This window comes from Amphiura filiformis, chromosome 3, assembly GCF_039555335.1.
Source record: "Amphiura filiformis chromosome 3, Afil_fr2py, whole genome shotgun sequence".
Lineage (NCBI taxonomy): Eukaryota > Metazoa > Echinodermata > Ophiuroidea > Amphilepidida > Amphiuridae > Amphiura > Amphiura filiformis.
In genome coordinates this window covers 60,803,978-60,864,925 of record NC_092630.1, presented here as the reverse complement: position 1 = coordinate 60,864,925, position 60,948 = coordinate 60,803,978, and the positions used below count along the sequence as shown (strand labels likewise).

The 60,948-nt window shown below is 37.1% G+C and overlaps 2 protein-coding genes across 3 annotated transcripts; one reads left to right on the top strand and one right to left on the bottom strand.

The window, feature by feature from the left end:
• Nucleotides 1-950: 950 nt before the first annotated feature.
• Nucleotides 951-33,479, bottom strand: LOC140148896 (centrosomal protein of 41 kDa A-like). The gene is made up of 12 exons (XM_072170994.1): nt 33,433-33,479; nt 18,495-18,558; nt 17,525-17,572; nt 14,215-14,276; nt 12,841-12,895; nt 9,581-9,734; nt 8,618-8,772; nt 7,280-7,347; nt 6,087-6,201; nt 3,837-4,024; nt 3,375-3,420; nt 951-2,105 (listed from the first exon to the last, which is right to left on the bottom strand). The coding sequence occupies exons 1-12, from the start codon at nt 33,466-33,468 to the stop codon at nt 1,999-2,001; spliced, it is 1,098 nt and encodes a 365-aa protein (XP_072027095.1). The 5' UTR covers nt 33,469-33,479; the 3' UTR covers nt 951-1,998.
• Nucleotides 33,480-33,637: 158 nt separating this feature from the next.
• On the top strand, nt 33,638-50,870 carry LOC140148871 (mesoderm-specific transcript protein-like). 2 transcript variants are annotated; one of them, XM_072170963.1, is made up of 12 exons: nt 33,638-33,847; nt 35,787-35,983; nt 36,377-36,456; nt 37,647-37,724; nt 43,278-43,408; nt 43,527-43,597; nt 45,241-45,281; nt 46,605-46,672; nt 46,965-47,066; nt 48,273-48,349; nt 49,352-49,415; nt 49,774-50,870. In XM_072170963.1, exons 2-12 carry the CDS (start codon nt 35,830-35,832, stop codon nt 49,919-49,921), a joined length of 1,014 nt encoding a protein of 337 aa, XP_072027064.1. In that variant the 5' UTR covers nt 33,638-33,847; nt 35,787-35,829; the 3' UTR covers nt 49,922-50,870. The 2 variants fall into 2 exon arrangements, with proteins under 2 accessions (XP_072027064.1, XP_072027065.1); XM_072170964.1 differs by having other exon boundaries at nt 33,638-33,851.
• Nucleotides 50,871-60,948: the final 10,078 nt, after the last annotated feature.

Genomic DNA, 60,948 nt, shown 5'->3' with positions numbered 1-60,948 from the left:
TCACACAAGAGATTTAGGATTTAAACATTTTTAGAAAATATGTTTGCAAAAAATTTTCAGATTGTTCAGATTTTTGTGAAAGGGAAAAAACAACCAAAAAAAACAGGCCGACCGACCCTACTTGAGAGGTCCGTCCGTCTGTACAATAGGATTGTTTTTTTCATTGCCTGATGGAATGTCTCTTTAAAACAATGTAATTAAGTACAACACAATGGAATAAACACAATGGAAGATGAAGACTTTTGGTTACTAAAAAAATAAATAAAATACACACAATTTTGAACACTATCAATATAACAGACTGTAACTCCATATTTATGTTCACATGTTTAAAATGTTTGTCAACAACCATTCAAATGAGGTTACTTCATAACAGAAACACCTAACCCTCAGTAACTTATAGGTAAGTAAAAAAATTTTTTCCTATTTCAGAAATGCAACAATTTTGCCACAAGTCCACTTTTGGTGACCCATACCAATGAAATCTGGTGTGGTACTTTTGGTTCGCCTCAAGTTAAGTAGTGACAGCAATGTTTTCTTCACAGCTGTGCTGCATGCATGCCAACAAACTGCCCTTGTACGCGTACCTGTATGCTTGTCGCGATTAATTTTATGCACGCAATTTCATTAACACTGCGACCAGCAAAATATGCACCTACGTTACTAGTATTACTACCTAACTAGAAGTGAACCAATAGTCGAATCATGAGGTCCAATTCACAAGAGATTTAGGATTCAAACATATGCAAGTAATATTGAGGATTTATAACAGGAATTAAAGGTATTATTAAATGATTATTTATTAATACTTTCATAGAGGGTCAGACTAGAAGAGCTCGGAAGCCATAGCCATAACGCTATGGAAAATCTGCCATTTGGATTGTCATGCATGGGGACTGAAATAGTGTACATCTTTAACATTTTAGAAAAAAAAATTTAAACAAAGTTAAGCAAAAAAGTTGCATTGAGCAACTGTTTTTTCTTGGGCATGTAGCGCAGTACATTACAACCCATTACGTAAACTGCGAACAAGCAATACTTTAAATTAAAGTTTGCTGGTACATGGTAATCCAATGGTACACTATCTTCCCCTCCTTCAGGTATAGGCAACCATGGCTGTGTCTGAGCTCTTGTAGTCTGAACTCTTTGGTTGCTTATGATACAACAGGTGAACAGCTTTGTGAATCGACCCAGATTGGGCTATGCATAAATACGCTCGCTGTGACAGGAATTAATGGTATTGTGCTCACGACGGTGACAGGACGGACTTGCTTGAATGTGCACTTTTGGCCTTCATGCCAAAACTAACATCCCACCAAAGGTTTTTTGACATTTACTTCAATGAAGATATATACGTATTCTATTGATCATAGTAATGAAATGTCAATTGTAAAATTATGATGGGGTATGCTTGAGTTGATTACCCATAAGGCCAATTTCACACTGACTTTTAATACAATGCATACAGATTTGTTAAGTGCTCAAACCAAGTCATTAAAACAAGAAACTTATTCAACAAAAGAAGGCTATTGTCTTGCTAAATCTTTTTTAACCATTATAGTCTTTACATAAAGGACCATGTGCAAAATAATAAACGCTGGATATTTAGTAATACGCTAATTTGTAAAAAGGATTTTACAAAACGTTATAGTACTGGACTACAAGAAGGCTTTGTCTAATAACATGTGGTGATGTTTTCCTTAAATCTGTTGCATCACCAAAAAGTTTAAAATTCAAAATTGAATTTTTTTTTCCAATTTCTCAATCTGTTTCATGCGCCATAATGTCATGAAAATTATGGTCTCATAATTATGGGATTAAAGTCTATTTTATTCCAATAATACTAGTCTTCTTTCGTCACTGTGCACTTTGAGATCAATTTTATTATTTGACTTGGGATGGACACTTAAGAAACCTCACAAGTCTTTGTAAAATTGGCCCTTAATGTTGTAATAAAGTTCATAGAATTACTCTTGTTAACTAGCTGTATACCTAGAGTTACTTCCATGGCATCCCACTCATGCTTGATGCTGTTGATCTATTTGTCATTATGGTAGCATTAGACATATTAGTATTGGCTCTTGTAGTGGCTCTGCTCAACCGACCTGTAATGAAAAAAAAAACATCGTTTAGACACACAAGTCATTCTTACCTTCTCAGTGTGTGAACTTACAGGGGTAGAATTTTGTTTCACCTTGCAACAGCATTTTGTGAGAATCTATAGATTCTTCCCCATTTACCTAGTGTGTATTGCTCTGCTGATAACTCGCAAAAGGCGAGACATCGTGGATTGATATAGAATAGCGCACAAACAGTTTAGCGCACTACCTACACAAACCACGCTTTGTATATTGCTTGACTGACACACGCTTTTGTGAACTTACGCAGGCATAAGTTGGGATTTTATTAATGTGCATAGCAACAAAAATTGAACAATACGTCGGCCCGTTTCACATACTGACGTATTTGCAAATTTGCGAATTTGAAAATTTAGCAATTTTCATTTGCTGTATAATCTTGATAAAAAAATTATTGTCAATTAAAACCTGGTGAAGAATAATGCAAATATACCATATTTTCAATGTAATTCACTTATCACTATCAGAGCATAACTTATTCTGCAAATAAAAATATAAATAAAATATGTCACTATGTGGAAAGGACTAATAACAATTTCGCCGTTCAAATGACAAATATGTCGTGCAAATGCGTCACTATGTGAAACAGTTACGCAAATATGTGAAAGGACAAAACAGCAAATACGTCGCGCAAATACGTCACTATGTGAAACGGCAAATTCTTCAAATTGCAGATACGACAAACTGGGCTTGCGCAGTATAGGTGATCGGCAAATATGTCGGTATGTGATACAGACATTTCAAAGTTTTGCAAATACGACATAATTTAATTAATTAATATCTTACTAATTAAGCCACTTTGAGGCATGGTATTTAAGGAATATATGGAGTAGAATATACATGTAACAAACTAATGTACCAATTTTCTCAAAAATGTTTAAAATGTTGAATACGTCAGTATGTGATACGGCCGACGAATTCAAGCCTATTATGAGCTTATCATAGCATAGGCTTCAAAATTTTACAAGAATCTTTACAGAATCAATTTAGGAGAATCTCTGACAGAATGGATTCTTGGATTCTCACCATATTTCTAAACTATAAACTATAGTACGGTCTTATCTTCAAACACAATTGCTTCACATAATTTCCACTTTACATATAGAAAAAAGTTTTGTTAAGTTTGTGTTAAATGTAATTGCTCCTCTGATTGAAATTCTATTGCTTTAAAAACACACAAAATATTTATTTGTTATAACTTTCCCACAATTGGTTAGGAATAGATGTGGTACTTACTGCCAGTGTCACTTGGTACTAATGCTTCATTCAGAAGAAATTCCAACTGAGTCAGATGTGATGAAAGACAGTTAAAGAAAATACTGAATCCCTTTAATTAGCAAGATTGAATCATGTATATCAACACACACATACACCCCCCCCCCCCACAAACACACACACCCCTATGCACATGTGGGGCAATATTTTATACATACACTCCATCTTTGTCTCAATTTCCTGCATGGGAAACACACACAACTACAACTGCATATGCAGGGGCGTACCCAGCTTTCTTGGTGGTGGGGGGACCAAAATGAAAAAAAAAATTCCCAGTTGCATCATTTTGATGAGGTAATATTGGTGGGCTATAAAATTAGAGCAACCCCCCCCCACGACAAAAAATGAAAGAGAAAAGTGGGAAGGCAAAGGGAAAAGAGGCAAGGACTTGTATAGTCTCTCTAAAAAAAGGTGATTACAAACGCACACACACCCCTTCATCAAAAGGATATCATCTTCTGTGAAGTCCATCTTATCAGCAGGTACAATAGGTTCATCAGTAGATTTCCTAGCTGTCTTCCTTGCCGTGGATGGAGGAGATGGTTTACATGATAATGGTAATGTCCCTGTCACTAAACCTGATGGAAACCTCTGGGATGCTACCTTTAATCCTGCACAAAAAATGACGAAACACAGTCATTAGATCACTTATACATAAATTCTAGACAGTTTATTGGTTGATTGCATGCAATATTTTTTATCAATCATTCTGTTGAACAAATACTATCATTTGTTCGATACCAGATTATGATATGTCGTACCGTAGTCAGACACAGCTGTGCGCCATGGCCTCACTAACTTACTTATGGGTAATTTAGGCCTATTAGAAATATAAATTAAATCACAGCAAAACTTGGGGGTTTACTTAGTGTAAGATATTCATGAGTTAGACAAGTGTAAAGGCTCCATTGAGAAATTAAGCAGCTTACATAATAAAGCGGTATAATCCTCCAATGGAAGATTTCTGTGCTAGGCTAATTCTTTGCAGTTTTACACAAAGGTTAAATCAAAACTTAGCGTTTTAGCCCGAGATCAAATCAATTCATCAATTTGAAGATGGTAAGGTAGCAAATTATTATCTGTAAAATTAATGCTTAATAAATTAATTAATTAACGCGGCTGTGTACTATAGACATTGTTTCTTTCGCGAAATTGAGTTTTTTTGATATTTTTGTACTTTGTTATGTTTTTTATAAATACAAATAATGAAAATCCAGATTTGTAAACTCCAACTGCAATATTTTAAGGATTTTATTTCACTATTCCACTCGTGTTTGAAATTGAAAAGGAAAGAAAAAATTGTTGTACCAGCCAGGGTACACGCCACAAGAACAACTCATCGCGTTGCGTATCGCGCAATTTGTTAACGCACAAATACGTGACGCTATATCTACATGCGCGGGCGCATCTTATGGAAACACCACGGAAGCACTGATTTCACAAAAACCTAGTGGTCAAATGGCTCCGCTTTTAGCTGATAAAATGTGGGTTTTTTCAAGTTCTTTCCCCGATTTAAATATCAAGTTATGAATGGATTTCGCTCAAACTTCTCAAGGGGCTGTGGATTTACCCGATGTTCACGTAATATAAGTTACAAAAGCGGAAACTGTCGATTCTCCTGTGAGATTCGATGAAAGTGCAAAATGTGACCACTTTAAACTTCAACGGCCATTATTTCAATGTTCATTTTCTCGGTAAAATGACGATTTAGGTACACGATAACTCAATAAATACAGCATCTATAGGTAAGCAAATATGATCATCGTAAAAAGCATGATCGACTCAAGAAACGGTTTTCTCATTTTTTATATTTTGGTCTATTTCCGATTTTGTGCATCATTTTGTGCAAATAGGCGTTTTTGAATTTTAAAAAGTTAATATTGATGACTTATATGGTCAATATCTAAAAAAATAAGGCCAATATCAAAAAAATAAAAAAACGTTTTTGGAATGGAGCCTCAAGATTGAGCTAAAAACAAAATAAAATATTTTGGAAAGAGTGTTTTTTTATTTTGTAGCTAACAAATATTGCCAAAAACTCACTTTTTTGTGATTTTCTTAAAAATTGTTGTTTTTACCCCAAATCTGTATTTATATTAAGATTTATTGATGTCTTGCCTTCATAAAATGTATACTTTAATATGTTTTTGTGAATAATTACAAAGTTATTGCACTTTTACTACATGCATGTCTGAGAGTACACAGCCACCTTAATGTTGCCAAATATTGACATATCCCGGGCCATGAGCAGCCAATCAGCTATGCTGCGTAATCACACGCTAGACCATAGGCGTAGATCCCGGGGAAGGGGGATAAATCCCACCAATATTTGGCTAGGGGGGATGGTCCATACAATCATCCCTCCCAATGGTGATGCCTGTATGTGGGTTTTTGACCAAATTAACCTCATATTTGGCAATTTCAGCCTGAAAAGTGCCAATTTTTTCACACTTCACACAAATTTATTCCAATTTTGCACACCTTCATTATGGCAAAAAATTTGTACCATGAACTTATTCTGTCGCCAAAAGGCGCTGGATTCACTATACTTCAAGATATTTTTTCCAACACCCATCCCCCATGTCAAAAAGAAATCTACGCCACTGCACTAGACGCTTAAAGTACACAGATTTTGTAGAATGAATCATGTTTCCTAGTTTACCACTAACTTACCCCCAGATAACAGGAAAGTGTTGTCAAATCCCCTCTGTGCTAATGTACTGGCTGCCATTGGTCCTATTCTCTCATCTTCATCATACATGACAATTATTTTTCCTGGTTGGTTTCTCTGGTGGTTAGTCATGGTTAAGGAAACCTTGGATTATATTATGGCCAGGCAAAAAATGTTTTGAAATGTTGTTCTTTATATTTCACTCTATGTTCCACAAGATGGCAATCAAGTAAATTCAAGTTCACTAATCAGTATAGAAAGCATTTGGTTAAAAATGGCCCCATTTACCACAAATATTTATCCCAAATTTGCCTGAAAGTATTTCTTTTACAAAGGAATTCCAGCCCAATGCGGACTATTTGCCCTCATAGTGAATAAGTCATACCTTAGTTACTGTTTCACGCTTGGTTTGCATACCTGTCAGCATTGCCTTTGTCTGGTGATCATTTTGATTGTGGTTCAGAACACAGATAGTGTGAACCAGTTGACCTGGCAATGGTCAATTTTGACATCAAGCTACCATAGGGAATACCAGTGGTGAAGTAATGTTTTACTTATTTAACATATACATAAATCTCACTTGTTTTTAAGGGGTACTACACCCCTCGATAAATTTGTGTCTATTTTTGCATTTTTCTCAAAACTAATAACACAGTGGTAACAAAAAGTTATGTATATTATAGGGGCAAGGAATCCAATTACTACACTGGAATTTCAGTGACCCAAGACAAGTGGTTTGTTATTTATGACCAGAAATGAGGTACCACTAGGATGTACCTCGCTTCCTATCATATATACTGAACCGCTTGTCTTGAGTCACTGAAATTTCAGTATAGTAATTGGATTCCTCCAATAATAATATACATAACTTTTGTTACCAGTGTGTAATTATTTTTTGAGAAAAATGCAAAAATAGTCACAAATTTACCACATGGGTGTAGTACCCCCTTAAGGCACGACATCTAATTTGGTCCTATAGCGCTATCGGTACCCCAATAGGTACTGATGACTCTTTCTATCGCACTCTGGACATATGCAAATGTTAATTATTATGCTTAATAAAATTCATTACATCACCAGGGTATGACAAAAAGAGTGACTGGTACCTAACCAGACACCGATAGCGCTGTAAGGCCAAATAAGATGTGGTGCCTAAAGATTTCAAAATTATTATTTGATCAAATTTAAAGGATACATAGCTCATCATATCTTTGGTGTAGTTGTTACATGATCTGCTTAGCATAGCTGTTGGGTAGTTCTTAGCTGTAGTAAAAACAACAAAATAAACACAAACATATATGTATTATACAATACAGATGTATTCTAATTCTTAATTTTAATTTATTGGTATTAGTGGAAAAAATATTCAGGCTTGGGTTCCACTCCCCCCCCAAAAAAAAGAAGTACCGTATTCATTCCAATAAGCGCCCAGGCGCTTAACAAAGTCATTTTGGTTGGGCGCTTATTTTTTTACCTTGTTTACCTTATTTTTTGTGAGGGGCGATTATTAGAGATGAATTTACGTACGTTATAAAAGGGTCCCGTGACGTTCTAGTAGCTTTTCTGATGTAGAAAATGTACTGCAAGTTTACACCGGATATTTCACTATATCAACATCTATCTGTCACTTCAACATTAATGGTACCCTTTAGCAAATTGAATATACCCTGGGTGGGCGCTTATTGGGGCATAGGCGCTTATTGGAATGAATACGGTATGTCTCGAAGCATTTGTGGTACATGGGAAAAACTGCCCAGTTTAATTTTTTTCTTCCAATTTTTTTACAAAAATGTTGGTATCAATATGTTTTAAAAGAATTTCTTGGTAACTAGTATTTTAAATTAGTGAAAATGTATCATTATGTGTTTAGATTGTAATGAGTTTGAAAAATTCCAAGCATCTGAACTTTTCTCAAGCTTATTTTGACTGAGTTTGAGATGGGGGGGGGGGCAAATTCCACTTTGTATTTTGAAATCTTTGCAAGCTTTGAGACATACCATTTTTTGCTTAAATCCTTATCATGTATAAAAACCTAATATTTAGCATAATGTGCAAGATTATAGGATGTGCTGATCATGTACATCATCATAAGGAATTTTCAATTTGGGAAGCAATGCCTTCATCAATTCCTTGCAGTGCAGTTACCGGCCTCTGGCAGCAGATACCTATTCATCCAGGTTTTATTTGCACCATGCCTTTATTTTCTTCAACATTTGAATATTCTGCATTATGGACAACACACACATTGCTGGTGGATTCCAGGATAGCAGTTATAGACCATTCCTATAATTGGCATTTAACTGCCATTGATGGGGTTAACATTGATATCAAAGTCACTAAAGCGAGTACCAGAATAGTATCACATGACTATAAAATAACAAAGTGAGGACAAGAAGAGCTAAGAAGGGTTGATATCGATGTTCACCCCATTAATGGCAGGAAAGTGTCTATTATAGAAATGGTCTATTGCTTTAATAGATGTCATGCAAATTACTATTTCTTCAAACATACAAAGAAAGAAAGAAACAAATACCTGATATAATATGGCACTTCTGATAATCATCATTATCTCGTAAATCAAGAAGTAGATATGGACAGTCTATATCTCTATTTGCAGTTGATGGAAGTTTAGGCGTGTCCGGTGAATTATCATCAGTTAAATCACACTCCCCTACACCTCGTATAACACTGAAATGGGACAAAATTGGAAGAAACAAATTTAATCAAGACTACACAAAACATAAAAATATAAGTCAAAATGCAGTTTTTTTGGAAGCCCCCTTTTAGTCAACTTCAAAAACTGGATGATTGCATAGTAAAGGTTAATAAATGTGTATCACTTGCTGGGAGTGAAATGGTGCAAAATATGGTGCGTACTGAGATGTTGATGTATCTAATGCATGACAAAAAATTCCATGATTTTTGCTATTTTTAAAACAAAATTGTCACTAAAAATGTTGGAAAATACAAGCAAATATCATCATCAGTCGGCTTTCTCCAACTATTGCGATCTTGGGCAAGCGAAACAATTTTGTTTGGCTGCAGTATCCCTTCAGCAAATAAAAAACAAGCAAATATAAATGCATCAACCCGCAAAAAAATGAACACGTCCGAAGGCATTGAGCATTGTATGCCGAGTGCGCGCCAGTGCATATATATACACAATCAATGCATGTTTTGGATTTTTCTAACGATTGTTCTGATTGGTTCTGACTATCCAAGAGTGTATGAAACAAGAACATAAGAACGGTTTTGTATGACCTGAAGGCTGACTGTCTATATGCATGTATCACTAGGATCCACAACATGCTCATCTAATATGGCACAATTCTTTACCCCAATACATTTGCACATTCATTGAATGACCGTTGAAAATTTGAGTACAAACACTCATACTCTGCAACATGAGGTCAAATTTTGCACTATGATTGTTTAATTGAGGTTATTGAACTATGCCATTGGGATGAGGCTATTATGGTCCATAGTGTATACTCACCTTTGTAGAGTTGACCTTGCAGACAGAATATCTTGAGACTCGCCATAATCACCTTCTGTTAGAGCCAGTGATGGCACAGGACTATTTGCTACATCACCACTTCCATTCTTGTGAACTTCTCTTGAGGTATCTTGTCCATCTTGAGATGGGGTATCTAAAGAAATACACATACAAATACAATTATATAGTTTAAGTTATTTTAAAAAAAATTGCCTTAAAAAGGCCCATTCAGTGTAAGTGTAACAAAATAAAATTGTTTATAAATTGCCTAGAAGTGAAGGATTAAGTCATTCAAGTTGTCATTAGGTATTTTTGAAATGAAAAATTGGCAAAAAAACAAAGAAAAACAGCAGTATTGACAAATTTGAAGCCCCATTTAAACATTTCTCTACTTAAGTAGAAAAATAACTGGTTCATGTAAAATGTCTTCTATTGGCTTTTATATGAGGCTTTCAGCTTAACCACTAGCAGGCTATGTTAGCACATCTATGACATTAAAAGGTGCCAAAATCTGAATTTTGATGTTTTTTACGATCCTACCGATGAGCATAGCACTGAATGGGCCTTTAATTTAGGCTCTTCAACTATCACACAATTATTCCACTGATTCCAGCATCTACATTTTGAGAAGGTAGAAAGGTAGACATGAGGCTACCATTTTCACAATGCAATTCAGCCAGCTCTTGACATATGTAAGGAGGACAGTAAAAAGATAAACCTATAAATATATTGTTATTTTTTTTTCAAAAAGTTTATCTGAACTATTTGTCAAACTTTTACATCCATAGACCTTTTCATATCGAAGTTTTCCGAAGTCATCATCATATGCAGTTCTTGGGCTTGCACTTACGCCAGTTGTGCGTTGCTTCAATGCATGCACGCACGCCATGCAGTTAAGGAGCATTTATGTGTATTTACCCAGGCGTGTAAAGATGCTCGCATCCATGTGATTATTTTGCAAACATTTCCGATGCCGATTCACACAATATGAAAAGGTCTATTGTGATGATCATGTGTTTTTTTGCTCAGCAAGCTGCACTGGTTATTGGTAAATTTAACCAATCACTGGGGAGAGATATGCAAATAATATAATTTCCTATTGTTCAATTTTTATGTCCAAATGACTTTGAAAGGAAAAAAAAACCTATATCCACTATAAGCCATAATGAGCTCATTGCCAAGCCAAGAGCACAGTTCAATATCCACTATTCAACCAATACAGTTCAAAAGGTGACCTCAAGCTGGGAGTATGAGTTTTAGTACCCAATACACTGAAAGGTCATTCTATGCACATAGGAGTCCACATGGTTAAAGAACCGTGTACTGACAGATGAGCATGTTTGAGTGCTTGCCAATGATCTCATCTCTGATGGCAAAGTTCAATAAACTCCATTCAACAACCACAGCTCAAAAGTTGGCCTCAAGTTGTGGAATATGGGTTTTATTATTGTGGTTAGCAAACTGTGTACTGAAGGATGAGCATGTTTAAGATCCTAGTATATTCCATCAAACCCTGATGGATTCCTGAGCATAACCTTTAATGATATTGACATTGAACAAAAATAACTTCAACATTTATTCCCAGTCTCAGAAGATACTTGTATAGTTACCATGGCAACACTAGTTAATTGCTAACTTGATTTCAGTGTTCAAGGTTGATAGGATGAAAACAACTAAATATGGCATATAAGTGGCAAATTGGCTAAGATGTAGGAAAAAATAGGCTTAAAACTATATGAATTTGTTGCAACAAAAGAATATTATTTAATGGTTGCTATTTTTAACCAAACTAAAAAGTTCCACCTTTAACTACAATTATACATAGATTCAACAAAACTCAAAATGTTGATAAAAATTATAAAATTTTATAATTATAAAGCTTCTCTAGAACTTGGTAAATGTGAGATATGAAATTCATTTAGTATTGATACATTACACCTGCATATCAATCAATAGAAAGTGTACTACATGTACGAGGCTTTATTAAAGGGTTTACTATATTGCGCTATATGTGAGTGACCCAATCTGATCCACTAAGGCCAAAGTCAGAAATTATGAAAATTGAGTTACTACCATTACTAACCTGCTCAGTAGGCCTACATACAATTACTGATGCTGATTCCCCAGGTCTCTTGAATACTTGGTTACAAAATTTTCTTATATTTTTTATTGTTTTTTCTCCTCACCTTTTGCCTATATCTCAGTATCATTATTGCTAACTTTAGCCTGATTGGACCAGATCTGGTCACATAATAAATAGTAAATCACAGACATTTCAGTTTTTGATATCATATTCAGAGACACAGTAATAGCTGTAAAACATATGAGTATGTGGTTTTGACTTTACAAAGCGAAACCTATCAGGAAATTTGAGAACATTAATTAAGTTACTTCACAGAAGATATTGGATAGAATTGTAAGGCATGCAGGTAACAATCAAAGCAAAAGAATTTGTTTTTATATTGGCATAACCGACCTACTCCAATTTTTAATTTGGGAAGAAAAACATTATTTAGGGTCCGGGGAAAAGCATCAAAATTTTCCATTTTGGACACATTTTGCAAACCTTTTGGAAAATACACCCAAAACAAGGGCTTAGCCAGCGACCTGTTCTCCGTCCGATGTTTGAGACAGGCAATTGCAAAACTTGGATGACCCAAAAAATGCCCAGGCCATCCATAACCATGTCTGATAAAATTCCAGATGAGATAATTCTATAATAGTGCTTAAAAAGTCTTGTGTATAATCAACAACTTTAAGCCTCTAAAAAAAGTCTATAAAAAGGCAATATCTGATACATTTACGGTCGCATCAAAAGTGACATATTTGCTAATAACTCGAGAAGCATATAGCCATACTATTTCTAAATCAATACGCCCAATGTATGAATAAAAGCACCTAAAGTCGCCCAATTGAACAGCTGTAGGTGTCGATCGCACGACGTCATGAATATTGATTGGCAACATTTTCCAATATGTCAGCGCTCAAATCGGACACCATAGAACAGTGCATTGACTGGACCTATTCTGAAGTGCTAGTATCATTTACAGTTAATTTGATAAAAAAAAATTGGAAAAAAATATGAAAAAATTAGTTTGTTATCCTAAACCATAATTAACTAATGTTTACCTCTTCATGCATCACATATTATAGATGCATTGGTTTAAAAAATTAAAAAAATTACCGACATCCGATCAGATATCGCAAATATTGGGCCGATACCGATACCGGTTATCGGTTGAGCCCTAGCTAAAACTCACCTGAAAATGCGAAACCATCATCTTCATTACGATTGACGGATTGTACCTGTAGGACCTATTATAAACAAGAAAGATGTATAATAGTCATGTGGGTTTGCTCTTTCACAACAAAACAACAATTTTTGTCATAGTATGTTTCGGAAATGTGCACATGGTTTGCTGTGCATTTCACAGAAAGTTTGGTTTAGCAGCGAATAATGATGCTCCTTCACGCCGATCAATCACATAAAAAAAAATAATTGTAGGGATTCATTGATCTCCATACCCTGTGACCCAACCTCATGGCAATAATCTTTATAGTGTACTGCCCAACCCACAAGACCACATACTTTACAGAGAGTCACTTATCACAGTAGCCCAAATCATTTCATAAACCATTCCAGGCATGTGCAGTTCGAGATCAGCACAAGCCCTAATTGACCTTAATAAACCATCTCAGCCATGCTCAAGGCCCCCCCACCAAGTTTCTTATGGGTCGACTATGAAAATTAACAGTAAGTTACTTTGAGGGGAATTTGAGGCTAGCTCAAAGTTTTGACTAGAAAAAAAATTGACACAGGAGGGGCACAAACTTGTATCATTGTGCATTGGAGTTGAATATTAATCAGAAAACATTGTCTAGACTTAGTTTGAAACCTGAGTGAAATTTATATTATAAAATAAGAGTACTGTAGTACAAAGCAATGACAAACACGTGGAATCTTAAGCATGTCATTTTTGTTGCTGCCGGGTGTTGCTGGTTATTATTATTTGTTATCTGCTTGACAAAACAAATATTAGAAATGTGCAGGTGTGTTGGGATTCATACAGATGCAAGAACATTTCAAAGGTTTCCTTTTAATTTCCTCATATGTTTTGTTCTCAAACGAGTATGTTTAGGGTAGCTATTGTCAGGATTCATCTTGATCTTGAAACACAACTATGGAGTTGAAAACATCACTGGGCAAAGCTAAGCTTTGTAGCATTTGTGGTAAATTCAACTTGCAAGCAGCAGAAGAACACTTTGGCACTATAGTCACACAAAAGCCACCAAACGCCAATCTCATTTCTATGAAACTTTCAACCCTGTGGGCATGCTTTCTTACTAATTTATCATGATGGAAACCGGGGATGGAGGGAAACAACCATCACATTGTTTTAAATGAGAAAATTTAACACGATAATTAGTATAACATGCCCTGATCAGTCCCACAGGGTGCAAACCAAATGAAAACATTTTTGATTCTCATAGTTTTGTCCAATGACCAAAATGATCATTGAGTGCAACCCCAGATTTCCCCCAAGAGGTTTCCCTTCAAAAGGGACAGTTAAAAAAAGGTTATGTGCCTGATGTTGAATGGTGCCACGGTGAATAACCCTTTAGATTGTACTTACCAATTGTACAAATGTAGTAACTTTCATTCGCTTAAAAAGCTCTCCCTTTCTATATCTGTAATCTGAAGAAATAATAATAGTTTGAAATTACTAATATTGAAGAAATAATAATCTACATAGATTTAAATAAGCACTAGTGAACTTGGTAACAAAGTTCTGAGCTTTATATTGCCCATTTTAAGGCTTTTATAGCTCCCAAGTATGCCTGCATCTCAATTTTACACCACTTCCTGCCTTTTGCCTGACTGGATCAGAGCGTATGACATATTGCATGTGTAGAGTGATGAATTACAATTTGTGTAGCGGCTGTGACGTAGAATGAGTCATCCGATAAGGGGGTACAGTGACTGATTGAGGGGCACTGGGTCTGATTGACAGGGCAATTTCATTTTCGGTAATTTTTCTATGGTATTTGTCAAACTTTGACTCTAATTGGGTCGGGGAACACAAGCCCTGTGCCCCTATGACGCTGCATCTCTGTGTAGCACAAATCAAAACATTCACACACATGTAGGGCTGCCATTTGTAGGGCCCAAACATACTACTTACCATGCAGAAGCTTAAGGATACTTTCAAACGGTATCTTATTGTCTTTCTTAGGGTATCTTTTGGGTCTATATTTGTCTGCAGGATCAACATTACTCTTAGCCTGCTGGTTGCTGCTATGTTTACCAGGAGCCATTCTTCTTTATTACAGTGACTTAGGGTTTCAAACGATTGAGATATCCCAGTACAACAGAAATTGTACAGTAATGTCCTCTGGAATGCAATAATTTTAGATCCCATATAATGGAAGATGGTAGTTTTCAGTCAGCAATCTGCAAGTGGCATCTTAAGTCACACCGAAGACCGCTTAATTTCAAAGAGCACATAACTGATGAGTCAAAGTTTGCCTCAAAGTTAACTCTGATATCATACACTCAGCTGATAGAATATCAATTCCAATGTATTCCTTGTCTGGTTGGTAGAAAGTTTAAAGTAATGATAACAAGTCAGTACATGAAAGTGGTCTTTACACAAAGCCCAAAGTTTGAACAAGTTGAAGTCTTAAATTTGAAAGCAATCCAAAACCAATGCCCCAGTCAACAAAAAATCTTGACAATTGATAAATTCCTTTTTGCGAGATTTGTTGTGTAGTTTGTGCAAAGATACAAATCCACACGAGTTTCAAACAATGTTATCTTAATCCTTATATCATCTGTCTGTGATGTTTGATGTTATTTCATCCAGGGTCTAGCTGCATGCGAATCTTATAAACAACTGACACTTTAGTCACATCAAAACTGTCAGTCTGCTTTCACAAATATATTAATCACTATGACTGCTCACAATGACAGCCTAATAAAAAGTGTTGTCCTTTGGTCGAATGAAATCTCACAGGTGTAGCATCAAATGTCAGTCATCTCCAAGTTTCCTCCACAAAATAATGAGCAGTGTTTTTATGGTTTCTGAATAATGTGTGTTGGTTGGTAGTTCAACTTGTTTCAAAACATAGTCTTGCATTTACAACCACATTCTGACTCACATATAGTGGAGTAAAAAGTGTTGTCCTTTGGTCGAATGAAATCTCACAGGTGTAGCATCCTTGAATGTCAGGCATCTCCAGGTTTCCTCCACAAAATAATGAGCGGTGTTTTTTTATGGTTTCTGTACGTAGGCTTGATTCCAATGTGTTGGTTGGTTATTCAATTTGTTTCAAAACATAGTCTTGCATTTACAACCAGATTCTGCTAGAAGCGTGATCGCAGAATTCAGAAGTGTTCAACCTCTCAAAATGTTGTACAATAGACCACAACAAAATGACACTGACAGCAACAAAATAAAACACTTGATACTAAAATGAACTACTCTTCCTTCGATAAAAGAACCCCTACAGTGCTGTCTTTCAAGCCAAAGTGGCTCGAGAGTAAATGCCTACACTAGGATCCACAACATGCTCATCTATCAGGGCACAGTTCTTTAACCCCAATACACTTGTACATTCATTGAAAGACCTTTGAAACTTTGGGTACTAAAACTCCTACTCCGCAACTTGAGGTCAAAGTTTGCACTATGAGTGTTTAATTGAGGTTATTGAACTATGCCATTGAGATGAGGCTATTGTGGTCTATAGTGCTAGAATCAACAAATGAAAATCCCTGAACAAATCCAATGTGCTCCTTCTATTGGTTATTAAATTAACTTGAATGTTTGATTAAACATGAACTAAGCAAATAAAACAACCATTTTCTACAAAAGAGCACTATTTGTAGACATGGTGGGAGGGAGAGTGAAGGTTTGCTACCTTGACAACTGTCAACAAATGACTGTCAGTGTTTGGCACTGATTTCTTATGCTATTTTTTTAAGTAATCTGATTTTTCAAATATACTGTAGTGGAATTGTCTCTCAGATGACTATAAATCAAACCATCCACCAAAAAAAAAACCCTCTTTTTTGGGAGGGCCATATTTAAAAATCTGTGTACATTAAACATTTTTCAAAATTAAATATCATAGAGGAATTATATAAGCTGCATTATTTTGATACATCATTTTGTTTAAATGGCAAACATATTGTTACCATAGTGATAATCTGATTAAACTTATTAAAGAAAGATACACTGCACATTACAAAGTTGCATCACTGAGCGGCAACATTGTATTCTGTGCAAGAGTGGACAGTGGTTATTGATAAATTACAAGGAAACTCTCCTATCTGGCAATAAATCCAAATGTTTCACTTTGTTACATTGCAACTTTAGGGACCATTCACAAACACTTTACAGGGGGCCTGATGCAAAAGGGGGCCCTGAAATTTTTTTTTGGGGGGGGGGGCCTGAAAAAAATGACCACAAATTTTCCTGAGTTTATATGCTTTTCTATGGGGTTGACCCATAATTTTCATGTCATAAAAGGGGGCCCTGAATTTTTTAAGGTCTCAAAAGGAGCCCCCGAATTTTTTGCATCAGGCCCCCCTAACAAGTGTTTGTGAACAGTCCCTTAGGGGCATGTGCTTCTGTTCAATCAACCTGTCACTACATGGAAATGATAACTTTGCGACTAAAATGTATCAGCATATCTGGAAATCATATTTGCGTTAATTATGTTCAGATTTTTAAGTTGTAGTTTCTGACACATAAAAAAAAGTTGGGGCTGTGCAATACTTAAAGCCCTTGGGGAGGGTAAAATGGGAGGGGGGTGTAAGCAATTTTTGGCAGGCCAATGGGGGGGTAAAGCAATTTTTGGCACACATTTACACACGCTCTAAAAATGCTACAGAAACGTTCAAATATATATATGCAAAATGAAATAATCTGTAGCGGTACTTACTTTTCCTTATGTCTTCCATCTTGGCCATGTACTTTGACATACTAGCACCTGAAAATAGACATTTTTGTAATTTGCAAAAAAATCATGTAATTTTTTGAAAACAATGTTCTTATAATATGAAAACAATGTTCTTGTAATATTCGTTTAAAGCTGTTTACCAAGTCACTTTTAATTAATGTTGTTTTTTTTTGGACAGGTTAGAATTAATTGTTAAGAGTCTCCTTTATCTGTTTTTAAAACCCGGCTGGCAATTCTGAAAAGTGACGTGGACTGAGATATTTTGGTTGAAAATGTGTTTTTGTGACTTTTTTCTGATTTTTCCCCAAAAATGTCAATAATAAAATAAAAGTAGCCATAACTTCAAAAGAAAATTGACTGCAACCTTAAATTTTTACTCTGAATAATAGAAGGCATACAAATATTTTAAATCGGTGAACAAAAATATTCCATCATACCATATTGAGGCAAAATTTGGGTTAAAACATGCTATTTTTATGATTTTTTTAGTGTAAAAAGTTTGACAAGAATTGTATATATCATTGTGACCCATAGTTTTTGACCTATGACCTCCAGAAAACCATAGGCCATTTCAACATGAAATGCATTTAGATTTTTCCACTTTTATACTATTGCAGGAAAGTCACATTATTAAACAAGTTCTTCCAAATATTTGTTGCCCCCCCAAGTTTCCCCCAGTAAAAACCCAAATTTTTGCAGCAATTTTGTGCAAAATTGGTTAATTTTGCCAGCCCTTGATCAGGGATGAAAAATTCACTTTGTCCCCCATGCCACCCCAAAAAAAAAAACCTGGGTGCCACCACTGTCAAAGAGATAGGCCCCGGTTAAATAAATTATTAGTTTATTTTTTGTGGAGATTTCAAACCAGAAGTTTTGCTTGTGGAGAGGGCAACCTTAGTAGACCATGATTGATAAATAGAGGGCATTGTGTTTTGTTGCATGTACAACTTACCTGTATCGAGGACTGATTTGACATCTTTATATTTGGGATTCTCCGGCACTTTCTTGTTTAAAATCTACAAGATAAATTATGCAAATATATCATATATTTCAGTTGGTTTAGACATAACCATTAGTAGTGAACTAGGTGTAATCTCAGCCCGGCATATTTTGCAAGTAAGTTTGACAAGAAATTACATTTTGCGTGGTTGAAAAAGGTCACAGAAGCAACGAAAGTGGTAGCAGTTGTATGTATACGCGGACAGGAAGTAAATGCCTGGTGGTGGAACGGCGTATAGTGCTATGAGCAGGCTAGACCTGCGGCAGGAGTAGGGAAAATATTTGTGGAATTTTTATCACTGTCAGCGTAAGTTTACGCCTGGTGTAACTCAAAATGTGAACACAATTACTGACTTTACAATATCTTATCAAAAAGCCAATGGAAATGAATAACATGTTCCCCATTAGGGATTTTACAAAATTGAGCAGTTCTCCTTAAATTCATATCCCACCAATCATTATTTTGATACAGGGAGTGGTGGTCTTCACCCAATGACCACAAAAATCATGCATAAAATGTGTTATTTTAACGTAGTGAAAACAGAATTAAAATATTGGAATTGGCCTGGCGTCTAACAAGAGGAGGATAGTCATCATTTACACCCTCTTTTATTCTTTCAATCTTTTCATAAAGATAGAGAACTGAGTTTTTATGAAGGAGGAATCAGAAGAACTCCTTACACCAAAGGTGATGTTGATGCTGAAGTTGTTTGTGCAAGATTCATCCTTAGTTCTACCTGAAGATAGGAGTTTTGTGTGAGGCTGCGTAAAGACCAGAGTGGAGGTGACCAGGTGAACCAAATCTATAGACAAAATATGTGACTCCATATGGTCATGTTTTTTGAGGTGGGACCCAATTGTGTCACATCTTGCAATTTGTCAAAATCAACTCCTTTTTGTATTTCTGATTATATTTCAAAAAGTTTTCACCCAAACTAGTAAAAGTATACATTTTAGAAAGCATATATTGTCATGATTGCAAATCTGTAAAGTTTGAATGGATATACAGGGTGTACCAAAAAATATACAGGGTGATTCCACTGAAAAATACCGAAAAAATTTAATTTCTTTACCGCCCCAATATTTCTACATAGTATATTAAATTGGAAAATTAACTTGATATTTGGAATGTACACAGTTAGTCCTTTCATTAAATGTATAGTTTGCACTATATTTGTTAAGCCCATTGTGTTATACAGGGTGTGAAAAAAAGTTGTAAATTAATTTTTTAAATTTATTTAAAATTTCCCTAAGTGCCATTAAATTTGGAAGATATATTCAAAATAGTTTACAGAATTGCTATAATATCAAATTTAAATATCCAATTCCTATATAGGGTGTTCCAAAAATCAATATTCAGTGAATAATTAGTAACAAAGGTACATGTACAATACATGTACAATTAGCCTACATCAATAAACTATTTAACAATAACCAGAGATCAATATGTCATCAGATTAAATCCTTTGACTGTAATAATCTCCTTTTAGAAGATTTATTTCATATTTCAAAGATAAAACAATATTGAAATTTATTTCATATGCATGCATGCAAAATTACAGCCCATTGTATTGTATGACCCACATTCCACTGCATTAATTAAAAGCTTGTTAAATCCTTAATTACTAAGTTCATTAAGATTAACTAGGCAATTATAGTTATAGAAAGTTAAAAAATAAGATTAACATTATGCAAAATGCATTTTTACTTCTACTAGGCAACAAAGTGCATAAATTTTATTAATGAACATCAACTTCCCATTGGAATTACACAGAGCTCCTCCGCTTCCGGCTCCTCCACTTCCGGCACCACCCCTGACTAATTAACTTAATTAAGCTGTTGTAATTAATTAATACATTTGTTTAATTGTATTTGTTATTAATTCATTAGATTAATAATTTATCTTCAAAATAAGACCAAAACCATTTGTTCATGATGAATTTTAGCAAAAATATAGGAATAAGAAGACAAAATGATCTAGCAAAATGTGACAGCACCACCTTTTTTAGGGTCCCAGTATAAAAAACATGACCATATGCACTATCCTACACATACAGATACAAATATTGACACTGACAATGTGATTCTTCTTGGAGATTCCAATTTCCGCAAAATAGACTGGAAATCAAATGAAGCCCACTCTGCCTTGTCCAAGAAATTTGCTGATTGTGTAGAAGAGACGATGCTGTTTCAACTTGTCAAGGAGCCACCACAAGGGCTCGAACATTCTTGACTCGCTTTTGACGGGAAATCCAGACATTGTTCAGGATGTGTATGTGGATGATAAGCTTGGGCGTTGCCGAATTGAAGATTCCGGTTCCTCGCATCGCACTTTCTGAGCGCAAAATTTTACTATATTCCAAGGGAGACTACCAATCTTAAAAGCAAGACAGTTGAAAAAACTGACTGGAACGCTTAAAGCTGAATTTTCCAATGCTACTACGGATGATTTGTGGATGGTGATAAATGAGAAGTATAGGAAGTGGGTTGATGAGTTTGTGCATAAACTATCAAGTTGGGACAGTGTCCCAAACCACCGTGGACCAACTACAAGTCTGTCAAAGAGCAAAGCGTGTAAAGAGAGCAGCTAAAGTAGGCATGTTCATCGCCACTTTTTCAATATCGTATATCGCCAGCAAAATTTATCGCGATAATCGATAATGGGGGAAGCTTAAAAACATTTTATTTGACCAAGTTTCTGTTTCGAAAAAACATGAAAATATTGTTAAATATTGTTAGTCTGTTGTCATTGGCGCCATTATCGGGTTGGTCATTCTTGGTATCGTCTTCTGTGTCATCTGCCTTCTTTTCAGTTTTCAATTGAAGACACATTTTTACTATCAAAATATCGTGGCCTGTCAAACTATTATCGCAATCGAGATAATGAAAATTTATCGCAATAGACGATAATAACATTATCGTGAACATGCTTAAGCTAAAGTTAACACTCGTAAGACTGATTTGAATGTTCATCATCTGACCAAAACTGTAGTGGATAGTGCTATTCATAAAGCCAGGTTGGATAACGAAAACCACCTGATTAACTAAATTCAAACTGAGCCAAAGAAATTTTATAATTATGCTATACATTTCACCAGGCATTCATCCACAGAAGTCTTGGAGCATGAAGGGAGAAAGGTAAATGAGGATGGTGACAAAGCTGTGATTCTAAATGACTTCTTTGCCAGTGTTTTTAAGGTTTAGCCACAAGATGACAATTTGAACCTCCTTTTGTCTGATAGGTCTTTTACTGTCAATCTGTATGACACCTCCATCACCCACAAGATTGTTAGAAAGATTAAGCTTCAGAATTTACATCTGAATAAAGCATGTGGTACAGATGGCTGGCATTTAAATGTGATAAAGAATGTTCCAGAGTTTGACGTTCCTTTGGAGTATCATCTTCGTGAAATTTCTGAAGACAGGTGTGGTGCTGCGGGACTGGAGAGATGCGAACATTACGCCGCTTTTCAAGAAAGAGTCTAGTCTAGTCCTAACAAATACAGACCAGTTTCACTGACTAGCCAAATTGTGAAGATTTTTGAGAAGAATATCTATGACCAGCTCATGGATTTCATTGTTAATCACAGGTTATCTCCTGTGAGCAGCATGGTTTTCAAAAACAGTGTTCTTGCCTCAATCAACTCTTTGAGTGTCTTCATGATTGGAACTACGATAATGGAACAAATGTTGATGCTATTTACCTTGACAGTAAAGCATTTGCCCTAGGCATTTGCTTTACAAACTGTGTTACCTTGATATCTGTGAACAATGTTCGCAGATATCAAGGTGACACTGAACATGTTCTTTCATGGATTGAAAGTTGTTTGAGTCATAAGAGATAAAGAGTTGTTCTAAGAAATAGCGTGGAAGAGTATGGAGTCACCAGTGCAGCGGAGTTCCTCAAGGCTCCATCTTGGGACCAGTGTAATTCCTACTCTACGTTGATGACATTCTAAATTCAGTTGCTACATCATGTATGTTTGCAAAAGGTAGCTTAGTTTCTGCACCTACTGTGGCATCCTTCAAGAATCAATTGAGAGTCCTGCCCAAAGGACTATCACAGCGGCTTTCGCCATCGGGCCAAAGTGTTTTTAAAATGCGTAAAAACAACTTCGTTTTAATGCTAATTATTGCATGTTCTAAGGAAGTCTTTATAAAATAGCCGAGTGGGCGGGTCTTCGCTGAAATATTTTTGGTGTAAAAACTGAAGCATCCTATGTATAAAGGAATATATGAATATTAACTGCACAACATGTATAACGATTCGTGATGCCCAATTGTGGTACAGTTGGTGTTATGTAGGAGGCGGATAATTTTGTTTCAATTATTTTTAATTTAGTGAAAATGAACGCTCAAAAAATGATGAAAAATCTATGTAATTTTTACATAGAAACCTGATAAAGATTACTATCGTTTTTATGGTAATCTAATCTTCCATTTTCTAAAACATCTTGGGGGTTCTATGCAAAAATCTTGAATAAACTGGGGGGAAACCCCAACGTCTATACCCCGGGGACTATAGGCCTACAAGAAAATGGCAGGCTACCATACATTGCACGGACCGACATACCATGCACGATGCAGTCAAAATCGATATGTATTATGCGCAGCACAAAACACGTATTGTTGTATAATAAATAAATAATTAATAATATATTTCTATTCTATACCTGAGGGAAATCCTCCTTGATGAGGTTAGAAGATTTGGTCTTGACATCATGAGAAATGCTGGAGTTGCCTATAGCCTACCCGGTATATGTTTAAAATTCAATTTGGCTACCAACATCTCATGTGTTCCAATGGATTAGCGAGTTGGACTTCAGTATTCTGTATGTAGCTGCGGCGTGGGTTCAAGGCCCACCTCTTCCGAACTGAAATTCCCTTTTTTAAATTTCATATTTTGGGAAATGGGACTGGGCGAATTTATGTACGGCAAAGTAATTAGTAAGAGCTTATCAGATTCGGTCGGTCAGCATGATGTCACTTGCGATAGATCGCTTCATCTCATTGGTTGTTTTTGCCAGGATGCAGCTGTTCCATCTCGCGCCCTCAGACATGAAGGGACACTTACTGTTGCACTCAATGGGGGAAATCACAAAACACATGTCATAAAATAAATACCTCTTCTTATCTCCCAATATAATTAATAAGCAAGTTCCATAATTCAGAACAGAGTGCATTGTGGGTAAAAATCTGGAGGGATATCACAGCATTTTTAAAAGAACCTTTTTTGAATTTTTTCCAATTGTTGGGTCTGATTGACCCCACAGAACTTTCATAACAAACAAAGATATTGCTATTTGAAAAATGACTTTTTGCCGACTTAAAAATAGCAAATTTTCAATACCAAGTTCCTGCATGCCGATAGGCCCGATACCTATGTTTTGTTTTTTTTCGAGGAATGGGGATTTTTTAAAGGAAGAACTTTATTTTGACTAGTGTTATAAGCAATTATTATGGACGGCTCATGGACTCGTCGTACTTTCAAGTACGGTATTACATCTCAAAAGCTAGCGAAACCACTGATGACGGACATTTGACGCACCTACAATGTAGGTAAAGTGACTGACAGTCTGACATTGACGCACCTATGTTTTTATAATGTTGTGACTGACCATCAGTGGCTTCCTTGACTGTACACTGCGTCAACAATTTGACAGTAGATGACCCACCCATGACACACCTTTCCCTGGGGTCGTATAGTGTGTCATACTTGGTGACAGGTGCATTACCTTTAAAGTACCTACAAAAGTGTTATTTTTATGATTTCAGCCATTTTTGAAGTGTTGTAAAGTAGAAAATATAGCAAATATTGCGTCTTCGAGTATCCACACGCCACGTAAAAAAAGCGTATTATTTAGTTTGCGTCATCCCGCGACGTCGCGTATCAACACGCTACCTCTAAAGCAAGTGGGATAACACGGGAAAATCAAAATGAGTAAGGAGAGTGCACGGGTGTAATGTGTTGGCAATATTTTTTTAACAATCTGTGATGCATGGGTGACCATCAAACATGGCAAAAATACAAATTATTATTATCAAAGATGGAGATAAAAAGATTTTATCGCGTCTGATGTCACTATCAATTATGATCCTTGATTGGTTTACACAGGTTAGTAGCGCGTAAAAGGAAGGCCGATTTATCTGGTGCCGATCGGAGAAAAGGAATAGCAGCAAATGGCGAAAAATTATGTACTTTTTCCAAGGCAAAAAGCAGCTTTTCTAGGCATTGTTGACATGGTACCTTCGTGAAAGAAAGTTTCCAACTACAAAGACCTAACTTTTGAGATGGTTTGCATGTTTGAAGGCGCAAAATTAACAATAAGGCGCCCGGTTATACCGCCGTGTTCAGCAAGTCATTATCACGACACTTGTAAACAAACTGTGTTCGAGTTTGATTGACAGATGACGTCAAGACGTGATAAAATCTTTTTATCTCTGTCTTTGATAATAGCTGTTATAATTTTTTTGAGCATAGCACCTACTTATATTAATACTGACTTAAAAATTGTACATTTTAGGTTCTGTTCACAAATTTTTTAGCAGTTGACCAGGAAGAAGTAGGCCCTACTAAAACCATGATACTAGGTACAGATAAGAGCAGAACAGAGATGAGGAACGTGGAAAGAATGGGGGATAGGTGACAACACCTGGGGGGCAACAAAGAAGTTGATTAAAATGAATTAAATGAAACGACCGATCAATGGTACATAAATTAGGGAATTTAATAAAATTGTTCCAAATAAAAACTCTGAGGGTGGTGATACATTTGTGAATTTAACAACCGCGTAAGACGGGTGACCGCTATAGCTAAAATAATAGTTTCTCGATCATGAGAGCTCAATAGGCACGCAATGACAACTGCGTCGGCGTACAACGATGTCAACATCTACGACACACGCTTTGTAGCGCTGCATTTCTACTTCTACAATGTACTTGGTTACTCGTCAAAGCCTTCTCAGCATCTATTCTAGACGAGGGTGCTGCCGATGATGGACTACTTCTACAATGTACTTGGTTACTCGTCAAAGCCTTCTCAGCATCTATTCTAGACGAGGGTGCTGCCGATGATGGACGGTTCGTGCATGTGCCAAATATATACAGTCAAGGTGCAAGTAAAAACAGTGATGCCAACTACTCGTAGCGAGTTCGGTGGATTTTGGATTTTTTTTACCAACCCCCACAAATTTGGTATCACTGGAAAGAGCATTGAAAAAGAAAGCCAATGATGCAAAAAGTACCCCAATACAACAAAGTATAGGGAAGTTATGCTCTTTTAAAGGTCAAAAATGTTCGTTTTGTGTCTGACGGTTTTTGTCTTACACAAGGTCTACCAAAATTTGGAATACACTTTTGAAACCAGTTTAATAACACTTTGAGTAGTTGAATTATATGCTGTTGCAAGACTTTTTATGTGTAAACTTAACTAAATATCATATCAACCTCATAGCTTAAAAGTATAGGTAAGACAACTGCACTTGAAGATTTAGATACATTTGTCAGCATTTCACAAATTCCTACCTTTTACTACCTACCCATTTTGTACCATGAACAACAACACTAAGGTGCAAATATCATTTTGCTGACTACACAGGAGTGATTCAAATGGTATATCAACTTACCAGAAGTTGGAGATCTCCCTTTCTGTAATCTTCTGGAAGTTGACATGAATACACTGGTTTCTCATGGTCATACACAACATTATACCAGGATGGGTCACACACAGTGCATTATGGGAAGATGTTTGAGGACAATTGATAGTTGTCACTTACACCAAACACGCACACCCCACACCCCCACACAAAATATTCACATCCCAGAAAACCAACGTCGACTGAGGTTTTTCCAATGCAGTGATATAATTGTGTTTATAAACTGCAATGCATCCTGGGAAGACATACAACACTTTCAGGGTTTCCCTATTCCAGTGCCCAATATTTTGATATCACATGATATCTCTTCCCATCATGCCCATGGTGCTAAGAATTTGTTGATGCGGAAAGTGGATTGATTATACTTCTTTTATACACAAAATGTCTTAAAACGTGTTATAAATCTTTAAATTAGTAATAATTACATGAAATATGATCATAAATCACATAGATGATGCTCTCAATGCGGCACCAGCCAAGAAGTTCTGGCTTCGACGACACATTTTGACAATGGTGATGATCACGTAATTTTCACATTTAGCTGTTGTGCTTCCTTGTGATAGCCCCAATCCCAATGAAACTTTGGCAATATACTCAGAAAATTCTAAATTTTATCACAATCTATGTTTTATGTTTCATCAACTCCTTATCAGGGTTCGCGCCAGATCGCGTCTTCGCGTCCATGACGCTTTTTTTGAGCGCCAGACGCATTAATTTTGAAATTAACAAACCTTCTGCGTCCGACCGGACGCAATTAAATTTCAATGTCGGTCTACAAATGTTTACAATTTACGATGTTGTTTCTTCATTGACTGCATCATTTAGTTGTAAAAAGTCGTAACAAAACCCAAAAAAGTCGTCATAAAACCTGTGTAGGAAATAGCGAGGCGCCCTAATAGTTTACCCAACTTGGCGCTGTCTAGTTAATTTTTCTTATATTCCAATGCCAATTTCTGCCGATGCCACTGACGTCACGCCACGGTCAGAGTCGGCCGTGGTAACAGTGCATTGCATATGAGTTGCAGGGACAAGTACATGGCGACATCCTCATTATTATGCAAATTAGGTTGACCCATGCAGGGAATATAAGATCCGATTGCGATTGCACTTCCTGTTCTGCCTTGGCTGTAGAATTTTGTTGTGACGATGGCGGACAACATGGCAGAAGATGGAGACGGAGACCGTGGGGGAAAATATCAAAAGAAATTTCAGAGATCCTGGCTGAAAACATTCCCCTGGCTCTCCGTCTCTGATTCTAATGACAAAATGTACTGCAAAGATTGTTTGAATGCGGTGGAGAAAGGGCATGTGCCATCGTCGAAAAACAATTTCAGTATGCTTTCAAGAGGAAACGTATTCTGAAAATAATTAAAGTATCTTCCAAAATTATGGTACTGTACTATTCTTGAGAACTTGACTTCTTATTGTTCCTTGTTGTTCATATTCAAGATGAGATAATTGAGATTGAAAATTTGAGATTATTTCCTTTGCCCCTCAGTAGCTCGAGATACTCTAGCTAAAATACAGGTTTACATTTACTATCTTACATTATCTTGCTGTATTTCAGCTAGAGCTCCAAACGACAAGCTTCCGGGTTTTTTTGGAGAACAATACTGTTAAGTAAGATGAAGAAGAAACCCGCCTCGGAGCCAGCCCTACTCATTATTTCATTGTACTTATTGCAATTTGCCTCCACACATTACGTAATCAACACAAAGCTTTTGTGAGGATTAGTGAGTGGATAAGAAATTGACAGTGGAGGATCTGAAGGACACGCCGATTGTTAGTTGTCAATCATGAATTGCCATAGCGTATTAATATTTTACTGCATGGCATTCTGCAAACACCAAGACAAATTATGCCGTATTTTTCCAAAGATCATCTCATATGAAGTAAGCTGAATGCGATCTGTACTTTTGTAACATTCCGATCGCTTTTGATCACCTATTATCGGCGAATTTGCTTGAAAACATGTGAGTTCATGTTGTGTAAACATAATTAGCATAGACACAAATGAAATTACGATGCAATACAATGCAATTTGAATGCGCAGCAGATCTATAGAAATAACTTTGCCCGGTTTTATGCAGAATTAGACCCTGTCTGCCCCTCAGCTTTGGGCCCATTCCAGTTACAAACTTACAGTCATACTTCATCAGTTGAATTCAGTTCATCTATTAATTTAATATTTATAATTTTACTCAGTATAACTCACCCTAATTCAGTACAAACAGTATTACAGTAATGAGTAAACATTACATTACACAGTAACTCTGGTATTGCTTTTTACATAATTCCACTTTATTGATTCCATAGTCCATATACATGTAGTTCACTTCACTTATAACTGCAGTTACTACACTGCAGTGGGCTCTGGGCCAGTGTATGCACTGTGCAGTGCAGATCGGCCGCACATAAAATGTTTCTCATATTTTGATTCAAAAGAAGCTGGACCCCGAAAAAATGACCCCGGACCCCAAAATTTGTGGAAAAGGGGGGGGTGAAGGGGTCCAACGGACCCCTTAAATTTTGACCCAGCGCCAACCCTGCTCCTTATATGCATTTTAAACTGATTTTGAGAGTAGAAAATCGCAAAATTATCTGGTATTTTTCACCTAATTTGGACTGATCGCACTCCGTTTCTGCTTCGTCTGAATGAGTTTATTTTGGTATCAGAAGAAAGGCCATTCTTTGAACTTTGACATGATATGAATATTTATTAGATGACATCATCAGATACAGTTGTGTAGTAATCTAAACAACGTTGTTGTTTCGAGGTCAGTAGGAAAATGGCGTCGGATCTGATTAGACCGTAGAATTTTCACTCTAGGTACGTCATATTCAGTGACTTATTTCACCAATTTAAGGTTGGTTTTCGTGCAAAAAAGAAAATATGTGGGTAGATTCATCTATTTATTTACCAAATATGTTTATATTTGTCGATATGGCACTTTTGAACCCTTCTAAATAAATCAAGTTTGTGAACCATTTTTACACACGATCAGATATAAACTGAAAAATCCTAATTCCACCGAACTCGCTACTACTCGGTGCTGACGGCTTCCTTGAACTGCTCCAAGGTGGGCAGCTCTATGGTGATGTGAGGAAGCTCGTCCCAATCTTTCATGGTCCGGGGGAAGAAACTATACGGCCATTGTTAGAATATGGTGATGTTGTATGGGATTCGTCTTTGACATGTGAACAGGTTAATTCTCTTGAAAAAGTGCAAAAAAGGGCTTGCAAAATAATACTTGGCAAGAAATACAACTCATATACTGATGCAATTGAAGAATGTGGAATTCAGACTCTTTCTGACCGTAGGAAAAATCACAGTGTTAAATTTGCTCAGTCTCTGCCAAAATGTGACCGTACGAGCAAGGCTCTATGCATGGCAGAGAATTGCGCAATTCAAATTCCATCACTCGTTTACCTTGTAGAACTGAGCGGTTCAGAAAGAGTCCAATTCCACACTTCATCAACTTACTTAATGCTTAAAATTGATGTTTTGTTTCACCCATTGATGCAGTTTAACAATTTGATGCAATTTAATTTAATTATTTTGATGTGACAATTTTTATGGTATGGGTATGACAGTGAATATGAGTGCATTGAGTGACTTGGTGTGTATGCATATTATTTAGGGTGACTGTGTTTGGAAGTACATGTAAGAGGTGCGCTCAAGAGTGAGGGGGGGTGTGTGTTTGTGAGGATAAGTGTGGAAATAAGATTAGTTAAGGGGTTTGCTTTCATAATTATGTGCAATATAATTTTTGTGTTTTTTTATGCTTTTTGATGCTATTTGATTTGGTGTGTGGTAGCGTATTATTTGTGGTCACTGTGTTTGGGAGTAAGAGGTGTGCTTAGGTGACAAGTGGGTGTGTGTGAGTGTGGTGTGATGGGGTGAGTGTGGAGATAAGCTTTTATAATTATGTGCAATATAATTCTGAATGTTTTTCTTATGTTTATTTCTTGTAATATGTATTTTAATAACTTTTATGTGTAATAATAGTAAATAATTTTTTGATGTTTTAATATTGTAAAAAGTGACGCAATTTGGCAATTTGCCACGATGTTATTTTCAATAAATATGAAATATGAAAATAAATATAAATAAATATATACTTGTATGAATCTGAAGATGTGCTCAGTCTAGTGAATCTGTGCTGGTGTTAACTTCTGGTTGCTCTTCCTTTCGGCGTGATGTAGTCAGGAAGGGGAACAGCTACCTGATGGTAGGGAGTTCGGCGAAATACGGTATGGGGGAATTCCTATCTGAACGCATGGGGAAATACCCTTTCAAAAAATCGTTGTTTAGCATGGAAATTTTCATTGAAAATGCATCTAAAAAATTACAAGTAGTTTTGAATATATTTCCTTTCATTTACCATCGCCTTTTTTACATTTAATTGTAATTTACCTTACAAAAAAAAATTGTAAAATCAGCTGACTGTGGCGTAAATTCGGTTCCGTGATTTCACTAAGCGCCGCCATTTTGAAATTTAACCGATGTGTTTGTTGTCATTAAAATCCATTTGTTTTCTCTTGTTTGACCCGGAAATACTTCATGTTTGGTATCATTTTGAAGCTTAGAAAATAGGGAACAATAATATTGGGTCAAATTCATGCGCAGTATCTCAGGGTTGACGTCATATCAACAGATTCAGGGATAGACGAAAAAGTTCGAAATTTTTTCGTAATTTTTGCGTGGAAACTCATCAAATTTTGTATCACAGACTTGCAGTCACCACGAGTCACCCATATAAAGATAAAATTAAACCATTTCTACTTCATAATATCATGTTACCTTTCCAATATGAGCTGCCGCAAAATGCCGCAGCAGGGTTTTCCACAGTATGTGGAATCAAGAATGTTGAAAAAAGCTTAACATTTAGTCTCTTTACCAGTCGTTTTTTGTGTAAATAATTATTTTGGTACTCATGATCTGCCGCATGACTGAAGCATGATGGGATAAGAAGTGTTTACGGTGTAACGTAATTTATCAGTTGTGTGTAGTACCATCACTCATGCACTCTTCCCATAATGCATTGCGGTGCATTATGTGAACTCAAAGTAAGCATGCAAGGGATTTTTCAAAATGTTTTTAAAAATGCATAGGGCAGAAAATATAATAGTCATAAGAAAAATAAATATAATTTGTGCTTTATTGATTTTTATTTATTGAGATTTCTTTTTCATTATCTATTAAAGGGGCATTTGTGATGGATGGCCTCATCCTCCACTTTTCTCCAAAAAAAGTTGAGATTTTTATACCATAGGAAAGCTCTGGACTACATAATGTTATGTCCAAAATATATCTTGCAGATTCATTCGCTTGGCAAAAATATCATCAAATGTGTATTACGTTGTGAAATGAAATTAAAACACAGTAAAAAAATGGAGCAGTCTAATGCACACATACATGTATAATCATGCATATTGCATAACTCGAAAACGCAAAATCTGTATTACCTGAAATTTTGGGAGTCGGTTTTTTTCGTGGATATCTACTGAGAATTGTCATAACAAGTGGATGCTAGAATCACAAAATACCCATTTTCACTCTCTTGGCCATATAATTTTCTTTATTTTTCCATCACAACAAAATCAGAGATGCCGCTCTTATATATTTTCACCCCGTTTTGAGACTTTTTATTCTAAATTTACGCACTATTTCAGGTTTTCAGACTTTCCAAGTGGTACTTAGTGGCATCTCTGCATAATATTCTTTTAAAAAAAAAAAAAAAAAAATGCAATATGGGATGCTGAAACAAACTTTTCTTGGCCTTAAATTAAATGAGACACTGAACACAAAGTCGTAAGTTAAATGAGACACTTTGAAACAAAGCTTTTTTATTAAACTTGTATTGTCTAAATTTCTTTATTTTTGCATGGTTGGTCAACAGCTCATTTTCCGCATGCACACTGGTGCACTTGCAGTTGGTGCTTTGCACTGAACTGCAGTTTGTCTGTGATCCAGCTTGAATCTTGATCTGCATTCAGAAATAAAGCAAAATGATTAGTTTGATATAAAGTTAGCATAATAATGTTCATTTATGTTCACAATTCTCAACACATTTTTGAACAAACGTTAATCCATAATGGTTCAACCTATTAAATCACTTTAAACAATAATGGTAAGAGCATTTGATGCTCTTTGAAATACCTAATACCATGGTGTTTTGGTTTTAGAATACAGCTTGTTACCAATATTATTAAGGAAATGCAAACCCAAGTTTGCTGCCGCACCAAATGTACAGACACTTTGCGTGTACCAAAGCAACTTCTAATGGCCATAACTCCACCATACTTAAAGCTATTGAGCTCATTTTTTCACCATTCTCTTAGTTTTTCAACACTCTTTCCAGTTTGTTAATGTTCTATGAAAAAATCCAATTTCCACCGAACTCCCTACTGATGGTTGAGGATCTTGTACATTGTCACTATAATATTTACAGTAAATTCTTGGCCAAACTGGAACATGCGCGTTGCGTCCATGTAACATACTAAGTGTGTACGCAGTGTAAGGCGCGTGTATGCTTTCTTCTGTACCGCGCTATATTCGCGTGTGTTTATCGCGGAGCCACTAGCATGACTAGCGTTTATACTTATAGTGTTCCAGTTTGGCCAAGAATTTACTGTAAATATTATAGCTATAATAATCATATTAGGCAATTCTTGGCCAAACTGGAACATGCGCGTTGCGTCCATGTAGTGCACTAAGCGTGTACGCAGTGTAAAGCGTGTATACTTTCTTTTGTACCACGCTATATTCAAGGCGTGTGTTTATCGTGAGCCACTAGCGTTCACAGTGTTCCAGTTTGGCCAAGAATTACTTAATTTGATTATAGACGTGATTGTTTGCGCCGATCCTGTGCGTGCACAATCGATCGCGCTATCGTGTCATTCCACTAAACTTGCGACATTACGGAGTGCACTCAGTACATTCATAATCTCATGATCGATAAATTATTATTTTAGCTATAGTAGTGATACATGTATATAAAATGACAAGCAAGCAAGTCAGTGTCAGTGACAGTGTCATGCATGCATGGCTGTTGAATTTGACAACTTCATTCAATTTCAAATTTTCGTCAGGCAAAAATGGGGCATAGCATCTCTTTGATACGTGTTGTACATTTCCCGAATGCTTCACGATTTCGAATATGTACAGGCCATTATGCTTAAATTATTTACATTTGAAGAAATTAACTTTATTTTTCAAAACAAAATACTTACATCTGCCGATCGCGAAGATTTACTGCGAGCCGCCATGACTACTTGCAACAAACTGATATGCGCATGCTCAAAACAATTATATGAGGGATGTAGTCCATAAATTACGTAGCACTGACTGGCGTATGCTCCAATGAAAAGTACATTGGGTAAATACGTAATATCTGAATAAAATGTTTACCCTATATTCTGAATTACCCCAAATAAAATTCACACTTGCCCTACATTTCTTGCATGTGGATGTGTTGCTGCTGGAATTTGTACTGAAATTTACCTATTTCTGTTTACACCGTATCTACATGTATCTGGAATTTGCACTGATTTTCTTCCATTGCTATCATCATCAAATCATCAGCAGACCAGTCATTGGTCAAGTTCTGAACTGCAGAGTCAGACACAGCACACAGCCTGGCAGTCAGTGAGTAAGCTTAGTTTTATTAGTAAAGTAAAGCCATATTTTGACAAATAAGATTTATATTTCTTTCACACAAAATGTTAGTTTTTACTGTCAGATATGTCCCCTAATTTTGAACAGGCTAGCGGTACTCTGAGCCTTCATCAATGAAGTTGACACCAATTCGGAAGAATCAATTGAAGTCTCAATCAAACGGCGCGCTTACTCGGCGATCTAACACACGATCATTCACTCAGCACCAAACACACACCAACATTTACAAGTTCTCAAATGTGCCGAGAACAGTGAGAGACTGGAATGACCTCCCCCACAACATAACTGAAATTACCAGCACTGAACTGTTCAAGGAAGCACTACACAGCTACTTCAAAGCAAAGGAAAGCAACATAAGAGACAAAGAAAAACACACGCATGCGCAAATTCCTGCTTGCCTTATTCCACTTGGGACGTTAAGCAGTATCCGAGAAGAAGAAGAAGAAACTGCCTACATACCAACTGTTCGACAGTCTGAATCAACCCCCTGCTCTGTAACGCATTCAGGTCACTTCTTAAGCCATATCCGATTATGTGACAACAGTGCAGGCCAGTGCTGTGCCATCCCACTTGGTAATCAGGCCTGGAAATCACCTTTTTGTCCTGTCTATATGTAGCAGGCTTTAATATAGCTTTCCATCATCATGCACAACAAGTCAGAATTACTGGTTTAAATCGGTAATAAAATATAAAACAAATCTAAATAGATGTTTTTGTTTTAAAACGTAATTTAATAATCTATGAAAGAGATAATTACCTAGAATTTCAGAAAACATGAGAAAAGTTTTTATTGAAGCAGCGTCTGCTTTATTTATAGAATCAGCACAGCTCATTATTAAAATTACGTACCGGTATCACCTTTTGGAAGCTGTCGTCAGCACCATTTTTTTTCAAAAAATATTTTTGGCCAGAAAAGCAAGTTATAGGCCCAACATTACTTGTTATCAAGGTTGGAAACCAGAGAAATAATGCTACTAAAAAAAATGACAATTCTTTTTACAAAGTTGGATAAAGTTGTACATTTTAAATTTTAATTACTTTTGCTTCTATTGAACAGCTAACAATGCATATTAATTCAACTTTTAATACAACTTTGTAAAAAAAACAATTGGCAATTATTTTTTTAAGGCTCAGTATTTCTACGGTTTCCAACCTTGAATAACAAGTGATTTAGGGCAGGCCTATAACTTGCTTTTTTGGCCAAAAATTATATTTTTTTTTATAAATTTTTTTTTATATATCAATATGTCGAGATACGTGCCGATGACATAATGCATGTCGACGATAGCCTTACTGCGACCATCACCATGGCCACGACAGACTCTTATACACTGTCCAAGTGTCCATGCTCTTACACAAGGTCCTGAGCTCACACTGTCTTCACTTTTGCGACTCATGTAGCGCCTCTCTTATAACTCTCAGTTTTGAGCCGAACAAGTTTTGCTGATCACTGACTGAATAGATTCATCAGGTTTGTAGATATACAGATTAAATAAATTTCTGTTGCACAAAACCAGAAATAAACTCACGATTTACAGTTTTGTCTATCATGGTCATTATTAATTGGGACAATGCGAAAATCCTTTGCAAGGAGTGTGACCCCAACTCAAGACACATAAAGGAATTCATCTGGATCAGGAAAAGAGGACCCAGCATCATGAATAGAGACGAGGGGGCCCACTTCTTAAGTCACATATATGATCCTTTCCTGGCTGATACACCATCTACGGTTGGGATCCGGCAAACCGGAAGTGGTGAGGATCTACCATCATCATTCTGAAGATTTCTATCAACCATTATAGACGAAACCGTTAATCTTGAGTTAATTTTTGGTTTTGTGCAAAAGAAATTTATTTAATCTAAACACAAGTTTTGCTGATGCGTTACTCTTGATGATTCTATTTTTCAGATTCCATATTCAGTGACATATGAAAGATACCTAGCCTTGCAAGATGCCATCCACAAGCAGTATAATACTTGTAAGCTTGGTTGTTGCTATAGCCATCTTTATTAACTATCCATCACCACCATTGACTGGTAGAATCAAGAAATGGAAACAATCTGGCCAGTATTTTGAATATAAAGGACACAACAGATTCTACAAAGGTAATTATTTTATATTTATGCTGTGCATCAAATAAATATTCCAGTGAACCGGGCCCTACTTTTTCACAAAAGTGTCACCCTGTTATTTTTTCCCTTGGTTTCATGTAGCCAGTATCATGAGGTTGAGGAGGGTTTTCCTTTTTCCTTATACATGTAATATTTTACGAGAGAAAAAAAATTGCTACAATTTGGAAATTGGTACGTGCATGGAAATTGAATGATACTATTCCTAAAATTAAACTTGCACTTTAAGGTACAGTATTGAATTGAGAACCTGTTGAAATCCTTTGATCATGAGATTTTATAATACTAGTATTGCCTATCTATATGTTTTCTTTGTTCTATGTATGATAGGTTCCTTTATTTTAATCATATTTTAATCTTTTCATGCAGAGTCCAAAGGAAGTGGAAGAGATGAAGATATACTTATGATATTTCATGGATTTCCATCATCGAGTTATGATTACAATAAGGTATGTATACAAAGCATTGTAAATTTTAGTATTATACTGCCTCTTGTGTGATGTACATGTATGAAATGCTATTTGTTAGCATATGAGAGCATTCAAGCCTCAAAATAAGCAGATCTAGACCAGGAGCCACACATTTGGAAAAAGCAGCTCCTGGTCCTGTGAACAACCAGGAGCCATTTTTTTAAGAGCTAAGAGTCGTTTAAATTTCAATTGTACACATTAAATACAAACCCTGCTTTAACTACCAGGCTCTATTTGGAAACAAAACGTAGAGCCTGGTTCATACAATTTTGTTGTGAACCAGGAGCCAAAATGTTATGACCATTGGGTAAATGGCTCCTGGGTGCCTGGTTATTTTGAAGCTTGCATGCATTGCTATATTTTTCAAATTTCTGTCACTACTAAGGTAAAAGAATGTGATTTGTGAAATGTGAACTTTTTTTTAATTGCTCTTCTTGCAAGAATTCATACATCACTATTACAAGATTTTCCCTTCCAGTTGCAGTGAACCACTGATTGGCCCATGTGGTTGTCTTTTATAGTGCCTAGGTGCCTATATAAGTTCTTGACCTGTGTTAATCCTCATGGGCTATTGTTCCCTCTAGCATTTTATCGAAAAAAAAGTCTTTTTCAAGTACATTTTAATATCTGCAGGCAGAAAGATGAATTTAATAGGTATGCTGGAGGGCCACTCCAGTTACTGTTCCAGTTGCTGTAAAAAGTTGCATGAAAACGCATTGTATATATAATGTTGTACGGCAGCGTTATGATATGATTTTGCGCCATAACTCATGCTGGACATCATAATATCAGCCTGTTGAACCAACTTTAGAAATAAAGGTAATCCTTATTTTTTGACTTGCTACCATGAAATGAGCATAAAGTCACAAGTTGGAAGTTTCAAGACACCCTGGCCACTGCGTTGGTGTTTCTTAACACCTGTTCAAGCCAGTATGTCTGTATGTCCTTTGTCAGTGGGGCATAATGGGCCATTCTTGAAGGACATATTTCTGGTTTGTACAGGTGTGCGGAAAACAAAGAGTATCCAGTCAATCAGGATGTCTCAAAACTACCGATTTGCGACTTTATGCTCATTTTGTGGTAGTAGGTCACATAATATATTTAACCATTATGCAGTTACTGATTCACATGTGTATTTTTAATTCTTTTTCCTTAAAATGTTCCTATAGATTTGGGATGACCTGACAAAAATGTTTGGTAAAGTTGTAGTTCTTGATTTCCTTGGGTATGGACTAAGTGACAAACCAGTAAGTTGAATATGTAATTCTGTTAATTAGCTTATAACAAGGGGTGCATGTTGACACCAGTCTGTCAAGAAGGTAACCCAATGAAAGTTACTGGTCAGCTAGACAGGAGTCAGAAATTCTGGAGTCATTATGAACAGGCTAAATTGCTACCAGCCAGTCAGACAAAGTCCCGGGGGGCCACTGTAATGGTGAAGGGGGGTATCAGGCGCGTCCGTAAATTCACGTAAAAAAAAAGGGTACGTTACGTGCGTAACGTGAATAGGGTATCAAATTCATGTAAAATTGGTGTAAAAGGGTATGTTTTTGGAGCTCTTACGTACTTAGGGTAGTTTTGCCAAGTTTGGGATTTTGTGCTTTCTCCTTCATTCATGAAAAGTGAAAGGAAAGTGTCTTCTTCCTACACCCCAAAAGCAGTTAAAAGCCATCTTTAAGCTGTCAGAGATGACAGATCCCTATACTGGCCCAGCTAGCATACTAAACACGAGGTCCCCGGACGAGGTCACAACTTGTTCAGAATATACAACCAATCAGCATGCTTTTTCTTAACTGTGGAGTCAATAAATTATGAGGAAAAATATAAGAGGATTTCCGATTGGCCGAACCTCTTTAAACTCATTAATATTCATAGTCTTTGTGGCTTCCAGCCTAGCCTGAGTCCCTCGGCCCCGATCTCGAAACAATCAACATGGCGGAATAAAATGGCCGTTTCTCGATTCGGGCCTGAGAACGAACTGTGCAAAAAAGTGGGGCGATTAATTCTTTTGTATTGTATTGTTTTTACGCAGGATCCTGCGTGCATGCGCAGTAGCTCAATATGGTTGACGCCTGCGCAATACTTGTTGTACTGCCATATATGGCAGCTGATACATGATGAATATTCATGAAATAACATTTTTTGTGAGAAATCAGAGCAGAGACAGATCATCAGCTTGTCTGTGTAACCGTCCATAGGAAAAACAACAAAATATGTTTAATTTCAAACCTGGTTGTCAATGCTGAAACTTTGGCTGGAGAAGTTGAAGGTGACGTTGCTGGTGATCTTTTAGACTGTTTATTTGAAGTCATCGGTTGTTTTAGAGCAAAATAGGAGGCATTTTTGTGCCATGTAAACGGCGATCGGTATTTTCTTGATTTCAATTCACACCGGCATAGCCATAGGCCTACCATGCCATGTTCATGAATTGGATGTGCACTTTCAACAAACAGCCTGATTCAACTACACGAATTGCACACCGTGATTTGTATGTTATTCATTGTCAGTGCAGCCTAGGCACGGCTATTAAAGCATGTAAGTACTACAGATTCCAGAAAGCTACTCAGTCATGCACGGTCTCAAGACAGACAAAGAAATTCAACGGCCATGCCCGCTGTCTGAATCTGAATGGTACTGTCCAACACTCCTTGGTTGCTTGGCAATGGTAGAACCGTAGAAGTAGAAGTACAATGAAGTAAGCCGGATTGTCGGTCATGTCAGTAGGTCTGTGCTGCACTCAAATGGCACAGCCACTTAGTTCACCACGTAAACTTGTATAAGTTCCTTGTACTAACAGCCACTTGACTGCTGAACATGTGAAAGTTTAGTACCAACCTGTCAATACACGGCAACTTGCCTCACCGAGAACTGTGCTGTGCAACTGCACGAGTCCTAGTCCTACATCATGTACATCAGACGCTGCACTGCACTTGAAATCGAATGGATGGTATTCTTCATGTTAAAAAAGGTAAGTTCATGTCTTCATGCCAAATCATGGGTTGGATCTCACTCAATTTTACAAGGAGACTCGATCCAAAAAAATTATGACTAGGCATAGCATGCCTAGGCTCGGCTTCATGGCTTAGGCTTAGCCACAAGTATTCAAATGTGAGTAAGCCTAGAAGAATGATAGGCCTAGCCTGTCATGATATGTTTTGCATGAATGTAGGACAAAATACTGGTCAATAGTGGTCATGCTAGGCCTAACAGTAGTAGTAGTACCATGACTATGTACGGTACATGTAATCCTATTTACCTAACCTTTTCCAAGTCTACGGCTGGGCCTTGCACACATTTCTCCATTTAGGCATTACACTTACCGTAGTACTATGGCTGGGCCCTCGTGCATCGTACCGTCGATCAGGGCATTATACTTGCCGTAGCTTGTAGTCTACGTCTACGCATACACACATTAGTCTAAGATTGGACCTATTATACACACATCGTATCGTTATGTATGCATGGTGTTACACTTGCATGACTTGCTGTAGTCTACAGCCTAGCCGTGTACCTACCGTTATTAGAACGTAAGTTGCGTAACATTGTGACGTAAGTTACGCAACGTAAGTTACGTTTGTAAGTTACGTTGGGTAACTTAACAATGCAATGCAATGTAAGTTACGCAACGTAAGTTACGTTGTGTAACGTAAGTTATGTTGCGTAATTTCACAGCGTAAATTAACAATGCAACGTAAGTTATGTTGCATAACATAAGTTGCGTTGCGTAACTTAACAACGCAATGCAACGTAAGTTACGCAACGTAAGTTGCGCAAAGCAACGAAGTTACGTTACGTTGCGTAACGTGAAGTTACGCTGCGTGAAATTAACAATGCAACGCAAGCGTAAGTTACGCCACGTAAGTTGTTTGACGAAGTTGCGTAATGTAGGTTACGCAACGAAGTTGTTCAATGTAAGTTACGCTTGCGTAACTTAACGCAACATAAATTGCGCAACGCGCAACATAAGTTACGCAACGTAAAGGAGTGTCACGTTGCGTGAAATTAACAACGCAATGTAAGTTACCGACGTCACGTAAGTTGTGTGGACGTAAGTTGCGTAACATTGTGACTACCGCATCGTAACACTACTATACTGACTACCAATCCCGTACCGTAGTCCTAGGCCCACTCCCAACTGCACATTTATACATGACTTACAAACGGTATGACCCCCTATCGCGGGCTAATTTTTTTTTACGACTCCCTTATCTCGAGTCAAAAGTTTTATGACCCCCTCCCGCCTACACAGACTGACGACAAATTATTCATCACCGGCACTAGTAAGGCGCGAGGCATGCAAAACTTAAATGTGAAGAAAGTGTGTGGAGCGTGTTAAAATTTTGATCATAGGGTTAAAAAGCGTAAAGAAGGTGCTTGTGGAGCGGCAAAAAATTTGAATTATATATTATTTTGAATTAACTAAAGATTGTACGTACATTTTGAGCGTAAATTGAAAGAATGCACGAGCCGCTTCAACAAATTTTGAGTCATCAGCCTTCTATTCTATTTTGGGGTAAAAATTATAACCCCTCTATTTTTGGTCTAAAAATTCTATGATCCCCAGTATATTCATGACCCACCCCTTCAAGAAGAAAATGAGAGCCCCTATAAACAAACACACTGGTCATAGAAACAAAATACACGTGAAACAAGTAAAACAATTAATAAAATAAACAGTAAAAAAAGGGAAATATTGTATTACAATCAACATATTTTTTTTCAATTTCCCACGTGCGTATTAAATGATGAAGGAAAAAAAGGAAAAAACAATGCATATTTTGCAAGTCAAAGAGCTAAAGCATGAGGAGACGAGTGACAACTCAAAAATGCATGGAAAACGGCCTGGAAAATGATGTGTGAAATTAGAATGAATAAATATTCAGGCAGTACAAATTTGTTTATTTATTTATAATTTCATGTCAAATGTCATGATTATAGTAAACAATGCAAATATTTCATTCATAATAAATCATAACATCCTTAAAAGGAGATGCTGTGACCACGTGATAAGAACTAATTAATTATTCATGAGCTAATAAATGCTCCAATTTTCGAACGCAATCGTTACCAGTCCTCACCTGCCAGCACAACCCGATGACCGTGCGTAAGCAGTTGAAGGACTGGTGGATCAAGTCTACTTCCAGCCCAGAAAATTTGGTTGATCGGAACATGGTCTAAAGGAGCAACAAAGCAACCACGAACTTCTAGGTTTGTAAACAAGCTGTGTCAATGAACTTTTGACATGTGTGAAATTTTACCGGGGTATTTACCATGTTTACAAACACAACGATTGAATAATTTGGAACTATTTTGGCTTTCTTAAAATATAAATCAATGAGTTTCAGGATTTTGGTTGGGTTTACCACTAAATCCAGTATGATAATTAATGCTCTAGGATGTTTTAAATCGAGACGAAATTAGGAAATAAACCAAGCTAAACTGGCCGTATTTGCCGTCTTCTTCCAACTTCAATGTGTGGTTTGCAATCGCCATGGTCGTAATTTGCGTTGGACTTGCAGTTCAAAATTCTCTTGGATATGTGGAGAAATGGGTACATCCCAATCCCAAAGAATAAATTCTACAATATTTCATTAAAAAGGGTTGGACCTGTGATCCAAAAAGGGGAAATTATTGGCCCAAAAATCTTGAAAATATTGGACATACTGCATGAACTTTGAGGTAAGCTTTAGCACCACGTTAACTTGTATGGCTCAAAATTCAGACGGCTTGCCACAAATTGCTAGCCCTATCATGCCACTCGCCGCCTGGGTTCTGTGTGTTTACTTGTTTAGGGGTAATAATTGCATCAATTACTTGTTTAGGGTTGGGGAAAAGACAACTACTTGTTTAGGGTATCAAATCGTGCAACTTATACTTGTTTAGAGGGGAAATTTCAGTCTCGGAAATACTTGTTTAGGGTGCTTTTTGAGAGTCCTCGGACGTGCCTGATACCCCCTCTTGACACTATAGTGGCCCCCCGGGACAAAGTTTCAAGTACGTCAATAACTGATAATCACACTTGCTGATACCAGCTTTTGAGACCAGGTGGCACAAAATTGCATATAATTATATGTACCAATGGCAAGTTTTAGCACCACAGGAGTTACCCCTCCCCCTCTATCTTGAATCTGCCCCAGTAAGAACAAAAACATCACTGAAATTTTTATAGAGTTTCGGGCAACAAATGACAAATTTTAGGCAACTTTCACCAATTTCCCCAGATTTTGCCTCCAAATCAAATTTAACCGGTTCCAAAAAGAAACAAAAATTTGCTTACTAGAATTTTACTATGATTTTAGGCAATTTTACATGAAGAGTCTCCCATCATGTGACTATGTTATCTTTTACTGGCATGTGGCGACATGTACCAATGGGTAGCAATGAACAAATGTACCTATGTACCAGGGGGAAACAGGCCCCTTTGGTTATGCCACTGGATACTAGTTTGGCTACTAGGATACCATTGTTTGTGTAGTAAAATATATTTTTATATATTTTTAATATATTGCATTAAAATGCGATCATGATTATGAAATTTGAACGTACGACTGAGTTTCAGTAGTTGTTGATTAACCCCCTGAGCACTACCTAACATTGCCTCTGATTGGTCAATTATATGATATCTTCACTTTAATCACCAATTAGAATTGAGCTTTGCATATAATTCACCCCAATTTTTTTGTGTGGTGAAATTATTCTAACAATGTTGCTGATTGGTCCAATCGATAATGAAAACTTCTTTTTGACCAATCGGCAGGTAGTTCTCATGAGGTTAAAGTTTCTTCTCATTTTAAATACAGCTTGGGCACAATTATCTGATGGTTGAGCATGCAGATTCTGTGGAGTTTCTACTGAAGAAATTAGGACACAAACGCTACCATATCTTATCTCATGACATGGGTGACACGGTAGCACAGGAGCTTATACATAGGTAGGAAACAGGATTTGATAAATCTGTATCTCTGTATCATGCTGTCTGATAGTTTCTGTCAAATTTGAGACAGTACTAAGGCAATAATTATTGGTTTTGTTTTATACTTTACTTCCAGGCAGAATAAATTGACTGAGGCTGGTAAAAAAGGAGAGCTAGAAATATTGAGTGTCTGTCTCATGAATGGAGGTAAGAGTGTGATGGGTTGAGAAATGGTAGGATTGCTGAGAGCTGACTGACTGGGGATAGATGAAAAGTCAGGGCCCTATTTTTTTTAAATGGGGAAAATCCACCATAGTAGCAGAACTGCCCACCCTTCTTGATCCTGCAGAAGACTTCCTCATTTGTTGACAATCTTCTGTCTTCTGCAAAACATAATCTTCTGCATTTGCAGCCATTTGGCTAAATCTTTTGCATTTACAGCCATCTGGCTAAAAAATCAAAACAAAATCAATTCTGGCGTTTCACAATACGATGCGCCTCCAGCGGTCGCTGGGTCGAGGCCAAAATACGCAGTGCATCATGGGAAAATGAGTCGACATCCAAAGACCGCTTAATACAAATACAATACAGGAACATGTATCATTGTGGGTTTAAATGTCATTATAATGATGTTACATGCGAATGCACACTAAAACAACAATTTACAACTATAGTAGATCCATTTTCTATCTATTGATCACAGGGAATCCTTCGTGGAGCTGTTTTCAACATATTTATTATCACACTCGCTAGAAAATTCAATAGTAGCTAGAACGGCGATGTCGACTCTGGAGTCAAAAATTTAACTGCCAAAAGCAACCGCTGGCGGCGCATCGTATTGTGAAACGCGAGAATTATACGCCCACTGGTCTGTCCTTTTGCAAAAAAAGGTTGATTTTTGGAAAGGCATTTTAAGGGTCTCAAAAAGCTAACATCCAGGAGCTTTCAGGGTGCTGATCCCACGCAAGGGCTGCTGTCCTTGGCGCAAGAGCGCCACATTCTAAGCTTTTTTTACACTTCTCAGAAATCTTCTGCATTTACATATTCCAATGTTTGCAGCTCTGTAGTAGACCCCAAAAATGACAAATGGGCTACCTTTAGGCATTGTGTCTCTTGGCTGTAAGCCCCAAAAGCCCTTTTGTCAGCAGTAATGGTGGGATGTGGTTTACATGTTTCACAAACCTGTACAGATGTGACTACAGATGTTTTGAACATATCTGTAGTATCATTTCAGAAAAATAACTCTGAAATTTAAAATTTGAAATGTTAACCTGTAAAAAATAATTGATTAACATGATCTATTGATAATGAGTTTCACTGCATATTATTTCTAACTACAGCGCAAAGGTTGTAAACAATCAAACAATTGTCTGTACTGGTGGACTATCATTAATGCTGGGAAACATTTGACAAATATATTCAGAAACTTCTGATTACAGTAGCATAGTGTTAGTCATAGCTTAATATGGGGAAACCGAACCCGATTTAGGGGGAATAGACCATTTTCTGTGATTTTCAATGGGATTTTTCAAAATTATTGTATGATGCTATGCCACTGTCTGGTAAAATCAAATACAATCGGTTACATGATTTCAACATCTGCCCAATAGAGGCCGTCAGCCTTTCGCCATCTTGTGGGTACAAATGATACGCAGGATTCTGCGTCGGACACTATGCGCAGGGCGCAGCTTGCCACGCAGCTGTTATCACGCATCACCACGGTGATTTTGCTGTTCACGCATGGAGATTGAACGACCATCGCAGCCTGTACCCGCAAGATGGCGGCATATGACGTCATGCTGACGGCCTCTATTTGCATTCCACTAACAGTTTATTTTCTGTAATTGCAGGTATTATCCCTGAGACAATTGACATGCGATTATTACAAAAGGTCAGTATATATACAGGAGAGTCATGTGTAGCTAACCTACAATTTTTACAACTCAATGATGTTCAATTATATTGCCCCAAACAATTTGAGGGTAAAATGTACAACAAGGCATGCATATTCAAAAAATTGTGTGCGCTCCGCGCGCATGAATGTTAAGTATTTCAATTGTGTACTCTCAAGCTTCAAATCAACAAAATTTGCACACTTTACAATTTGGGTGTAACACTGTGACTGCAATGAGTAATATATTGTAACTCCTAATGGTAATTTTTATTTAGCTAATGAGTTAATAACATATATTTTTGGTTTCTTTTTTAGGACATGAAGGGGGATCAAAAAAAATTTAGACCATAAAAAGTGGGGATCAAAAGGATCAAAACATTTTTTGATGTCCTAGGTTCCAACTTTTCCAACCCCATTCCACCAAAGTATTTTATGAACACTAATAACAGGTCTTCTGAACATCCACAGGAATGTGATGTGGATCTCACACATAATTATTCAATTGTTCTCTTACCGCTCCATAAATTTTCGCAGGGGAGTGATGTGGAGTCCACCTGTAATTTTAGAAAGTCAAGCCTGCTCATAGTAGAGAATTAATGAGAAAAAAATGACTTGCCATATCATGGAAACTGTTTGTGTATGCTAAGTTCTTGGTAAAAGAATTGCTTTGAAGGATGCATTCCCAGTGAATATATGGGAGAGGGGGGGGCTGTGTAATAACCATTTCCCCCAAGAGATGGCAACAATTCCAAATGACACTTCAAAAATTGCTTTCCCCACTCTCAAGCTGAATTTATACTGCATCGCTGAGCCATAGCGATTGGTTTTGGGCCAACGAGGTAGAGTGCTTTTTGTAGCATTGAGAAAAGTGCGCTACCTCATTGGTTAGCGATGGAATATTAATTGAGCTTCAGAGTGCCACAAAAATGCCTGTTCTCTATTGCTTTCCCTTGTTGGTTTGTCAAGAAAATGAAACCCATGTTTTACTAATAGTTCATCTTGCTAAATGATGTGATAATCTCTGATACCTGCCCTATGTTATTTGACCTGTCCAAGTGTTTGCCCAGCAGCTCGCAAATCTCTAGTCTTGAGATTATATTCCCAGAGCACCTTAGGAATCATAATAAATAAATAAATAATAAATAAATAAATTTCGGATTTATATAGCGCCTTTTTCCAGCTAGATCTTGAAGGATTCAAAGTGCTGTAATTTCGCTGCCATGGTTAATCATCACAATCATTGACTCATGGAATTGACTTGTTGCAGCAAATTAAAAATAAGAAATATAATTTTGATGTTTTTTTGTTTACTTTTAATAGGTGATGCTGAATCCATGGCTTGCACCGATTGCAATGAGACTCAGTAATAGGATTATGTTTAAAAAAGGGTAAGATTCCATCATTCCACATAACTCATTTAAGGTTGTAAATTATCTGACTGCTGTGAGGGTGATTTTTCCAGATGAGGAACTGAACACTAAGACCTTCCATGAGTGAAAGAAGTTTCAAATCAAATTCTTAAGATTTCAGCATTAGCTGTGGTGGCCATCCAGCTATCGGAGAATTCAAGGAGGAAGTGTCATATTCATATAGTTTATGTGTGTTTATAGGACATTGTGTCACTGAAGTTAAATTTGCCCTCCTTTATTTCATTTTAATTGTTTAATAAACATGATGCAGCTTTGGAGAAGTGTTTGGTGAGAAGACTCAGCCAACTCCTGAAGAATTTGATGATTACTACTCAGTCATAGGCTACAATGATGGACATCTGGTCACAAACGAGTAAGTACTGCATGCATTCCATTCATTCCATTAACCACCCAGGGCGCTTTAATAAGTTATCTTTACTGGGCAGTCAATTTTCCCATTGTTTACATTTACCATCAGTAAGCATGCACTACACCATCTGGGATAGCTCTCTGTTAGGGCACCACCAATAGGTAAGTGCATAACAAACTTTGCTTGAGAAAATGGCACCGACCACAAACGTAAACAGACAAAGAAGGAGGTCAAAATTACTGCAAAATTTGTATTTTTATGTTTGATGTGGTGATGTCCCTGTGGTGTTTTACTTGAAGTTAAATTAAGAATAAAAAAATACCACCCCCTGATAAGCTTGAATTAGTAGCTCTAATGACAATCTCAACACCAAACTCTAAATGTAATCATCACTCTAACCATGACCCTAAACCCTAGCTCTGTAATTTGACAGTCTTATCTGCTCAACATACTTGACCAATAATCTTCTTAAATCTTGCTATTTAATTTCATTTGAACTGATTACTTCAAAGAAATCTTTTCACAGTAACTGATGTATTTACACAAACTTCAACCAGCAAGGTTTTTTTTCATATGATAACTACTGATGTGCAGGGTTCCCGCTACACTGAGTTTTGGGGTCTTTTAGCACAGTAAAATCATAATGGACTCCATAATTTTAAAATTGTGAAAATTATGGGGTCCACCTGGACCCCATCATTTGAGACTAACATGTGAGAATATGTGTCTAAAGACCCAAAAAAATTGTTTGGGACCCCATAGTTTTCAAATTTTGCAGATTATGGGGTCCAACTAGACCCCATAATAGTTGGACCTAGCGGGAACCCTGCTGGTGTGTGTATAATTGTTTCATTCACATGAGTGATGAGTGTCATATAGCTCAAGCATCATTCCAGTAGCACTATGAGTTTAGCTGTGTTAAGGAATTTAAGGACCTAGGTGCAGGTGCAAACTAGAAGTTACATAGTAGGGGTTCTCAATTACATTGGCATGCAGGCGGAGGGCCAAAATCATTTCAAAGAGTTGTGTTTAAGGGCCAAATACACCTTGCTTGGCTATGTTTACTGTACATTTTAACTTTAAGAGCTGTTTAAGGGTCAACCGCAATTGGTGGATGGGCTGGATCTGGCCTACAGACCACCAGCTTTTACACACCTGTATTGTAAAAATGTGTTTATAAAATGGATCTGTACAATATTATTTTTACAGTTTGATTCAGTACCTGCCACAACGGTTTGCAAATAGAGATAAGTGGGTTGGTGCTCTGGAACAGACCAAGATACCATGTAAGTCATATGCCTCATAGCTCTTGTATAATATTGAAATTAATGGGATATTCAAACTATACATCACATGAACAACCTCGATTCAATAGAAAATTTTGGAAAGAGCACCGTGGCCTGACTGACTCTAGTGCAAGAGGTCCCCTGCTGGAGGAGGCAAATATCGACTGCAGGTGGAGGCAAATATCAACAAAAAAATCCACTTTCTTCATATATATTGCATTTGAATTGCAAGGCAGATGCAGTGGATTACAAAGACCTCACAGTCTGTTCCAATCATGGTAACCATTGGCTGTTCATACCTGGTCATCATGGGAGATCATTGGCTGATTAGGTTTTAAAAGAAATATTAAATTTTTTAAAACATATAGAAAGTAGAGGGGTTGCCAATTGGACCATACTCCTTGTTTAATTTTGATATAAATACTCACATAGTAACAATTAGGACATAGATTTTGAGGGGTACCAAACCAGGGGGAGTTGCCCCCAGCCCCCTGCTCAAAATACCAGGGTAAAATTGACCAAACGTTGTAATGCGCATCTTCCTTTAGCCTGGTTTTAGGCCACATTTGTCCTAATTTTGACCTTTTATAGTGTTAAAATTGCAAATCTATGCACCCATTTGCTGCTGTAAAGTCATTTTAGTAACACGTCAGTAGGATGATTTGGAAATGTTTCCCCCTTGGCTCAGTGGCTCAGGAACATTCCTGCATAGGGTACATGGTTATGTCGCATTGGTAGACTATTGCAATTACATAATCACGGGGACTGCCTTTAGAGGAGAGTGAGAGCCGCTCTCTACTGCTCTCCTTAAATATGATATAGGAGAGTGATTTTTAGCTCTTCTTAGTTGACCATTTTCTCCTTAGATTATATTGTAAATGCTCTAAGCAGACCTCCTTGAAGGCTCCAGAAGAGCTATTTAATGCTCTCCTGCAAATTCCAAAAGACAGTCCCTGAATCATAAGACAATAATCTGATATGAATTATTTACCTTTTCCCTAGTGCATATAATATTTGGACCATCGGATCCTGTCAATCCTCACAACACATTCCTGAAGAGATACAAGTAAGTCACATGTTCTATTTTAATCTAGGATCCCGGGAGGGTCACTCTCACACATAAGTGCTACCAACCCCCGTTGCACCCCTAAATGGCGTTATTCACATACCCCTTATATAAATGTTAAGGATGTACATTATACATGTACATAGAATGCATCTAAGCTCACACAAACTAAAGCTTACAAAGTTTGATAACTATTGTTCAATGTCTGTGATAAGATGAAGCAGAGCAGGGCTGTTTTCAAACAAGCAGAGCAGGGCTGTTTTCAAACAATGACTTTGTCATGTCACATGTGTATAAGCAAGTAAGACTGGTTACATGTAACTTTATGTGTGATTTTGTTTTGTGTCATTTTTCACAGGGAACTGGTGCCTCATTCTGGTGTTACAGAGCTGCCGTCACATATAAGTCATTATCCACATCTGGAATACCCAGAGGGAGTGGTGAAAGCTTATAAACAATTCTTTGAATCATGGAAACGGAATGAAGCATCCAAGAAACAGGAGTAGATAGAAATTTAACCCCTCCTCTCAAAAAAGGATTGATTCAGCATCCCATATAGGTATAGCTTTTAAAATTTAAAATATGCCTTTTAACACATATTTTTTTCAAGGTTGTTAATACTCAAAAAAATATAAGGTTCATCATGAAAAAATGGACCAAATATGCAATAAAAACGAATCATTCACATATCTTTTTTTTGATATAAACAAACAAATAAATGAATAGCAATAATAATTATTAGGGTTTCGGGCACAATTTGCTTATAGTCTGTCTCGTCTTAAGTTAAGAGCAACATCATGTTTGATTTTGCAGTAGCAGATTCCAATCGTGCATGTTAACCTAATCCTGTGGGCATATACACAATTTATCCAAACGCCGGTAACGCAACAGCATAAACGCACTGATTACAATCTGCCACTGGTAAATCCAAAATGGTGTTACTTTCAACACACTGTAACCTGTTGTATGAATCTGTTGCTCTGGGAATACACTTCTTTGAATCTCCAAAGAGAGCCTCAAATTCACAGCTGTATGTGGGAGTCAATTTTGATACTTTTATGAGCACGATAATGCTTGACTTTAGAAAAAAATTCTAAAAACTTCCAAACTCTGACTTCACATAAAAACCATTTGAACTGAAATACATTTATATGTGTTTACATTTTATTTTTTTACATTTATTTGTTCAGATGCAAAAAGCGATTTGAGATATCGGGCAAACATAACTTTGCAAATATGAAGATCGTAATAAATAAAATTTGCTGTTTTTCATCATAGTTTCAAAAGTATACATTGCATTTTTTAAAGTAGGGTGTCAATTAAAAGCTTAGCATTAAGGGCAGACGTTGCTGGCCTTAACACAAAAAGTTTGAAGTGGCATATATGTGCCCATCCACCACGAACTGGTCGTAAAGTCTGCATTTTCCATTTTGAGATACAATCAAAAACAGTAATTGGATTTCTATGTTGAATATACTAGGTATTTGACCTTTGATGAACTATAACTTCACTTCCAGATATCCGATGAAGCTGGTTGACACTGGAAAACGAAAACGTCCTACATTGGACAAATCGTCCTACTTTTTATCTGGCACAACAATGGAGAATTAGTCTCACAATCTTTTATCTTCCACTTAAAAGTAGGACGCAAAATAAGACGATGCCCTCCAATATAAGACGGCAACCACTTGAATGTAGGATGGTCACACACTTCAATGTAAGACGCTGGAGTGTTTTGGCACCCAATTTCGTTTTGGGTGCTCAGCTAGTTTTTCCCGAGTTCAGCCCGCAAGAGCAGCTCTTGTTACAGTAACCATCGGGTATCAGCAAAATAGACCAAGCAGCTCAATCGCATCCAATCGATAAAGCGATCACTAGTGAGCCAAACCATGCGTGTAGAGATAACAATGCTTGACATTTATCACCTGTCACTTGCTCTTGACTGTACTGAATGTAGGCCTAATGCCTATTGCAAAAAATAAATAAAGTAGATTTTGACAGGCATGGTTAGTATTTCCCTGGGTAAGGTCTACATCGTGTCGATCTCGACCAATTTATATTAGATTTGTCATTTATTTTAAAATTCATCGGAAACTCAAAACTAGTAGGCCTATATGCAGTTATGCTATCTGAGGCGATGAAGACTTGTTTATGTTTTCCGAAAGTAGTATTGCAGACTTCGTAATTTAATTTCCAAATTTCTGTACCCGGCTTTCCCCGGGGGGTTTCCGAGTTACGACTTGTTCGAACGATCAACGCCCGGGTTCTGGTTCAATACAAGGGCTATTATTTTTCATTAACCTTCTCACCGATTTATGATTTGCAATTGTAAGGTGTGCGCAGTCTAAAAAACGTTTTTTTTTTGTTTTTTTTGAAAGGCAAAATCCGTCCAAATCTAAATCCACGCTAAGGAAACAAAAACCACGTGTCAATTACGAGACCACACGGCCCAATGTACCGGCGGGATCTACCGCGGCGCCGGTGGTCGGGAAGAAATGGCGTTTGGTGTCCACGCTGCCTTCGAGTTCATTTCTTATCTGACATAAATTTGCTATTGCATTTTTTACCCGTTTTTTTTTTTTTTTATATAAGACAGAAGTTTCTTTTCCCGTTTCTTTAAAAATTAACCTATATATCTATTACATTTAATGTTCTGGAATTATTCTCACTTGCCTGATCAGAACGGCCACGCCACGGGCTTCATTGATCACTGCTTCCCGTCCGAAAAAAATATTTTAATAGGCTATAGCCCTATCATGATGTCGACACGGCCACATTCTCACGAAGTGTCTGTAAATGTTCCCATCAATATTATATCCGTATTAAAATCCAAAGATATTGTAATTCTTATGCAAGCTTCTTGTGCATCGGAAGTCAGGAACAGTAATATTATGATTCCAACTTCCAAGCAGTGATGGCAGATCGTGGGAAATACCGTGCTCCGGGAATGACTGACCTACTTTAAAACATACCCCCCACTTGACCTGAAGATGAACTTGTATCCAGGGCCCAATTGCGCCACTGTTTCGCTGTGAGGGGCGTGGCACGCATTGTCTGTCAAGCACACAATCGATTAATGCGACAGAGGTCTCTTATTTATAATATGGTACATGGTTTGCCTTGAAATTTTAATCAAATCATAATAATTGTCACAATTATAATAATAACATACAATTGAAATTTTGGTATAGGCCTATAAATATTTATTATAAATTTAATTCTACTATCAATTTCTTTTTCGTCAAAATGGGGATTCAGATCAACGAAAAATATAAATCAATGCAGATTTGCTTAACTAATTTTTAAAATTGCAAAATATTGACAAATTTTGGTTGATTTTAGGATCATTTGTAAAATAAATATAGTAGGCCTTGGCCAATTTAAAAAAAACAAGCCCGACGTTCGCCCACGCTATTGGCATGTGATTGGCCTAGCTATCCATTGGTGAGAAAGTATTTTGAGCAATCAAATCCACTTTAAGAAATCTTGGCAATGAAAATCGCACTGAAAATCTTTGGACACTGAAAATGCGTTAAAACAAAATAAAAGGAGGTCCACGTTAAAAATTTTGTTTCTGCAAATTTTTAGTATTTTCAAAATAAAAGGAGGTCCGCGTTAATAATTTGTTTTTGCAAATCAGACACGCACACCAGGCAAACGATGATGGCATAATTACGATGTTCTCAAAAATTCTCAAAAAATCCGTCATTGAAACTGTTGAAACGGTATTTCCCCTGCACTGTCCATAGTCAGTTTGGCCGGCCCGGATCCAGTTTCCACCACATGTAGTGTGATGAGCTAGTTTAGTTATTTCACACCGGAAGTAAACACGGTCGGAAGAAATATTCTTCCAAACACTTATTTAAAATTATTTTCTGAAATTCTTCATGCATATTTTTTGTACAATTATATTCTTGATTATCTGTGAACTATATGTGAAAAATATTTTTTCTAAACCAGCTTTCGAAAAAAAAAACCTGAACGAAGTCAATAAAGGTCATGGTGTAAATCTGTGAGGCAATATATGCATAATATTAAAAACACGTGCTCAACGAACATCAGTGCGGTCCAGTCAAAACATGCGTAAATGGGCCATCATGGGGGTTTTCCCGACCTTCAGAACTACGTGATTTTAATGACCGAGTGAGGCTTAGATGAAAAATACCTTTTTATTGTATGTTGTATGTTCGAGCATTTTCGTCTCAGCAGTGAAGCGGATGAATGATGGCATGTTAGCTTACTGACTTGGTTAAGTTTGCCAATTTCGTTCTTTTCTCTTGATACCATTTATTTAGGTCAAAAGTGGGATATTAATATATTGCGTCCGTGAACATTTAATACGGAGGGGATGCATTGTTTTCAAATCTTTAAATGGGACCCCGCTCGGGAACCCTGGACATCAATACAGGGGTAGCGTTTTAAGGGGTCTCGGGGTCCAGGACTCCTTGATTTGGCAGGTCCCCGTGATTTGGACCCCTTAATTTTGTACGTCTGTGTAGAATTAGATGCCTGGACCCCTTTATTTGCCAATTTGGACCCCTGGACTCAGCAGGTCACCGCTAACCCTGCATCAATACCAAATCTTAAAACAATACCGTCCATGTATATCATGAACGAATGCATTCATCCCCAGAAAATAAACCTCCGAATGGAGTCATTTGTATTTTTTATTATATTGATAGTTTTAATATTTTTAGGTGGCGACAGACAGTTGCAAGAACATCGTGGCAGGGAAATCCCCATGCACATACTTGACCCGTTGATGACCTAGTAGTTGTTGGGGAGTGGATCATGCCCGGGGACCATGCCATGTGCATGTTTACCAGACGAAACGGAGCCTACACAGGTGTGGTGGGTGTGCGCGTGGTCATATTAAAAAGTTAGCATATGTTTTAAGTTAACAAATATGCACAGTGGTGACACCAGGAATTTTTACGGGAGGAGGAGACACGCCCCTCCCTCATGATTTTACTCAATAATTTTACTCATGATCATTTTTTAATGATCATGCAGATTATAGTATATACACAGTTAAGGGACGCACCATTAGATTCTCATGGTGGGGTAGGAAGTTTTTGAGCAAAAAAAAAAAAAAAAAAAAATTCCCCCTGAGTATCTAATGGTGCGTCCCTAAATGGGGAAAGTTTTTTTTTTTTTTAAATAAAAGAGGAAAATGGTTTTCTTTTTTTTTTCTTTTTGCTTTATTACGTAGTGAGGGAAGTTCGGGGTGGAGAAGGGTGTGGGCAAAGTGAACCGTGCCACAAAAAGTGAAACATTTCGTAATTTGAGATGGGTGGGGAGAGTTATGACTGGGAGTATTGCCCCGTAAAGTTTTTTTTTTTTATGTTGGTAAATGGTTTTCTTTTTTTTTTTTTTCGTCTTTTTTTGCTTACGTAGTGAGGGAAGTTCGGGGTGGGGAAGGGTGTGGGCAAAGTGAATTGTGCCGCAAAAAGTGAAACATTTCGTAATTTTAGATTTGGGGGTGGGTGGGTGGGGAGAGTTATGACTGGGAGTATTGCCCCGTAAAGTTTTTGTTTGTTTTTTAAATAAAAGTGGGGATTGCCCCCGTGTCATAATGACGTCGCCACTGGAGGGGATGGGCGGGGCAGAAAGGTTCCGGAGAGAGGTTTAAGGTAAGTTTTTACCAATGTGTTTATTTTTAGGGATGCTATTTGCTACAATTTTTAAGTGATATTAAAGTCAGTATATTAATAGTAATAATATATTAAAATGGAAAATACATCTCATTTCAGTACTTTTTCAATAATAATAGTATTGCAAAATGTCTCATATGTTTCAATATTTTTAATGTAATTTTATGCTAAAGGTCACGATAATGGTCATTTGGTGTATTGTGAAGCCAATTGCACACACCCATCATGCACCCAAACAAATTGTATCATACTTTACTTACTGGTGCTCCTTCAAAAGAACAGAAATTCCCGGTATTAACTTCCCAATTTTTATGCCGGATGATTGTTCTAAAAATTTTACTCAAGTTCAGACTTACACAGAGGACAGAATTGAAGTTTTTTGACTTGTGCTCAACATTCTAATTTTAAGTCGATCAATCATTTCTATTATCAATAATAATAGCAATAATATTGGTGAATGCCGTATAATATTTCAATATTTGAAAGTAGGGTCTTTTGGTGTATTGTGAAGCCGATTGCACACACCCATCACGCACACTTACAAAATATATCATACTGGTGCTCCCACAAAAGAACGGGAATTCCTTGCTGAGCCACACTTTTGCTGGATGATTAGGTAATTATGTAAGGGAGGGGACAGCTCTCCATGTCTAGAATTGAAAGTTATATAATATTATATAAAAAACATTAATAAATGGTCATATTAAACAACCGTGATGGGGGAGGGGCAAGAGTTATGACTGGGAACATCTCCCCTGTGCCAATGTGACGTCGCCACTGGAGGGGCAGAAAGGTCCTAGAGAGAGGTTTAAAGGTAAGTTTCTTCTACCAATGTATTTATTTTTCTAAGGGATGCTACAATTTTAAGTTGATATTAAAATCAGTATATTAATCAATAATAATAAATATATTATTATGGAAAATACATCTCATTTCATGTACATTTTCAATAATAATAGTATTGCAAAATGTCTCGTATCATATGTTTCAATATTTTTATGTTATTTTATGAAGGGTGTGGGCAAAGTGAAACATTTCGTAATTTTAGATTTATTTGGGGGGGGGGGGCTATGACTGGCAGAATTGCCCCTGTGCCAATATGATGCCGCTACTGGAGGGGATGGGCGAGGCAGAAAGGTCCTGGAGAGTGGTTTAAGGTAAGTTTCTACCAATGTATTTATTTTAGGGATGCTACAATTTAAGTTGATATTAAAATCCGTATATTAATCAATAATAATAATATATAATGGAAAATACATCTTATTTCAGTACTTTTCAATAATAAAAGTATTGCAAAATATCTCATGTTTTAAATATTTTTTCATGTAATTTTATGCTAAAGGTCATGATATGGTCATTTGGTGTATTGTGAAACCAATTGCACACACCCATCATGCACCCAAACAAAATGTATCATACTGGTGCTCCTTCAAAAAACGGAAATTCCTGGTATTAACTTTTCAATTTTTATGCCGGATGATTGTGTAGTTATGTAAGGGATGGCTATGACAGCTGTACTACCGGACCACTTAATTAGATTTCGAGTTGGTTGATCAACTTACCAATATTTATATATAATCGGAATTTACAAAGAAATAAAATCTAGCCTATTTTCTTGAACTTGGGATAAACTAGAATTCAATTCCATTCTAAAAACTTGACTAACACAGGATACGATGAAACTTTTCGTAATTTTAGCTTTATTTGCTTGAACTGAAAATGACAGAAAGTTGTTTAAAAACGTGATATGCCCCATTAACCAATCTCCCTCTAATTTATTGTATCGATATCCCCCATACACCCTTCTCGCTCCACTTAATCGTATCGATATGCCCCATTAACCAATCTCCCTCTAATTTATTGTATCGATATCCGCCATACACCCTTCTCGCTCCACTTAATCGTATCGATATGCCCCATTAACCAATCTCCCTCTAATTTATTGTATCGATATCCGCCATACACCCTTCTCGCTCCACTTAATCGTATCGATATGCCCCATTAACCAATCTCCCTCTAATTTATTGTATCGATATCCGCCATACACCCTTCTCGCTCCACTTAATCGTATCGATATGCCCCATTAACCAATCTCCCTCTAATTTATTGTATCGATATCCGCCATACACCCTTCTCGCTCCACTTAATCGTATCGATATGCCCCATTATTACCAATCTCCCTCTAATTTATTGTATCGATATCCCCCATACACCCTTCTCGCTCCACTTAATCGTATCGATATCCCCCATTAACCAATCTCCCTCTAATTTATTGTATCAATATCCCCCATACACCCTTCTCGCTCCACTTAATCGTATCGATATGCCCCATTAACCAACCTCCCTCCTAATTTATTGTATCGATATCCCCCATACACCCTTCTCGCTCCACTTAATCGTATCGATATGCCCCATTAACCAATCTCCCTCCAATTTATTGTATCGATATCCGCCATACACCCTTCTCGCTCCACTTAATCGTATCGATATGCCCCATTATTACCAATCTCCCTCCAATTTATTGTATCGATATCCCCCATACACCCTTCTCGCTCCACTTAATCGTATTGATATGCCCCATTAACCAATCTCCCTCTAATTTATTGTATCGATATCCGCCATACACCCTTCTCGCTCCACTTAATCGTATCGATATCCCCCATTAACCAATCTCCCTCTAATTTATTGTATCGATATCCCCCATACACCCCTCTCACTCCACTTAATCGTATCGATATCCCCCATACACCCCTCTCGCTCCACTTAATCGTATCGATATCCCCCAGTGACCAATCTCCCTCCACTTTATCATAATTATCGATATCCCCATTTACCCCCTCTCATTCCACTTAATCGTATCAATATCCCCCATTCACCCCTCTCGCTCCACTTAATCGTATCGATATCACAATAACCAATCCCCCTCCACTTTAAGGGCTGTGCAATCATTATGAGCCCCCCTCTCTCTGCCTGCCCAAAATCACTTGCCCCCCGGCCTGCCAAAAATGCTCAATATTTTGTAGTAAATCATTGTACAAGAAGAACAATTCACGTTTTGTTTTCGAATAACTCCAAGAATGAATTGGCTATTTAATATCCACGAAAAGTTGAATTTCTGTTATTTCACACATCGGGTACTCTCCCTCATTACGATAATTATTCATACACAACCGCGGGAAACCGATTCTACCCATGCGCACGTTGAAAGTAGACATTTTTGGTAAACAACATCGTGAGCCACCTGCACCTTGTACCCACTCTGTACCCAGGGTAGTCCCTCATTAGATATTCATAAGTTCATTCAAACCGACCGTGGGAAAGTATCAATCTATGCGTGTCACGCCGTATTTGGAAGCATGTTTACCTGGGCATTTGCCTCGTGGGTCGGGGGCCGGGGTGATGATCACCTGCCACGTGTATTATTCATGTTGGTTCTCATTTTATTCTCTGAATATGGGGTTTGTTTCATATACAATTATATTTAAAGCGAGATGGTCAAGAAGTTCATTTTTATAAAAAATTTTAATGTTGTTATTGTTTTTTTAACGTAAAAGAGAAGGCAAGTGAACGTTGAAATTTTGCTTTGGAGAGTTCCTGGGGCGCGGGGAAATACCCACCGAAGGTAATTAATCTTCGACAAAATCCGGACGTAGTACAACTTCATTCATAAAAATGCATATATACAGCTGGCAAAAACTTGGCCGGGACGATGACATCATTCAGTCATGAATATTTAATCGCCATTTTGCAACAAACGAAGCAATTTTACGTCACAAGACGATCATCTTTTGTTATTTTTTCGACAGATTTTTGTTGATTTGAAACATTTATTTAACCAAAATTATCAGTATCTTACGCGCTCGAGAATGTGAAAAGCGGGGGGGTAGGAACAACAAATTATTCATGACGATGCGTGAGATTCCCGGGTGAGATTTTACTCATTATTCAGCTTTTTGCGTGAGGTTTACTACATAGGCGTGAGATTATACTACCTTGGCGTGAGACCGTGAGAAAGTGACCCAATGCGTGAGACTCACGAATGCGTGAGAGTTGACAGCCCTGATCTTATTCTTGAAATTCAATGGGCGATTTTGTAGCATGACTTTTTAAGCGTTTCTGTACTGTTTCCCTAAGCCTTTTTAGAGCGTTTTATTTAAAAGGCGCCCCGGCCCCGTGAATGTGTGCCAAAAATCCCCCTCTCGGCTTGTCAAAACTCACTCCCCCCCCCTTCGTCTTTCCCTAGTCCCTACCTTTTTATCCTCCCCCAGGGCTCATAATTATTGCACAGCTCCATATCGTATCAATATTCACCATACACCCCTCTCGCTCCAGGCATTTAATTGCATTATATCTCACCCGCTCCGTTCACTTTCATGATATTATTCATACCTCTAGACACACGGCTGAGCATCCAAACAATGCTTTTTTATTTTCTAATAACCCATAAACATGTTGAGACTATAGAAATATCGAAAGCCAAAACATTTCCTTTGAATACTTCGACAAGGTAGGAGTGAACATGATATTTATTAATCACATCATATTAATTACCCTGGTTGAACCATCCCGGGGAATCAGCAACTCTAAACATGTGTCTGGCTGATTGCCAACGATCTATTTTTAGTTTGCAATCTCTTGAGAAACTGGACCTGTGATTGGATGATCATGATACACACCCCGAACACACCCCCATCCAAATCGCGCCCGGGTCGACCAGTAGCTACCAGCTATAAATAGCCACATCCGTACGACCGTCGTCATGGTGAAAGTTGGAAGAAATGCGCTCGTACCTGGAATAAATTGGGGGATGGAGGGAGAGGTAGACATATTTTAAAAGGGAAGACACTTTGTGAAAATACGATGGATGATTGTGAACGTCAAGTTAAAACATGTATTTATGTGTAATATTAGGCCTAATTACTTATATGTAAACAAAATATTTTTTCATCTTCGTATTGAACTTGAGTCTTTGTTATCATCACCTTCGTCAGCATCATCATTATCCTCCCTCTAGTACATCCTGCACAGCAGCACGGATCGATAGTATCGGCATGCAGCATCAGGTCAAGTGGGTATGTTGACATGTGACACAACTTTCTCACGTTCGATTGGTTTATTGTTTATATTGAACAAGACAAGAACATGGATGGTTTCAATATCGAAAGCACATGGTGCACGTTTTTAGAATAAATTTTTTTTTGCGGAACATCTATCGGACCATATTAGATCAGATTGAAGAATATTTTTCCGAGAACTTGGAAGATGTTTGCTTGGAACTTAGAAGTTGGAAGAATAACTTGCAAGACCCGCGGGATAAGACCACGGCGAACGACAGGATCTTTCAGTCCGGCATCCATATCCCGGATACGTAGGGCCTACATCCATATCCAGGCACGATTGAAAGATGATCGTGATGATAGATCGTGCACGATGTAGAGGATTGATCGACTTGATGACGATATAATAGTCTCAGCTGGAATCTCTATTAAAATTGGAAATATAAAACTGTTGCAACAATTTGATCATGGAAGGATAAACCCGATCATCAATAAATCTCAAGATCCCAGTCAACATGATCGAGCATGGTGAGTTCGATATCAAGATTTATTGCAAGAAGCGCAAGCTACTAGATAATATGAAATTCATCATAAGCCCTATCATAAAATTGTGATTTCGAATATGATAAAACATGCATCTTTAGGCCTAATACAATCAATAATTGCAGACCTAAAAAATAGATGTACGCATTTGGCTGGTCAAGGTCAGATTCGTAATTCTGCATTTTGTTTTTTTCTTGCTACATTTTTTGTAATCTTCTTTCGGTCATTTTTTAAAATATATTGTCTACTTTTTACCTTCAAAACATCGTTATTTCCTAA

Coding starts and splice junctions, on each gene's coding strand:
- LOC140148896 (XM_072170994.1), bottom strand. CDS start 33,468: ATGGCGGCTCGCAGTAAATCTTCGCGATCGGCAGAT. Junction 12,896..14,214: donor TTACTACATTTGTACAATTG/GTAAGTACAATC, acceptor TGTTTATAATAG/GTCCTACAGGTACAATCCGT. Junction 6,202..7,279: donor CCAAAGATATGATGAGCTAT/GTATCCTTTAAA, acceptor ACTAACCACCAG/AGAAACCAACCAGGAAAAAT.
- LOC140148871 (XM_072170963.1), top strand. CDS start 35,830: ATGCCATCCACAAGCAGTATAATACTTGTAAGCTTGGTTGTTGCTATA. Junction 37,725..43,277: donor ATGGACTAAGTGACAAACCA/GTAAGTTGAATA, acceptor TTTTAAATACAG/CTTGGGCACAATTATCTGAT. Junction 48,350..49,351: donor GGAACAGACCAAGATACCAT/GTAAGTCATATG, acceptor CCTTTTCCCTAG/TGCATATAATATTTGGACCA.